Source organism: Carcharhinus amblyrhynchos, chromosome 6 (assembly GCF_965287045.1).
Source record: "Carcharhinus amblyrhynchos chromosome 6, sCarAmb.v2.hapA, whole genome shotgun sequence".
NCBI classification, from domain to species: domain Eukaryota; kingdom Metazoa; phylum Chordata; class Chondrichthyes; order Carcharhiniformes; family Carcharhinidae; genus Carcharhinus; species Carcharhinus amblyrhynchos.
In genome coordinates, this window is record NC_137329.1 from 28,040,931 (window position 1) to 28,097,600 (window position 56,670).

The 56,670-nt window shown below is 43.5% G+C and overlaps 2 protein-coding genes across 3 annotated transcripts; one reads left to right on the plus strand and one right to left on the minus strand.

Moving 5' to 3' along the window:
* Positions 1-3,332: 3,332 nt before the first annotated feature.
* Positions 3,333-22,927, minus strand: sirt3 (sirtuin 3). 2 transcript variants are annotated; one of them, XM_080190119.1, is made up of 9 exons: positions 22,817-22,927; positions 17,764-17,926; positions 16,762-16,947; positions 12,819-13,051; positions 12,142-12,242; positions 10,459-10,620; positions 6,546-6,758; positions 5,859-5,970; positions 3,333-3,585 (listed from the first exon to the last, which is right to left on the minus strand). In XM_080190119.1, exons 2-8 carry the CDS (start codon positions 17,916-17,918, stop codon positions 5,938-5,940), a joined length of 1,083 nt encoding a protein of 360 aa, XP_080046245.1. In that variant the 5' UTR covers positions 17,919-17,926; positions 22,817-22,927; the 3' UTR covers positions 3,333-3,585; positions 5,859-5,937. The 2 variants fall into 2 exon arrangements, with proteins under 2 accessions (XP_080046245.1, XP_080046244.1); XM_080190118.1 differs by lacking the exon at positions 22,817-22,927 and adding an exon at positions 21,573-21,645.
* Positions 22,928-23,025: 98 nt separating this feature from the next.
* Positions 23,026-49,356, plus strand: LOC145343784 (26S proteasome non-ATPase regulatory subunit 13-like). Its single transcript, XM_080190117.1, has 13 exons — positions 23,026-23,209; positions 25,034-25,112; positions 25,201-25,235; positions 31,413-31,468; positions 36,936-36,979; positions 37,067-37,153; positions 44,178-44,349; positions 45,671-45,750; positions 45,855-45,980; positions 46,281-46,343; positions 47,313-47,393; positions 47,721-47,837; positions 48,097-49,356. The coding sequence occupies exons 1-13, from the start codon at positions 23,112-23,114 to the stop codon at positions 48,190-48,192; spliced, it is 1,134 nt and encodes a 377-aa protein (XP_080046243.1). The 5' UTR covers positions 23,026-23,111; the 3' UTR covers positions 48,193-49,356.
* The last annotated feature ends 7,314 nt before the right edge of the window (positions 49,357-56,670 follow it).

Genomic DNA, 56,670 nt, shown 5'->3' on the forward strand with positions numbered 1-56,670 from the left:
ATCCCATGTCTGCATGGGTTTCCTTTGGGTGCTCTGGTTTCCTCCCACAGTCCAAAAATGTGCAGGTTAGGTTGACTGTCCATGCTAAAGTGTTCCATAGTGTCCCAGGATGTGTAAGTTAGATGGATTAACGAGGTAAATATGTGGGGTTATGGGGATAGGGCTTGGATGGGATTGTTGTTGGTGCATATTCGACGGGCCAGATGGCCTCCTTCTGCACTATAGGGATTGTATGTATGATTGTACCTTCCTGAAGTCGGGAGAGATATCCCGTCACCTTCGTGAGATTGGGGAAGAGAGGGACCCTCTTGCCTTTGTGAGGTTGGGGAAGAGAGGGACCCCCTCATTTCATGAGGTTGAGGAAAAGAGGGACCTCCTTAGTGAGGTTAGGGAAGAGAGGGAGTCCTTCGCTTCATAGGTTGTGGAAGAGAGAGACCCCCCCTCACTCGTGAGGTTGGGGAAGAGAGAGACCCCCTCACATGCCTGAAGCTGGGGGCAGAATTCTGCTTACCTTCCGGGAATCCAGGGGGAGAGAGAGAGAGAGAGACTCCCTCGCCTTTCAGGAGTCAGGAGAGAGACCCTTTCACTTTTCGGGAGTGGGATGAGAGAGAGACTGCTCACCTCTTGGAGTCGAAGCTATCACGTCAAGATGATAAAGAAAATATATGTAAGTCTATATCCTCCTTATTACTTTATAACTTAAAAAATGGACGAAGACTTCAAACTGATGCTATGATTGGCCATGACTCCCACAAAAGGACTTTCTAGCCTTCAAAAATCAGAGCATTTCTTTTCCCTTCTTTCTCTCTCTCTTCCAAATATAAGTTTATTAAATTATTGCTGTAGTGTCAGCTACTTTCTGTACTGCTATTCATAATGATTGCTGTTGAAGCTTAATAAACAGGAATTTTTAAAAAAACTTTGGAGCCTCTGGTAAACTTGCTATTGCATGAAACATTACCCATCTCAAGAATCCAGATCAGGAAAATACATCCTTTGTCCAAACAAAGGGAGTGAAGTGGGAGTTATGTCACACAACCCCTCCCATGTCCCCATTGTGAAGCTAAGGGGGGACAGTCTGTTAACAAAACAGAACCAGAGCTGTATGCTGGTTTAAATGACCTGGCCCTCATCTACACTGTTCCTCACTCTAGAACTCACCTGAACCGATATCTTGTCTGTTGTCCTTACAGTATATAACCTTTTTCTCTATCCCTCCTGTGAGGATGGATGTTATTGTTAAAATTTGAAATTAACCACTATGCCACCCATCCTGATCTTCAGTGCCTCACTACAGCACTCATCACAATCTTTACTGACAAAGCTACACCACCTCCTTTTCCTTTCTGTCTCTCCTGAAACACTGAGCACTCTTGGATATTCAAATCCCAGACCTGATCTCCTTGTAACCATGTCTCAGTAATTGCCACAAATCATATCCTGTTGTCTCTATTTGCACTGTTAACTGATTAATTTTATTCAGGATGCTTACATGCATTCAGACACACAGTTTTTAGGTTTGTCTTATTATTAATTTTCCCTACCCTTGTACGATTCCCTGATGTAACATGACATTCACGTGCTCTGTTCCTTCCTTTCATTATCTGGTATAAATTAACCTTATCTTTAACCTTTACTTTTACCTGCTCCTTACGCTTCAATTTTCTAAAATTTCCATGCAACTGAGTCCATCCAATCCACCTATCTCCCACTATTTAGTTTAATGCTCTATCTACAGCCCTCGTTATTTGGTTTACCAGGACTCTGGGCCTAGCTTGAATTAAGTGAAGCTTGTCCCAATGGAACAGTTCTCTTTTTCCCTAGTACTGATACCAATGTCCCATGAACTCAAATCCTTTTCTCCCACACCAATCTTTGTGCCACATATTTACGTCTTTAATCCTACTGACCCTATGCCAATCAGCTCCTCACACAGATTATTACCTTTGTGGTTCTGCTTTCTAATGTAGCACCTAGCTGCTCATATTCCCTCTGCAGAACCTCTTTCTTAGTTCTACCTATAACGTTATTAATTAAACAGGTTATTTGGATCGGTTTTCACTATAATGGATATAAGTAATATCCCAGAGATTGCTATAAATCAGGAAATGGAAGGAAGGGAGAAACTCAGGAAAATGGTACGAAATAAATGTTGGAGCTGCAGGCTGACAACTTCATTGTGGGATGTTAATTAAGTGGCTAGTGAGATGTGCTGGTTTTAATTTGCAAAATTTCCTAGATTCAGAGAAATTTCCATTAGATTGGAAAATAGTGAAATGTAACTCCTTTATTCAAAAAGGGAGGGAAACAGAAAGCAGGAAATTACAGGCTATCTGTTTTAGGGAAAATGTTACAAGCTATTATTAAAGACATTATAACAGAACAGGGCCCTGTGTGTTAATAATATGGAGTTCCTGTACATGTTGATGCTGCACACAGCAAGCCCAACTGACAATCTTACATTGGTTGTTAGCGTAATTCTTAGCACAATGTGGATTATTCCACACATGTTGTTCCACTGCAAAACCACATGTAATGTTGGATGCCGTGTTTTGAGTTTTACAATCACTGGCTGGTTGGATATGGTCTGTACCTTGCCCATTGCCCACATTGGAAGGGAAATGCTGTTTGGTATGATCCACCAGTCTTTGGGACAAATGGCCAACATACCTAACATCACACCCAAGTTCAATTCTGGCCTTGGGTGATTGTGCGGAGTTTGCAAACTCTCCCTATGTCTGCGTGGATTTCCTTCACATATTCTGGTTTCCTCCTAAGTCCAAAGATGTGCAGGTTAGAGTGGATTGACCATGCTAAATTGCCCCTTAGTGTCCAAGATATCTTATTAGATGGATTAGCCATGGGAAATATGTAGGGTTACAGGGATAAGGTCAGGGAGAGGGTCTGGGTAAGATACTAAGTCAGAGAGTCAGTGCAGACTTGATGGGCCAAATGGCCTCTCCTTTTACAATCAATGTTTATATTGGGGCCCTTTGTAAACAGAGTAAACTCCAGAGAACCCCTGTAAACACTGTACAACAGAGATACATGCCCTGGATGCTCCCTGTTAATACTGACATTCCCACAGATCCCCTGTACATCTAAGGGAAGATATGCTAATAAACTAAGTTAGCATTGAGGTGCTTTATAGATAATGTTTTATTATGAGAATACAGGAACAATTTGTGGAAAAGTGTCTGTGGACAGAATCTAGGGATCTACTGGACTCCTCTCAAGGATGGGACATCAAGTTTAAAACCTATTGATTAAAGAGCTTGTCATCCTGCTGTTAACTCTACATCCGAAAATCAGACTAAAATCATTCACAGTCATTGTGACTTGATCAGATGGAATTTAATGGTTTGCTTTACACATTTTGTTTCCCTTTTCAGTTTGATTTGAGGTTAAAATATGAGAAAAAGATTTCAGTCCCAGGGAGCCACTTCCTGCCTCACTGGTCTTGGCCTGAAACTTTCAAACTGTTCAGCCAAGGCTGGAGGGTTTCAGTCAGATCTCTGTTGTGTTTATGGAAAATATCCACTTGTAGACAATTTCCAGATCTTTTTCTGTGAAGAGAAGCTGAATCTAGAAAAAAAATTAGGAAAATGATTAAAATTGACCATTATTATTAAAAAATATTTGTATTTCACATGCTTGTCTCTCTCAAATATCACTCTGCTTTGGAGGCAAGTCTATCATTAACCTGGAGTCTGAAATTTATTTGTCATTACAATTACTTCCTGATTGGCCTTGGCAATCTAACAGCAACTATCCGTGTCTGGATCTGTCCACTTATTGGACCTCTCCACACATGTGCAACCCGTGCTCCCCTATTACACATACACACAACCCAGGCATGAGTCTTCCACACAGATAAGTATCGTGAACTATGAGGGACATAGTGATAGATTCAAGAGGAAATAGAAGACTAATGAAATGAGCAGATAGGTGGCAGGTGAATTTAATGCAGAGAAGTGTGAAGGGACACATATTGAGATAAAGCTTGAGTAGAGGTAATACAAAATAAAGGGCAAAACTCTAAAGTGAAGGCAGAAGTGGAGAGAACTGGGATTAAACTGTAGACAAATTGTTGACAATGGCAGATAGATTGAGAAAGTAATTAATAAGACATACAGGATCCTAGGCTTTGTAAATAGATGGATGGAGTAAAGAACAAGAAAGTTATAGTGAACCTTTACAAAACACTACTTGGCCTTGACTGGAGTGTTGTGTCCCGGTATCACTGTATTTGCCCCATTATCCATACTAGTGCCATTAAAAATCCTTGTGACATTATCTGTCTTTATCCCAATATTTGTAGTTGCCCCATTAAATGCACTTAACCCATCATTGGTATTTGCCCCAGTATCTCTACTTGCCTCATTAAGTGTTCTTACCCCATTATTGCTATTTACCCCAATATCTCTACTTGCCTCTCATCAATACTTGCAACATTAGCTATTGCCTTTGGCCAATAATTCAGGAGAAAATCTATTGGTACCCAACTTCCTGACATAGGAACAGGAGGCCATTTAGCCCCTCAGGTCTGCTGCACCATTTAAACAGATCATAGTTAATCCAGGGTGAAGTAGCCAATTGGACACAACATTGGTTTGATGACTGAAGGGTTGTTTTTCAAACTGGAGGCCTATGACCAGCTGTCTGCCTCAGGGATCAGTGCTGTGTTCCACCGTTATTTGTTATTTACATTAATAATGAGAATTTAGAAGGCATGATTAGTAAGTTTGCAGATGACACCAAGATTGGTGGAAAAGTGAACAGTGGAGAAGATTATCTAGGATTGCAATAGGATCTTGATCAATTGGGCCAGTGGGCTGATGAATGGCAGATGGAATTTAATTTAGATAAATATGAGGTGATGCATTTTGGTAGATCGAATCGCGGCAGGACCTACTCAGTTAATGGTGGGGCATTGGAGAGAGTTATAGAACAAAGAGATGGAGAGGTACATGTTCATAGCTCCTTGAAAGTGGAGTCACAGGTGGACAGAGTGGTGAAGAAGGCATTCAGAATGCTTGGTTTAATTGGTCAGAACATTGAATACAGGAGTTGTTGAAGTTGTAAAAGACATTAGTAAGGCCACACTTGGAATACCGTACAGTTCAGGTCACCCTATTATAGAAAGGATATTATTAAACTAGAAAAGTGCAGAAAAGATTTACTAGGATGCTACCGGTTCTTGATGGTTTGAGTTATAAGGAGAGGCTGGATAGACTGGGACTTTTTTCCCTGAAGCGTAGGAGGCTTAGGGGTGATCTTATAGAGATCTATAAAATAATGAAGGTCATAGATAAGGTAGAGAGTGAACATCTTTTCCCAAAAGTAGGGGAGTCTAAAACTAGCGGGCATAGGTTTAAGGTGAGAGGGGGGAGATATAAAAGAGTCTAGCAGGGCATTTCTTTCTCTCAGAGGGTGGTGAGTGTCTGGAACAAATTACCAGATGTAGTAGTAGAGGCTGATATAATTTTTGTCTTTTAAAAAGTATTTAGATAGTTACATGGGTAAGATGGGTATAGAGGGATATGGTCCAAATGCAGTAAATTGGGACTATCTTTGGGGTTTAAAAAATAGAGTGGCATGGACAACTTGGGCCAAAAGGCCTGTTTCCATGCTGTAAACCTCTTTTTGACTCTATAGCACAACTCCATTTACTATCCCTTACCTCCAAACCTCCTTTGCCCCAGTGGGAGAAGGGAATCACCAACAGAGTTCATGACTCCTTATCCACGTGTGAGATAGCTGATATAATCTACAGAACTCAAACTGTAAACGTTTTCCAAAAAGTGGTGCAAAATCTAAAACTGTCTTTTGTTTTTTTCCAAATTATGATTACTCACTTATAATAAAAGCTTCAAAATTCCAGGAATATTTTATTTCAAACATGTTGCGTGAGAAGCTAGGTCGCAGGACATCAACTCATTTTGAACGTTCAATGTTAGCCCTTTCCAACTGTGGAGAGAAAGCAAGACCTTAAACACAATCAATCAGTGCCTGCATTCTGTGTTTCTGTGTGCCCCATGGCTGTTTGCACGTGATGTCTGTCTGCACCCAATATCCACCCTGTGTCCATCTGCACCCTCTGTCCGTCTGCACCTGATGTCTGTGTCCCTTATCCGTCTGTGCCCTGTATTCGCCCTCATCTAATATCCCTCTATGCCTTGAGACCGTCTGTGTCTTGTATGTGTCTGTACCCCACACCAGCCTGTCTGGCTGCACTCTGCATCTGTCTGTATCCAGGTGTCAGTGACCCCATGTCTGTCTGAAGGTGCATGCTGGGGTGGTGGGGGGACAAATGAGTCAGATCCTTTTTTGTGGTCACCCTGCTGGCCTCCTGTTCCTCCCAGCAGATGTGTCTTGCTCTTTGTGATTGGACAATGGATCTGTGCCATTGCTTATTATTGGGCAATGGATAAGTACTACTGTTTATGATTGGATAATAGATAAGTGACAATGGATATGTACTGACGTTTGTGATTGGATAAAGTGTCTGTACCACTGTTTGGGATTGGACAATGGGTCGGTACCTTCTCATGCTCTCTGGTTAGCAGGTCATTAATTTCTTCGTTCCATCCCAACATCTTGGAAAATTTCTTCACTCCCTCGACAATATCCCCCAGCTCCACAACATCATTGACTCTCAAAGGATTCCGAGTGACTGATCCCACCAGATCCTGGTTGAAGAGGACTCGAGGTACAGATTTCTTCACCATCTCTGACAAACTTGCAAATGGCTCCACCTGAAAGATTCTTACTGGTGTAAATGATCCACAAATTCAACTGGCTTCAATTATTCATTATCACTTCCAGCTCCTTGCTTAATCCTCAACCAAACTACTCAGCCCACAACCCGCACCCCTGACCTCCCCCACTTCCTCATCCCTGACCGCACACTGCTGACTCTTCCACAGTAAGAAGTCTCACAACACCAGGTTAAAGCCCAACAGGTTTATTTGATAGTAAACACCACAAGCTTTCGGAACGCTGTTCCTTTGTCAAGTGAGTGGAGAGTTCTGGAGAGTGGAGAGTGCACAGAACTCTCCACTTACCTGATTAAGGAACAGCATTCCAAAAGCTTGGTTAATAGGATAGGTCGGGCAGGGGGGGAGGAGCTAGGGAGAGAAGTTGGGTGAGGGTGGATAGATGGGAGGGTGAGAGAGGATAGATTGGGGCGTAAAGAGATTGGGGATGTGGAGATGAAGGCTGAGGACTGAGGAGTTGGATGTTAGATCAAGGTCAGGCGTTTAAGGTGTTAACACTGCAATGAAGTTACTGTGAAAATCCCCCAGTCGCCACACTGCAACGCCTGTTTAGGTACGATGAGGAAGAATTTAGCATATAAACCTGTTGAACTTTAACCTGGTGTTGTGAGACTTCTTACTGTGTTTACCCCAGTCCAATGCCGGCATCTCCACATCATGACTCTTCCACACCCATGGCACAGAGGTTAGTCTGCTGCCTCACAGCGCCAGGAACCCGGGTTCAATTCTTGGCTTGGGTCACTGTCTGTGTGGAGTTTGTATGTTCTCCCCGTGTCTGCATGGGTTTCCTCCAGATGCTCCAGTTTCTTCCCACAGTCTGAAAGACACGCTGTTTAGCACTGGCCATGCTAAATTCTTCCTCATCGTACCTAAACAGGCATTGCAGTGCGGCGACTGGGGGATTTTCACAGTAACTTCATTGCAGTGTCAACACCTTAAACGCCTGACCTTGATCTAACATCCAACTCCTCAGTCCTCATCCTTCATCTCCACACCCCCAATCTCTTTACGCCCCAATCCATCCTCTCTCACCCTCCCACCTCCCCACCCTCACCCAACTTCTCTCACTAGCTCCTCCCCCTCTGCCTGACCTATCCTATTAACCAGGCTGTGAGTTCATTGTTGTTCAAGATTTCACCTTTACCTATAATTTACTGCATTTCCCAAACTACAGCTTCATGACAGAAGGACAGGTTTTTACCCCTGCATTCACTATCCCAGTCTGGGAACCCCTGCGAATGTCCCCTCTCCCACCCCAACCGCAGGGCCCCTGATCTCCCAACATTGAGGCCACCCTTCCCACTCCACCACCCCAGGACATGGGGACTGATGGTGTCACTCAGGATCAGTGCCCATCGCCTGACCGAAACTGAGATCAATCGGTCTATCGACTCTAATCCCCACAACAAATGACCCCCATATCAATCAAGAATTTCAATCAAGCCTTCCTCTCTCCCGGACACCTACCTTGTCATTCGACCTCCTCCCAAACCCAAGTGCAGACCATAGAATCATGGAACAGAATCATGGAATTCTTACAGTGAGAAGAAGGACCTGAACTGACAACAATCCCACCCAGGCCCTATCCCAGTAACCCCACGTGTTTACCCCACTAATCCCCCAGCACAAAGGGGCAATTTAGCATGGCCAATCCACCTAAACTACACATTTTTGGACTGTGGGAGGAAACTGGAGCACCCGGAAGAAATACTCATGGACATAGGGAGAACATGCAACTTCCACACGGACACCTGAGGCCAGAATTGAACCTGGGTCCCTGGCGCTGTGAGGCAGCAGTGCTAACGACTGTACCACCCTGCTGCCCGAGCCCAACTTTTTGATCATTCTGGGTTCCAGTGGGGAGCCTCTCACACTGTGGGGTTAAAATACCTGGTGGATTCAGGTCAGTTCAGATCTGGGCCTGCTCATTGCTGTGAGAAAAAGATGAACAGGCTGACAATGCAGAGACAGCCAAACAGACTCACCCCCAGAGATTGGGGAGAATCACAGGGCAGCCAAGTGTAGTTTGAATTTGGAAGGTGGGTAAATGCCCATTCTGACAGGGTGGGCTGAATGGCCTCTTTCCCTGTTATAACTCCAACATGTTTCTATAAATTGGCTGCTGTGACCAGAGGATAAGGAAGGTTAGGGGAAGGGGATTTAGGGACAGTGGGTATGGAATAGGATCTGCAGAATAGGAGGAAGCGGGCCTGAAGTAGGGTCAGGGAATACAGGGTCAGGGAGCAAGACATAGGCTCAGGGAGGAGGGGAATAGAATCTGGCACATAGGATTACAGGCCATATCTGCACATGCTCACTTTCCTGCAGGGTCATTGGGCAGAAACCTGGGCTTCTGCTCCTCCCCCATCTCCTGGGATCTCAGTTGAGTCCAGCTCACTCACTAAAAACTCCATCTTCTGAGAAATGTTGAAGATCCAAAGATATTCCCCCATCACCTTTGTCCTCGGTGACATTGCTCCCCAATGGATTCCACTTCAATTTCTCATCCTCATTAACAAAATCCTCCAAATCCCATTCGGAATCTTGATCTGGATTTTGTGCTGCAGTCTCTGGAGTGGGATTTGAACTCATGACTCAGGGAGTGCTGTCCACTAAACCACAGCTGGTCAGTGAGATTAGGACAATAAGATTTAACACACAAACAAGTGAAGTCACTTCCCCAGAAAAGATGGGAAAAATTCCCAACTATCTCCCAGCTCCAATCACAGCTACTGTCAGGTCAGTGAATAGTCAGTGTCTGTTCAGTACCAAGTCGGTGTCCAGTCAGTGTCTTGCCCATTTCAGTCAGTGTCTGGTCCATTCTGGTTAGTGTCTGGTCAGTATTAAGTCGGTGTCTGGTCAGTGTCAGATCAGTGTCCAGTCAATGTCTGGCCACTATCAGGTCAGCATCCAGTTAGGGTCTGGTCAGTATCAGTTCAGCGTCCAGTGTCCAGTCGGTATCTGGTCAGTATCCAGTCAGAATCAGGTCAGTATCAGGTCTGCATCCAGTCAGTGTCCAGTTAGTGTCCGGTTAGTGTCTGGTCAGTATCAGGTTTGCATCCAGTCAGTGTCCAGTTAGTGTCTGGTCAGTATTAAGTCAGTGTCTGGTCAGTGTCAGTCCATTTCAGTGGCTGGTCCATGCCGATTAGTGTCTGCAGGTCAATGCCTCTTCAGATTCTGGCCAGCTCAGTGTACGCTGAGCTTGTAATGAATATCCAGTCAATGTGAGAGTGTCCACTAATTCTTGGGTCAATGTCCAGTCAGTGTATGATCAATGAATGGTCACTGTGACTGTGTCTGATCTGTGTCTGGTCCATGTCTGGCCAATTTCTGGTCACTGTCCACTTGGTATTGGGTCAATGTCCTGTCAGTTTTTGGTCTATATCTACTTGGTATGTTAGGTCAATGTTGGGTCAGTGCCAGGTTAGTGTCCTGTAACTGTCTGGTTCATGCTGGTCAGTGTTAGTGTAAAATCTGGTCAGCAAATGGTCAATGTCAGCTCAGTGCATGGTGAGCCTGCGGTTAGTGTTTAGTCAGTGCGACAGTGTCTAGTCAGTCTTAGGTCTCCGTCCAGTCAGTGTGACTGTGACTAGTTAGTATCTGGCGCATGTCTGGTCAGTGTCTGGTCGTTGTGATTACATCTGGTGAATATCCCAGCCATGTCTGCTCAGTATCTCACCTCGAGTGATGTCCCCAGGATGATCAGCAGGTCTGCGGAAGGCAAGTCGATTAGGTACTGGTAGAAGTTTGCTGGCAACCGTTCCCCAAAGAAGACAATGTTGGGTTTGATTACCCCAGAACAGGAGGGACAGTGAGGTACCTTCTTCTCCATCACATCTGCCTGCAATCAAACTCAGGGTAGAGAGAGGATTAAGGACACATGAACATGCAGAACATAACACAATGCAGCCTCCTCAGTGGGCAGGTCAAACCTCCCCTTCTCACCCTCCCATCTCATCCCTCCCCACCCGTCTCCATCATTCTCTTTACTCTATCATCCCTCCCCCTTATCCTTCACCCCATCACCTATTCTCTCCTTACTCCACCATCCCTGCCCCTCATGCCATTACTCCTCATCCTATAACCACGCACCCCCTAAACCACTATACTCAATCATCATTTTCTCAGGGTTAATGTGCAGGTTCAGTCAACAATTAGGAAGGCAAATGCAATATTGGCATTCTTGTTGAGAGGGCTAGAATACAAGAGCAGGGATGTACTTCTGAGGCTGTATAAGGCTCTGCTCAGATCCCGTTTGGACTATTGTGAGCAGTTTTGGGCCCTGTATCTAAGGAAGGATGTGCTGGCCTTGGAAAGGGTCCAGAGGAGGTTCACAAGAATGATCCCTGGAATGAAGAGGTTGTCGTATGAGGAACGGTTGAGGACTCTGGGTCTGTGCTTGTTGGAGTTTAGATGGATGAGGGGAGATCTTATTGAAACTTACAGGATACTGCAAGGCCTGGATAGAGTGCATGTGGAGAGGATGTTTGCACCAGTAGGAAAAACTAGAACCAGAGGGCACAGCCTCAGGCTAAAAGCACGATCCTTTAAAACAGAGATGAGGAGGAATTTCTTCAGATAGAAATTAGTAAATCTGTGGAACTCATTGCTGCAGAAGGCTGTGGAGGCCAGGTCATTGACTGTCTTTAAGATAGGATAGATAGGTTCTTGATTAATAAGAGAATCAGAGGTTATGGGGAAAATGCAGGAGAATGGGGATGAGAAAAATATTAGCCATGATTGAATGGCGGAGCAGATTCGATGGGCCGAGTGGCCTAATTATCCTCTTGTGTCTTACAGTCTTATGGTCTTATCCCACACCCCTGCCCCATAACATCCTTTACTCTCCTCCTCTCACTTTGTTCCCCATTCCCTGAATCCCATCATACCTCAGCTGTTATCACTTTCAACTCCGCATTTCTGCCTGCTTTCCCTCACAACCTTTTCCACCCCATCCAAAACCCACTTAGCCTCAGCCCCTTTCCCTAACCCCTCTCCCCTTCTCTTCATTCTCTCCCCAGAGCTCCTCTCTACCACTCAACTTGCCCCATCCCCACTAATACTCTCCCCCTCCACTTTTGCATATTCTTCCCTCTCTGACAAAGGGTCATCCAGACTCAAAACGTTGGCTTTATTTTCTCTTCCCAGATGCTGTCAGAACCTGCTGAGATTTTCTAGCATTTTCTGTCAGTGTCCGGGGCCGGTCAGACTTAGTGTCCGCGGTGGTCTGGGCTCAGTGTCCGCGGTGGTCTGGGCTCAGTGTCCGCGGTGGTCTGGATTCACATTCCATGGTGGATCTGACTTTGTGCCTGAGGCTTTGTGCTATGTCAGGCTCAGTAATGTTCAGCTAATGTTGACTTACCCTCAGCTGTTCCCAGGAGAATTTCTTCAGGCAGACAGTGCAGGTTGCAGTGGCAAATGTTCCATGAGCTTCCACTAATTTGTCCAGTGGGATTCCAGCCTCTGAAAGACAGTTAGGGATTGTGGCATTAATTAATTGATTCCAACATGGGCACCTCCACACTACTTAGTGCGAATAACCTCCTCCTGGCACTAAGTTGATCTTTCTCTACACCCTAGCTATGACTGTAACACTACATTCTGCACTCTCTCCTTTCCTTCTCTATGAATGGTATGTTTTTGTCTGTATAGCATGTAGGAAACAATAATTTTAACTGTATACTAATATATGTGACAATAATAAATCAAATCAAATCAAAATCAAATTCAACCTCTTGAACTATTTAAATCAGAACAAGAGGAGGCCATTCAGCCCTTTAAGCCTGTTACAAAATAACAGGAGAAAGCCACTCAGTCCTTGGGGTTCCTCTGCCATTCTATAAGATTTGCACCTATATTTACCCACTGTTACTCCCTGATACCCTTGCTATCATTCTCTTGAAAGCTCCAATTGTATACAGCATCCGCCACCATTCGCATGTTCTACGTTTCCCCAATCCTTTGGAAAACATCCTTCCTGATTTCACTCCGAACTTCGAGTTCTATTTCCTTATTTCACCAACACTTAAAGTTGCTTACTGCGCTCCAGGCCATCAATGTTCTGAGTGTACATTCGTAGCAGTAACTCCTTCTGGTGTAAAACTCTGACAAAGTAATGGGTGAAGTTGGGTTTGCAGGTTTCAGGATAGAGCTGCTTGGCCAGAGCAAAGAAAGGTTTTGGATTGTGGAAGAAGTAATTAATTTCAAAGATAGCTTCAGGGTACGGGATGTCATATTTCTGTAGATTATCATACAGCCCGCTCCCTGGTGACCTGAATAGGAAAGAATGGAAATTAACATTAAAGCAGCTAAAGAGTGAACTGGGATCACTTACACACAACTTGTTACTTTATCGACCTAGATAGGATGGTAGAACAACAAATCTGAACACAACAATCTTAAACAAACATTTCCAAAAGTGAGGCAAAAGTCAGTCATCTGCTGCTGTTCATTCTAACCTGGAGACTATGTTGGAGAACAACAATAACTGGTTCACATTAAATTCGGTCACCTTTTTCAGACCAGTCCCTTCCAGAGGTACCTGAGCAGTTAGTCTTGTGCTCAGGACCTTGATATCACTTGGAGATACAAAGAGGCGGCAAGGTGGCACAGTGATTAGCACTGCTGCTTCACAGCGCCAGGGATCTGGGTTCGATTTCTGGCTTGGGTCACTGTCAATGTGGAGTCTGCATGTTCTCCCCGTGTCTGCATGGGTTTCCTCCAGGGGCTCCGTGTTCCTCCCACAGTCCAAAGATGTGTAAGTTAGGTGAATTGGCCATGCTAAATTCTCCATCAGTGTACCCGTACAGGAGACTAAGGGTTTTTCACAGTAACTTCATTTAGTGTGACTAATAAATAGACTTTAACTTTAAATACTTCAGCCTTCCTGGGTAAATACTTTCTCTCTTCACAATGGTTAATCTGTCAGGAGAACCTCAGAGCACCAATAGAGGGCAGCATTGAACCAACATTGGGCCAAAATCCATTGAATTTATAGAGGGGGAGAGAGTTACAAGGAAAGTGTTGCAGGGAGGGACCAGAGTTACCATGGCCAGAAACATTCACTGAAAATCACAATCTAAAAATGATGGCAAAGATCTAAACCCTAAACCACAAATCTGAGATAAATAAAGTGTCTTTTCAGTTACTTTTATGTTTAGGAGCAAGGAGATAAGTTTTACATAGAAACAGAGAAACTAGAAGCAGGAGTGGGCCATTCAGCCCTTCAAACCTGCTCAGCCGTTCATTCTGATCATGACTGATCATCAAAATCAATATCCTGATCCCATCTTTCCCCCATATCCCTTGATCTCCTTAGCCCCAAAAGCTCCCATCCATTGATTCTGTCGACACTTTCTGCTGCCTCGGCAAAGCAGCCAGCATAATTAAGGACCCCACGCACTTGGACATTCTCTCCTCCACCTTCTTCCATCAGGAAAAAGATACAATTCTGAGGACGTACCAACTGACTCAAGAACAGCTTCTACCTTGCTGCCATCAGACTTTTGAATGGACCTACCTCGCACTAAGTTGATCTTTGTCTACAACCTAGCTATGACTGTAATATTTCATTCTGCACTCTCTCCTTTCCTTCTCTGTGAATCGTATGCTTTGTCTGTACAGCGTGAAAGAAACAATACTTTTCACTGTATGTTAATACATATGACAATAATAAATCATATCTAATCAAAAATCAAAAGCTATATCTAATGTCTTCTTGAAATCACAATGTTTTGGCCTCAACTACATTCTGTGGCAGTGAATTTCACAGATTTACCACTCCCTGGGTGAAGAAATTTCTCCTCACCTGAATCCTAAAAGGTTTACCTCTTCCTCTCAAACTATGACTCCCCTACCATTGGGAACATTCTTTCTGAATCTACCCTGTCTAACCCTGTTAGAATTTTATAAGTTTTGATGAAAATTTTCTGTTAGTTTGTTCAGATTAAAAACAACCAAAGGAACATGAGAAACACTCACAATGGACGTGACAAAACAGCAGATTCAGGAGAAGATCTCAGTTTGAGAAGGCGAAAAAGACAGGAAGTTGTGTCAGAGAAGGTGTGGATGAGATAGGAGAGAGGAAAGGCAAAGGGTTGAGAAAGCTAGGGAACGGGTAGAAACATTGCTGAGGTCTTGCTGCGGCTGTATAGGGCATTGGTGAGGCCGCAGCTGGAGTACTGTGTGCAGTTTTGGGCGCCGTACTTACGCAAGGATATTTTGGCCTTGGAGGGAGTGCAGAGGAGGTTTACTAGGCTGATGCCGGAGTTGAGGGGGTTGAGCTATGAGGAGAGACTGAATAAATTAGGCTTGTACTCGTTAGAGTTTAGAAGAATGAGGGGAGATCTCATTGAGACGTATAAGATGATGAATGGGATGGATAGGATAAAGGTGGAGAGACTCTTCCCGCTCAGAAAGGATAGTAGGACTAGGGGGCACAGCCTCAAGATAAAGGGGGGGGGCGGTTTAGAACGGAGTTGAGGAGGAACTTCTTCACTCAAAGGGTGGTGAATCTCTGGAATTCTCTGCCCGTTGAAGTGGTGGAGGCTGCCTCGCTAAATATTTTTAAGACGCGGGTTGATGGGTTTTTGATAAGAGAGGGGATTAAGGGTTATGGGGAGAGGGCGGGAATGTGGAACTGAGCCAAGACAGATCAGCCATGATCTTATTGAATGGCGGGGCAGGCTCGAAGGGCTAGTTGGCCTACTCCTGCTCCTATTTCTTATGTTCTTATAATAAAGCAAGCAGCAAAGCTGATCAACTTGTTCAAGTTACAAACTTGAATAAGCGGGAATAATTTCAACATTTTCAGATGACACAAAACTCATAAATATGATAAAACAAGGAGGATAGTAGCACATTTCAGGTGGACATAGATATGCTGGTGAAAGGGGCAGATACAGAGCAAAATGTAATTCAACACAGAGAAGTATGAGGTGATACCATATGGTAGTAAAACTGAGAAGAGACAAAAAACATGGTCGGGGGCAGGATGTACTTATTGCAATAGAACCAGGGATGAAAAACTTCAGCTGTGTGGAGAGACTGGAGAAACTGGGATTGTTCTCATTAGACTAGATAGTTAAAGGGAAATTTAATAGAAGTATTTAAAATTAAAATGATGTTCATAGAGTAAATGAGGAGAAGTCATTTCCAGTGGCAGGAGGGTCAGTATGCAGAGCGCACAGATTTAAAATGATAGGCAGAGGGGAGATGAGAATTGTTTTGCACAGAGAGTTGTGGTTGTCTGGAACACACTCTCTGAAAGGGCGGGAGAAACGGGTTCACTAATAACTTTCAAAAAGAAATTGAATAAAACTTGAAGCAGAAAAATTGTATCTTTATGTTGTGCCAAATGTTATGTCTCCAAATTTGGTCATCAGAGCCTTTGGTCATCAGAAAAATTTTGAAATGCGGCCCTCAACAGGAAAAGGTTAGACAAGCCAACTCCAAACACTAAACTACTGGAAGGAAACCAGAGATTTATGTCCCTGCTTTCGGAACTGAAGAGGCCATTCAACTCCTTGAGCTCGTTCTGCCATTCAATTAGATCATGATAAATGGCCCCTTACTGTCTAAAGATGTGTAGGCTAGGCATAAATGTGATAAATATGCAGGTACAGGGGATAGGGTGGTGCGGTTCAGGGGCACCTGGGTAGAGTGCTTTTTTGGAGAGCCAGTCCAGACTCAATAAGCCAAATGGCCTCCTTCTGCACTGTAGGGATTCTATGGTTCTGTGTAAGTTAACTTCAACTATTGCCTTGGTCCTACAATCCTCAATATATTACTATAACAAAAATCTATCAGTCTTGGTCTTGAAATTTTGAATTGCTCTACACTGTCCAATCAGAGGGGAAGGCAAGAAATTTCTCTGGTTGATATGTAAATACGGTCCTTAGCTCATTATTGGTTGCTTGTTAGTGCTCCTATAGTTGCATGTTGCTGCGACATTCCCAGTGATCTCTGGGTGCGGCAAGGTTACCTAAAATCGGGGATTCCACTGGGTGTACTGATCCCAGCACCAGACATCACCACGATCCTGCGGCACTCCTTGTTCTGAATGCGCCTCGCAATGTCTTCAAGTGACTTCACTTCTTCACCACTTCCTTTCCCACTAATGATGTACCGTACAGAAGATGAGGTTGATGGAAGGTTCACACATCGGTTTCTGTAACAATAGATACAGCATCCATAAAATCATAGGATCCCTACACTGAAGAAAAAAGCTATTTGGCCCATCAAGTCTGCACCAACTCTCTGAAAGACCATCCCACCCAAGCCCACCCCACCATTTCTGTAACCCCACACATTTACCATAGCTGATCCACCTAACCTACACATCTTTGGACATTAAAGGACAATTTAGCATAGCCAATCCACCCAGCCTGGACACCTTTGGTCTGTGGGAGGACCTTGATGAAATATTAGAGAGAACCCATGCAGACACAGGGAGAATGTGCGGAGTCCGCACAGTCATGCCAGGCCAGAATTGAACCTGGATCCCTGGTGCTGTGAGGCAGCAGTGCTAACCACTTTGCCAGCATTCCACCCTGGGTTAGACTGGACTAGCTTCTCCCTTGAGCAGCTCCAAATCTTGTATTGCGACTTTCCGTGAACTTTTGTAAGGCAACTTGTTGTCAGCCAGAAGGTCAAACAGCATACCACCCTCAAGTAACAATCAGAATGCAGAATCAATAGTGAGCAGTGCAGTTTGAATCAGTGTAAAATAGTCAATTCAATGTCAACACTACTTTGCCCCCTATATCACACCTGTCCATAATAATTGAACGCTGAAGCTCTCAGTGAGGAGCAGGTGGTGTGAACCTTCTCAACGAGCAGGGCCGTTAAGATAACAGCTTCCTGATTCCTGCATTTGACTGCGATGGTGTGAATGATGATACTAGCACTGCCATTATTACGGTCACAATATCCAGCTCTTCAATATCAGACAGTGCAAATACAACTGATGTTTATATGCCCATACCTTGAAGTTTTACTGTACGCCTGCCTCTGGATACTAAGCCTTGCCAGAATCCTGGTTTGGAAATTCCTTATGCAGGTGTGATTATACTGTAGACATCGGGAAGCAAAGAGACCAGGCAATGTCCAGGTGAAACTGTGGTACAACGCAAAATTCATGCTGCTGACTGAAATAAAGGTAGAATATGATTCAATTCTCATATATCTGCCGTGACTCTGTAGGTAGCACTCTCACCTCCGAGTCAAAGGTCATGAGTTCAAATATTACAATGTGGATACACCGGCACACTTTTTACTTCAAATATTACTCCAGAGACTTGAGCATAAAATCCAGAATGACACTACCAATGCAGCATTGAGGGACCGCTTCACTATTAGAAACTCAGTACTGAAGGTACATTGTATTGTCAAAGAATCAATACTGAGGGACAGCTGCATTGTCAGAGAGTCAATACTGAGGGAGCGCTGTACTGTCAGAGGGTCAGTACTGAGGGAGTGCTGTACTGTCAGAGGGTCAGTACTGAGGGAGTGCTGCATTGTCAGAGAGTCAATACTGAGGGAGCGCTGTACTGTCAGAGGGTCAGTACTGAGGGAGCGCTGCACTGTCAGGGGGTCAGTACTGAGGGAGCGCTGCACTGTCAGGGGGTCAGTACTGAGGGAGCACTGCACTGTCAGGGGGTCAGTACTGAGGGAGCACTGCACTGTCAGAGTGGCAGTACTGAGGGAGTGCTGCTCTGTCAGACAGTCAGTGCTGCGGGCAAAAGAAAATGCTGAAAAAAGTGCTAAATGTCTGGCAGCATCTGTAAGGAGAGAAAAGAACTTACGTTTTGAGTCCAGATAATTCTTTGTCAAAGCTTTGATTAATTAAACATCATGATATCATGCTGGCCGTTCACTTATTGGCAACCAGCGTGATCCACATCCTCATTGGGTCAGCAGGGTCGGTGGGGGTGGGCATGCACCCTTGGGTGCTGCGTCTAATGGGAAAATATTTTACCTGCATCAACCGTATCTATCCCTTTAAGTATGTCATAGGTTCAATGAAATTGCCTCTCATTCTCTGAAACATTAGACAATACAGGCCCACATTCCTCAATTTCTTTTCACAGGACAATCTTATCATTCCAACATGGTGGCACAGTGGTTAGCACTGCTGCCTCACAGTGCCAAGGACACAGGTTCAATTCCCAGCTTGGGTCACTGTCTATGCGAAATCTGCACGTTCTCCCTGTGTCTATGTGAGTTTCCTCCTGGTGCTCCAGTTTCCTTCCACAGTCTGAAAAATGTCCTGGTTAGGTGCACTGGGCATGCTAAATTCTCCTCGGTATACCCGAATAGGCGCCGGCCGGAGTGTGGTGACTAGGGGATTTTCACAGTAACTTCATTGCAGTGTTAACGTAAGCCTACTTGTGTCTAATAAATTTTAAAACTCTCTGTTTTATGCCTGTGAACTGGGATGTACACAGAGTCATCGAGTTTTACAGCACAAAAAGAGGTCTTTCAGCCCATCATGACTGCACCCGAGTCAGGCACCTATTTAATCTAATTCCATTTTCCAGCAATTGTATGCCATGGCATTTCACTAAATACTTATTAAATATTGTGAAGGTTCCTGCTTCTATCTTCCTTTCAAGTAGTGAGTTCTGGATTCCCACCATCCTATGGTTAAAATAGTTATTCCTCAAATCCCCTTTAAATCTCCTGCCCCTTATCTCAAATCTATGCCCCTCCCTCCCATTCATTGACTCTACTAAGGAGAAAAGTTTCTTCCTACATACTCTATGTCTCTCATAATTTTGTACGCCTCAATCAGGTCCCCCCTTGGCCTTCTCTGCTCTAAGGAAAGCAACTCTAGCCTAACCATCTTCTCTTCATACCTGAAACACTCCAGCCCAGGCAACATCCTGGTGAATCTCCTCTGCACCTTTCCTAGTGCAATCACATTCTTCCAGTCATGCGACAACCAGACTGCACACAGTAATCTAGTTGCGGCCTAAGAAGTGTTTTATGCACCTCCATCATAACCTCTCTGCCATTATATTCTATGCCTCAGCTAATGAAGGCAAGGATCCAATATGCCTTCTTAACCACCTTATCTACTTGTCTTGCTGCCTTTGGGATCTTTGGACATGCACACCAAGGTCCCTCTGGTCCTCTGTACTTCCTTGCATCCTGTCATTCATTGTGTATTCCCTTGCCTTGTTAGTCCTCTCAAAATGCATCACCTCACACTTTTCAGGGTTTAATTCCATTTGTACTTTCAGTCTATCTGACCTGCATGTCTATATCATCCTATAATGTAAGGCTTTCCTCCTCACTATTTCCCACACCAATTTTCATATAATCTGCAAACTTGTTGATCATATCTCCCACATTCATGACCAGATCATTAATATACACACAAACAGCAAAGGACCCAGCACTGACCCCTGTGGTGCACCACTGGACACAGGCTTCCAGATAAAAAAACAACTTTCGATCATTAACCTTTGCCTTCTGGCACTGAGCCAAATTTGGATTCAATTTGCAAAATTGCCCTATATCCCATGAGCTCTTAGCTTCTTGATCGGTTTCCCATGTGGGACCTTGTCAAAAGCCTTACTGAAGTCCATGTAGATCACATCAATTGCAATGCTGTCATCTACACAGCTCGAGAAATTCAATCAAATTTAGAATCATAGAATTCCTATAGTACAGAAGAAGGCCATCGAATCTGCACTGACAACAATCCCACCTATCCCTGTAATCCTCATATTTACCCCTTTAATCCCTCTAACCTATGCATCCTGGGACACCAAGGGGCAATTTAGCATGGCCAATCAACCTAACCCGCACATCTTCGGACTGTGGGAGGAAACCAGAGCGCCCGGAGAAAACCCACACAGACACAGGAAGAATGTGCAAACTCCACACAGACAGTGGCCCAAGCCAGAATCGAACCCAGGTCCCTGGAGCCGTGAGACACCAGTGCTAACCACTGTGCCACCATGCCACCAGTAATTTGTTCAGTATGAGCAGCTCCTCACAAAGCTATGCTGACAATCCTTGATTAATTCTTGCCTTTCCGAGCGGAGATTAATTCCTACCACTGATGTTAGACTCACTGGCCTTTAATTACTCAGTTTTTCCCTTCTTGGCTTCTTGAATAATAGCACCACACAAGTATCTTAGGCCTTCAGTCCCTAAAGTGTAGAAGAAAGAGAGGTGATCTCACTGAATACACTGCATATAAAATCTTTAAAGGGTGTGATGGAATAAGATGCTGAGAGGCAGTTTCCACTGGCTGGGGAATCTGGTAAGCTACCGACTCCAAGTGGAGGAGAATCTAGAACGCAGAGTGGGAGACAAAGAGTCTCAGGATAAGGGAGTTGATTATTTAAGATCAAGACAAGGAGAAGTTCACTCATCCTGACGTTGACTCTATTTTCTCTCCGCAGATGCTGTCAAACCTGCTGAGACTTTCCAGCATTTTTTCTGTTTTTGTTTCAGATTCCAGCATCCGCAGTATTTTTGCCTTTATATATTAAGGAGGAGAAAGGCATTTTGCTTTATATTAACCCCCACCCACTGAGGAGAGTTGTGTATCTTTGGGTTTCTCTACCCTGCAGCACTTTGACTGCTTCGTCATCGAGTACATACAAGGCAGAGGTCGGTTGATTTTTGGATACCAGGCGATCGGAGTGGAGGAGTGGCGGGGGGGGAATGAGATGGAAAGCGGGCTCCTCCTGAATGGCACAGCAGGCTCCAGGGGCCTCGGGGCCTGCTCCTACTCCTGCACCTTGTGGGTGTTGGGGGCTGTTCCCCGGGATTTACCTGTTGCTAAGCGCTGTCTCTGGCTGATGGCTGGGTTCTAATCAGCCTCCCCTCCCCCTGGGGGACAGGGGTGAAAGGGCTCCAGCTACCATAACTTTCCAAACAGCAGCACCACCAGAATCTAACCCAGCCGCACTATTATTGTTATTTTTATCACAAGCAGGCTTACATTAACACCTCAATGAAGTTACTGTGAAAATCCCCTAGTCACCACACTCCGGTGCCTGTTCGGCTACACTGAGGGAGAATTTAGCATGGCCAATGCACATAACCAGCACGTCTTTTGGAAGGAAACCGCAGCACCCGGAGGGAACCCACGCAGACATGGGGAGAACATGCAGAGTCTGCACAGACAGTACCTCAAGGCCGGGATTGATCCCTGGCGTTGTGAATGCTAACCTCTGCGCCACCAGTGTTGCACTTATGGATGGCTCCATGTCATCAGGTGTGTCAGGATTGTCCTGGAGGGAGGTGGTTGAAGATTGATTTCCAGTAAGAAGTCTCACAGCATGAGGTTAAAGTCCAACAGGTTTATTTGGAATTGTGAGCTTTCAGAGCGTTGCTCCTTCATCATCATCATCATTCACCTGATGAAAGAGCAGCACCCCGTAAGCTCATGATTCCAAATAAACCTGTTGAACTTTAACCTGGTGTAATGAGCCTTCTGACTGTGCACACCCCAATCCAACGTCGGTATCTCCACATCTTGATTTCCAGGACACTGTAAAATTCAGAAAAAAAAAGGCATCGTGGCATTGGCATCAATGATGTAGATCATAGAATCATAGAATCCTACAGTGCAGAAGGAGGCAGTTCGGCCCATCAAGTCTGCACTGACCACAATCCCAACCAGGCCCTATCCTCATAACCTTATGCATTTATCCTAGCTGGTCTCTCTGAGACCAGGGGCAACTTAGCATGGCCAATCCAACTAACCTGCCTATCTTTGGACTGTGGGAGGAAACTGGAACACCCGGAGGAAACCCACACAGACAGTGACCCAAGCTGGGAATTGAACCTCGATCCCTGGCTCTGTGAGACAGCATTGATAACCACTGTGCTGTTTTCTTTGGGCATCTTTTGTGATGACGTGGAGATGCTGGCGTTGGACTGGGGTAAACACAGTAAGAAGTCTCACAACACCAGGCTGAAGTCCAACAGGTTTATTTCGTAGCAAACGCCACTAGCTTTCGGGGCTCTGCCCCTTCCTCAGATGAGTGGGGAGTTCTGATCAGACTTCTTACCATCTATTGTGAACCATCAGCCATCTGAAATGGATGGGGCAGCTTGTTGATGTCAGTGCCTCTGCTGAAGGATGTTAAACTGAAGCTGTAGTCAGTAGGATGTTGAAGTTCAGGACTGGATTGAAACAGGAGATGAGCCGGGGGTTTATATTCGGACATTTACGGTACCGGAAGTTGCCGTCCTGCCGGGTGGGACTTCCGGGAGAGGATTGAGGCCGAGGCGCCGGTGAGCCGGAGCAGACAGGCCGCGGACATCACCTCCCTCAGGACGGACACCCACACACACACCGGCACCATGCGGGACGTGAGCGGCTTTCTGCAGCAACAGCAGCAGAGCGGGGCCGGGGAGCTGGGCCCCGACTGGCAGCAGATGGAGGATCTTTACAACAAGAAGTGAGCGCCCGGAGCCCGAGCGGGACACAGCCTCCCTAACCACCACCCCCTCCCCCCCCCCCCCCCCGATCCCCCTCAGCCCCTCTCCCGCTGAGTCACTGCCCGGGCCATCTGCCTCTACCCCGGCCCTGGTGTGCCTCTCCCTGAGTCTCCCCGCCCATACTGGCCCCGGGACGTTGAGATCCTGAGTCAGGGTTAAGGCCTGGTGGTGGGGGGAGAGAGAGAGAGAAATCTGGGTAATGGGATCTGGGGGGAAGTCAGGAACAGGGGTCTGGGTAATTGGGGGCGGGAGGGATGGTGGGGGGGGGGATGAGAGAGAGATCTGGATAATGAGACGGGGGGGGGGGGAGAGAGAGGGGGGGTGGAATCAGGAACGGGGGGTCTGGGTGGTTGGAGGGGGGAGGAGTGATGGGGGAATGATCTTGGCCATTCTGTGGGGAGGGCAGGGAAGAGGTCAGGGGAATGAGGATTGATTCGATTTGATTTATTATTGTCACGTGTATTAACATACAAGGAAAAGTATTGTTTCTTGCACGCTATACAGTCAAAACATACTGTTCGTAGAGAAGGAAACGAGAGAGTGCAGAATGTAGTGTTGCAGTCATAGCTAGGGTGTAGAGAAAGATCAACTTAGTGCAAAATAGGTCCATTCAAAAATCTGACTGCAGCAGGGAAGAAGCAGTTCTTGTGTTAATGGTGTGTGACCTCAGACTCCTGTATCTTTCTCCTGACAGATGAAGGTGAAAGAGAGAATGGCTGGGGTGCATGGTGTCCTTGATTATGCTGGCTGCTTTGCCAAGGCAGTGGGAAGTGTAGATAGTCAATGGATGGGAGGATTAAGACCTACATTAAGACCTTTTGTAGTTTCTTGCGGTCTTGCAGGAGCCATACCAAGTTGTGATGCAGCTGGAAAGAATGCGTTCTATGGTGCATCTTTAAAAGTTGGTGGGAGTCGTAGCTGATATGCCAAATTTCCGTAGTCTTCTGAGAAAGTGGAGGCATTGGTGGGTTTTCTTAACTATAGTTTGGGTGGGGTGACCAGGACAGGTTGTTGGTGATAGGGACACCTAAAAACTTGAAGCTTTTGACCATTTCTACTTTGTCTCTGTTGATGTAAACAGGGGCACGTTCTCCACTATGCTTCCTGAAGTCGATGACGATATCCTTTGTTTTGTTGATATTGAGGGAGAGATTATTGTTGTCACATCAGTCCACCAGATTCTCTCTCATTCCTGTACTCTATCGTCATTACTGGGTCGGATCTCAAACAAACTTGAAAATTGAGTTGGAGGGAAATTTGGCCACACAATCATAGCAGTATAAAGAGTATAGTAAGGGGCTGAAAATACAGCCTTGTAGGATTGAGGAGGTGGTCCAGGTGATAGGGAGATGACGTTGGTCATGGGGTGGGGGGTTAGATGTCAGGGTGATGAGGTGGGGATCTGAGTGTTGAGATCTGGAGAGTGGTTTGGGAGTCCAGATTGATGAGGTTGGGGGCAAGAGAATTTGTTTAATAGGATGGGAGGAACTAGGGAGTCTGGATGGTGGTGATTGAGATGGGGATGGTTGTTCTGGGAGGATTTGGGTCATGAAGTGGAGGGTCCTTGGGGTTGGAAGAGATGTAATAGGAAATGGGTTATCTGGCGAGAGGGATTTGGGTGGTGGGCTGAAGGACTTGCAGGATTCTATGAGGATTTGCATGATAGGTGACTTGGGATACAGCTGCAGCAGTGAGGGTTAGTTTAGCTATTGCTGGTTCCCTTCGGAAGGTGTTGACTGCTCTGGCTGTGTCTACTTTGTAACCCTGTTTTGTTTTAACAACAGATTGTGGCACCAACTCACAGTCCGACTGCAGAACTTTGTGCAAAACCCCTGTTTTGCAACAGGTGATGGTTTGATCAAGGTAGGCAATTTGCTCGCAATGTACCTTTTAATGCAAACAATTTAGTTTGCTCTTTTTACGTTACATAATAAAACATTTTCTTTTGCAGCTTTATGAGAATTTTATTAGTGAATTTGAGCACAGGTAAGAAGTAAATTTTAATTATGCCTATAACTTATCAATTGTACACTTGTTTGGAATTTAACAGCATGGAAGGAGGCAATTCAGCCCATCCTTGTCTGCATTAGCTTGTCTGCTAAGGTAATCTCAAATTAACCTCAATCTCTGCCAGTGTCTTTGTATTTTTCCTGCCTTAATTACTTGCTCAGTTTTTCCATTGAACAGCTTCGCTTGTCTCTTTCTCATCTTCAGTGTTTCAAATCATTTTGTACCCCAATCTTCTGTGCACTAATTTCTTGAAGTCTTTTCACTGTCAAAACATGTTGCAATTTAAAATCTGTTAAATTTCCTCTGACCATCCTTGCTTCAGGGGAAGCAGTCCCAGTGATTCCAGTCTGCCCTAACCCAAGCTTCTATCCGTGGCATCATCCTAGCGAATCTATACTGTATGTCCTGTGTGCGCTTTTGGTTTTTGAAAATCATAGAGACGCTATGCACAGAAAGAGACTATTCGAAAGACACGTGCCACAGTTTTAGTCCCCTGCTCTATTGGCAAATCCTACAAGTTTATTTTCTCCCTTTTTTGGAATCGCCTTTTCCATTTCCACTACCCTTGTAGCCACTGAGATCTTTCCTCCCCCATCCCATCCTCCCAGGGACTCACTTCAGCAAACTGAACTAGATGAAATATTCTTCTTGCAACTTAGCCAGAGTTTTATAAAGGCTTAGCATAACAACATAACAGCATAATCAGCTTCTTTACTCATACCTCTAAGGAACCCAAGATCTCTTATGCTGTGCTAATTACTTTTGCACTATATCCTGCCAACTTCAAAGGTCAATGCACATGAGTCCCAGGACCTCCTGAATTTGAGCATTGTCTAGAATAAGTTGCTATTGCCTTCCCCACTCTCTTCTGCCAAATGCATGACCTCACACTTCACTATTAAATTCCATCCGCCACTTACCTGCTTATTCAGCTAGCCGATCCATCTTCTGTTGCAGTCAGTTAGGATCATCCTCGCTATTATCAAAAAAAGTAGTAGCCTAACCCTTGGTAAACACCGCACGTTATCCTCCAGTTTGAATAACAACCATTAACCACAACTCGCTGTTTTCTGTCCCTAAACTTTTTTTATCCCTTCTCCTTAGCAGTCGAGGTTATGGGTTTGGAATGTACTGTCAGAGGACTTAGAGTTGCTGCAGTGCATCTTTTATATGGTTCACACTGTTGCCACTGTATGCTGATGTTGGAGGGAGTGGATATTTAAGATGTTAGATCAGTGCCCACCAAGTGAGCAGCTTTGTCCTGAATGGTGTGGAACCCATCCAGTTAACTGGGGTGCATTACATCACACCCCTTCTTTAGACCAGTGGTCTCCAAACTCCGATCTGGATGTGGGCTGGATGTGGTCCGCAGATCGTAGTTTGGAGACCCCTGCTTTAGACAATCAACAGGCTTTGAGACTTTCTCACTGCAGTATTTCTAACCTCTGGCCTGGAATGAGAGGGATGGTGAACTTCTAGAATTCTCTGCCCCAAAGGGTGTTGGGGGTTGGATCATTAGAAGTATTTAAAGTGGAGGTAGATAAATATTTCATAGATCAAGGAATAGAGGTCTATGGGGAAATGGCACAGACATGGAGTTGAGACTGGCCTAATCAGCCATGATCACATTGAATGGCAGGGCAGACTGAAGAACCTGGTGGCCTATGCCTGCTTCTATTTCTTACATTCTTGTGCTTTTGCAGCCACAGCACTGGTAGTTACATGGCCGGTCAAGTTCACGTTCTGGTCAATAGTAACACTCATGATGATGTTGGCAACTCGGTGATAGTAATACCATTGAATGTCACGGGGAGGTGATTAGATTATTTTGTGTTGGACACTTGTGTCTGACATTTGTGTGGCATCCCAAACCTGAATGCTGTCTTGCTGCATGTGGGCACAGACTATTTCAGTATCCGATGAGGTGTGAATATTGTGCAATCATAGGCAAACATCCATCATCTGACCTTGTGATGGAGGGAAGATCATTAATGAAGTAGCTGAAGAAAGTTGGACCTAGGTCAGTACCTGGGAAATTTCCAGTGATGACTTGAGATCAGGTATTTGGCCTCCAACAGTCACAATTACCTTTCCCCGTGTAAGATGTGACTCTAGGTAGTGGCAGAATTTTCTCCTGAATCTCATTGATTTCAGTTTTGCTGGAACTGAATGCTGCCTTGATGATGAGGGCAGCAATCTCATCTTACCACTTGAGTTCAGTTCATTTTTCAAAATTTGTTTCAAGGCTGTGTATAGATGGGACTTTGTCTCCACGTAGAATGTGCGATGGTCACTTTTACCAATACAGTCGTAGAGAGATGCATCTGCAACTGATAGATTGGTGACAGCTAGGTCAAACAAGTCTTTCCTCTTCCTTCCCTCATAACCTGCTTCAAGCTCAGTCTGGCAGATGTCTTCCGGGATTCAGCTGGCTCAGTCACTACTTGTGCTACCAAGTCACGTTTGCTGATGGGCATTGAAGCCTCCCACCAAGAGTACACTGTGCCTGTGCTGCCCTCAGAATTTTCCTGGTGGTGTCCAACATGAAATACTGATTCATTGACAGAGTGCTGATGGTAATCCACAGTTGGTTTCCTTGTGCATATTTGACCTGATGCCATGAGAGTTAATGGGGTTCAGAGTCAATGTTGCAGACCTTCAGGCGAATATGCTCCTGACCAAACTCCTGTTCCACCCTCTGGTGGGTCTGTTCCGACAGTTGGGCAGGAATAGTGGTGGAGGATTGTGGAACCAATAGCTAGTTTTGTAATTATGACTATTTCAAGTTGTTGCTTGACTCAACTGTGGTACAGCTTTCAAAACTTTGTCTCAAGTTTAAAGTTTATTTATTAGTGTCACAAGGTAGGCTTACATTAACACTGCAATGAAGTTACTGTGAGAATCCCTGGTTGCCGTACTCCGGCATTTGTTCGGGTACACTGAGGGAGAATTTAACATGGGCAGTGCCCCTAACTAGCACGCTTTTCGGACTGTGGGAGAAAACTGGAGCACTTGGAGGAAATCCACGCAGACAGAGCGAGAATGTGTAGACCCCGTGTAGACAGTGACCCAAGCTGGGAATTGAACCCAGACCCCTGATGCCGTGAGGCAACAAAAATTGTGCCATCGTGCTGAACCTGGTGTTGGTACAGTGAAATTTACAGGGATGGCTGGATAGGTTGTGCTGTTGTTTCTAGTCCCTAGATTGATGCTAATTGGTCATCTATTTTTATCCCCTTTTAACTTTTCTCTGGTACCACTGGGTAGTTTTCGTAGCAATTTTGGAGGGCGGTTAAGAGTCAACCATATTGCTTTAGGTCTGGAGTTACATTGAGGCCAGACCAGGTGGGGGGGACAGATTTCTTTTCCAAAAGAATAGTGAACCTAGTGAGTTTTTATAACAATTCAGTCGTTCCTTGGTTGATTTTTCAAAAATAACTTTTTCTAGCTGTATTAATTAATCACATTTAAATTCCACCTGTAGGATTTAAACTTGTGTTGCATAGAACCGTAGAAAAGATACAGCATGGGAAAAGACCATTCAACTCAGTGTCTGCACCAGCTGATTTTAAAAAAACTAACCATCATAGTCCCATATTTCAGCATGCAGTACGTAGTCTTAACACATTAAAGTACATATTCAGGTGCATTTTAAACTAGTTCAGTATTTCTGCTTCAACCACCAATCCAGGCAACAAATTCCAGACACCTGCCGTCCTCTGGATGAAAACGTTTTTCCTGATAACCATACAATCTTCTGACAATCGCCTTAAATCTGTGCCCCCTGGTGATTGATCTCTCCACTGGGGAAATCAGTCTTCCTTATCTAGCTAAGCCTGTTGGAGTTTTGTATACTTCAATCAAGCCACCCTCTGTCTCCTCTGTTCTAAAGAAAACAACCCTAGCCTTCCTAATCTTTCCCAGCTCTGGCAATGTTCTAGTAAATCTCTTCTGGACTCTCTCCAGATCCATATGGCCTTCCGGTAATGTGGTGACCAGAGCAATGTGCTAAACTCCAGCTGTGGCATAACCAGCATTTTATGCAGTTGCATGTTACATCCCTGGTTTTGTATTCTATTCCTCATGCAATAAAGGAAAACATTCCATATTCCTTCTTTACAACCTCATCTAGCCATCCTACTACCTTCAGGGACCTGTGGACGTGCACTTTCTGTCCCCATCTCAGCATCTTCCCGACACAGACTTGGTGGACTGAAGGGCCTGTTCGTGTGCTGAACTGTTCTTTGTCCTTTATTGTGTATTTGTCCTCCCAAAATAAACCATTTCATTGAATTCCATTTCCCAATTTTCCACCCACTTAACCAAACCAGTGATATAATTTTTGAGACCACAGCTATCCTCTTCACTATCAATTACATGGCTATCGTTACCTTGAGTTAGTAAGACACAACAAATAGACTATGCTGACTATCCCTGATTAATCTATGCTGTCTAAATGACAATTCGTCCTTGCTCTCAGAATTGATTCCAATAATTGGTCCACCACTGCTGGTTAGATGATGTGCTGGTTGGATGCATTGTCTACGCTAAATTCTGCGTCCCCGAACAGGTGCCAGTGTGTGCCAACTAGGGGATTATCACGGTAACTTCATTGCAGTGTTAATGTAAACCCTCTTATAATGCTAATGAATGAACTGAATGCTTAAATCACTTTGACCAACCCATAATTATTTGGCCTATTTCTCGCATTGTTTTTAAACGATTATACAATATTTGCAGGCTTCCAATCCTCTGGTACTTTGCCTGTATCTAGTGAGCATTGAAAGATGATCCTCAGAGCATCTGTTATTTCTTCCCTATCTTCCTTTAATAGCCTGGAAACAATCCATCCAGCCCTGGTGATTTATCCATCAAGGATGTCAGTCCCTCTAGTGCTTCCTCTCTCTCTCGTATTTAATGTTTCACACCACTTCTCATTAACTACAGCATTCGTCATCAGTTGCTGTAGATGACTCATTCAGCATGATGCCACTGACTCTTCTATTTCATGACACTTGATTTTGTTAGCCAGCCTTTTTATATGATACTCCATCTAATGCTTTAAAATCTGTAAAGACAGCATCATTGCTTTCCCTTCATCAGTCTCCTCTGTTACTTCACCAAAAAATAAATTGGATTGGTCAAGCACCATCTAACTCTTCAATGAACTCAAACTTTTCCAGTGTCTTTAAAGTTTATTTATTTGTCACAAGTAGGTTTACATTAATACTGCAATGAAGTTACTGTGAAATTCCCCTAATTCGCCACACTGCGGCGCCTGTTAGGATCCACTGAGGGTGAATTCAGCATGGCCAATGCACCTAACCAGCATGCCTTTTGGATTGTGGGAGGAAACCAGAACACCTAGAGGAAACCCAGGCAGACATGGGGAGAACGTGCAGACTCTCTCAGTCACCGAAGCCATGAATTGAACCCAGGCCCCTGGTGCCATGAGGCAGCAGTGCTAACCTCTGCCACTATGCCGTGATGTTTTCTGATTTGATTGCTGCATTGGGGCACCACGATAGCACAGTGGTTAGCACTGCTGCTTCACAGCTCCAGGGACCTGGGTTCGATTCCTGGCTTGGGTCACTGTTTGTGTGGAGGTTGCACATTCCCCTCATGCCTGTGTGGGTTTCCTCCACTATCCAAAGATGTGCAGGTTAGGTTGATTGGCCATGCTAAAATTGCCCCTTAGTGTCCTGAGGTGCGTAGGTTAGAGGGATTAGTGGGTAAAATATGCAGGGATATGGGGATAGGGCCTGGGTGGGATTGTGGTCAGTGCAGACTCAATGGGCCGAATGGCCTCTTTCTGTACTGTCAGGTTTCTATGATTCTTTGATTTCCTGCAGTACGATAATGGCCATCATTCACAAAAACTACTTAATTGATTGTAAAGATCTTTGTGACACTTGTGAGCTTAGAATCCTTGAAAGTATTTTGCAGGAAATGGTGTTTCTAGAGTCAAAAAAAAAACCTGACCAAACACACATCATGGCCTTGTGATTCCCAACTTGATTTGGAGAGTGACATTGTTGTTGATAGAAGTTTGGCATGGGAGTGTAGCTGGACTGGGAAAGGAGAAACCGATTGTGGTATTACTTTAAATCAAAACTCTTCAGACTAAATCCTTTTTACAATGTATTGTTACAGGATTAACCCTCTGTCTCTTGTGGAAATTGTTCTACATGTTGTGCGACAAATGACAGGTGAGTCTGTTCCTCCTCAGCATAGGAACGGCGTGAGGCCACTAACCTCCACAAACTTATTCTTTAATACAACTAAATCTTGGCCAGACTGGCCATCAATTCCATTTTTCCTGTCCTGGCTCCATATCCCTCAAAGCGTTTGCCCAACATATATCTTTCATCTAAGTCTGAGTCGTGGAGGTTTACAGCATGGAAACAGGTCCTTCGGCCCAACTTGTCCATGCCCCCTTTTTTTAAACCCCTAAACTAATTCCAATTGCCTGCATTTGGCTCATATCCTTATAAATCCATCTTATCCATGTAACAGTCTAAATGCTTTTTAAAAGTCAAAATTGTACCTGCGTCTACTATTACCTCTGGCAGGTTGTTCCAGACACTTACCACCCTCTGTGAAAACATTGCCCCTCCGGACACTTGTATCACTCCCCTCTCTCCTTAAATCTCTGCCCTCTAGTTTTGAAAGCTTCAAACCCACCATGGTTGTGGTCTAGTGATTGGAAACCTAAGCTAGTAAATGGGCAGCGTGAGTGGGCTGCAAGACAGAAATCAGACGACTTCAGTAACCATGACCCTGTTTATAATTTTAAATACGTTTGATACACAATATTTCATGATGTGTTATAGAAAATGTTTATTCATTCATATACTAATAGAACTATCAATTTCAAATGGTAAAAACAAAATAAATATTTACTCTTTGAGCACCCATTTCTCACAGGTAATGTTATGTGTGATCAGCGTGGACTTTGCTTTATGCATGTATCATTTCAGTCATACTGTTAGGCAAAAAAACTACATGGAAATCAGTGCGTGGGCAATGGTTAACAAAATGCCTCATGGATCGAACTCAGAGCCAGATGGACCACAGGTTACCCACCACTGTTCTGAGCTGTCCCTAACATTGGAAATTATTACTCTTCAACTACTGTAGAAGCTCCTTTAATCATCTTCAACAAACCAAACTTGATTTTCTATATTAAATGGAAGGAAAGCTGAGCTAGTGTAACCTGACTATTCTTCAATCCTGGTATCATTCTGTACTGCTCCCCCTCTAAGGACCATATATTCTCCCTGAGACCAAATGCTCCAGGCATGAGGTAGGTTGGACGTCTGATTCTTTTGTGTCCTGGTTTCACAACTGTAGCAAACTGTGTTTGCATTTAATGTAATAGGATCTCCCTCGGTGCTTCTCAGGAACATTGTAAAGAAAAAAATTTATTACAAACCACATAAGATATGACGACAGATGGCCAGTAGTTTTGCCAAAGTGGCTATTTTAAGGAACCTCTGAAAGGAAAGAGAGGGTGAGCTTGGAGCATGGTTAGTGGATTAAAATCAGGGATGCTCAGGAGACAAGAATTGGAGGTACAGAGATTGTGGGGTTGGGGGTGTTTATCAAAATAGGGGTGAGGCCATGGAAGGGTTTGAACACACGAATGAAAATGTAGCTTGGGGAGCAAAAGGATGATAGGTGAATACGACTTGGTGCAAGTGAGGACACGGCACCAGAGTGTTGGGTGATCTCAAGTTGTAAAGGATAGAATGTGAGAGACCAGCCAGGAGTGCACGGGACTAGTCACACTTGGAGGGTGAGTATGAGTGAGGTTTTCATCAGCAGATGAGCTGAAGCTGGAGTGGAAGTCATAGTGGTGGCATGAGTATGTGATCAAAACTCATCTTGGGGTCAAATGTATAATCAAGGTTCCAAACAGTCTGATTTAGTCTCTCTAACAGTTGCCAGAGAAGGAAACATGTTGGTAGGTAGGGGCCTCAACTGTATATTAATGTATTGGATGAAGCAACCAGATGTATGTTAGCTAAATTCACTGTTAACACAAAGATAAGTAGGGAATTAAGTTATCAAGAGGAGTTAGTCTACAATAGATACATGAAGGTGAAGTAAATGGGCAAAAAATTGACAGATGGATTAGAATGTGGGAAAATGTGAACTTGTCCACTTTAGCAGGAAAAATAGAAAAGTTGTATACTATTTAAATGCAGAATTTGGTGCAGATGGATCAGGGTGTCCTGGTACCTGAATCTCAAAAATAATTTGAAGGTACAGCAAGGTAAATGGAACGACCAAAGAGAATAAAGAAATGGCGGCACAGTGGTTAGAACTGCTGCCTCAAAGCGCCAGGGACCAAGGTGACTGTGTGAAGTTTGCATGTTCTCCCCGTGACTGCGTCAGTTCCTTCCAGGTACTCCAGTTTCCTCCCACAGTCCAAAGATGTGCAGGTTCGATGGATTGGCCATGCTAAATTGTCCCTCAGCTACTCAAGATGTGAGGTTACAGAGATAGGGTCTGGGTGGGATGCTCTGTTGGAGACTCGATGGGCCAAATGGTGGCCTCCGTCATTATAGAGATTTCATGATTTTTATGAAAAGTACAGCACAGGAGCAGCCCCTTTGGCCCTCCAAGCCCATGCTGATCATGATGCCTTAACTAAATTAAAAAATTAAACTTAAAAGCTTGCTGGGTTTAACGAAAGGGAAAGGAATATAAAAGCAGGAACTTTTACTGCAGCTGTCCAGGGTGTTGGTGAGAACACGTTCGGAGTAACTTGGTCACCTTACTTGAAAATAAGCAGTTCAGAGAACGTTCATTCTGATTCCGTGGATGAAGGACTTGTCTTGCGAAGAAAGCTTGAACCTTTGGAAGAATAAGAAGTGATCTCATTGAAACATAAGGTTCTGAGAGGACTTGACAGGATGGATGTTGAGAAGATGTCTCCCTTTAAGAACATAAGAAATAGGAGCAGGAGTAGCCCTTCGAGCCTGCCCCGCCATTCAATAAGATCATTGGCTGATCTGTCGTGTCTCAGTTCCACATTTCCGCCCTCTCCCCATAACCCTTAATCCCCTTGCCTATCAAAAACCTATCAACCCGCGTCTTAAATATATTTAGCGAGGCAGCCTCCACCACTTCAACGGGCAGAGAATTCCAGAGATTCACCACCCTTTGAGTGAAGAAGTTCCTCCTCAACTCTGTTCTAAACCCCCCCTTTATCTTGAGGCTGTGCCCTCTAGTCCTACTGTCTTTTCTGAGTGGGAAGAGCCTCTCCACCTCTATCCTATCCATCCCATTCATCATCTTATATGTCTCAATGAGATCTCCCCTCATTCTTCTAAACTCTAACGAGTGCAAGCCTAGTTTATTCAGCCTCTCCTCATAGTTCAACCCCCCTCAACTCCGGTGTCAGCCTAGTAAACCTCCTCTGCACTCCCTCCAAGGCCAAAATATCCTTGCGTAAGTGCAGCGACCAAAACTGCACACAGTACTCCAGCTGCGGCCTCACCAGTGCCCTGTACAGTTGCAGCAAGACCCCCCTACTTTTATATTCAATCCCCCTCGCTATGAAGGCCAGCATCCCATTCGCCTTCCTGACCACCTGTTGCACCTGCAGGCTGGGTTTTTGCGACTCATGCACAAGGACCCCCAAGTCCCTCTGCACCATCGCATGCTGCAGTTTTTCGCCATGTAAGTAATAGTCCTTCCTACCATTATTCCTACCAAAGTGGACAACTTCACACTTGCCAACATTAAATTCCATTTGCCATTTCCTGGCCCATTCGCCCAGCCTATCTAGATCCTTCTGCAGACTTTCCACACCCTCCGCACAATTTGCCGTTCCAATCTTGGTGTCATCAGCAAATTTCGACACCATACACTCGGTTCCCTCCTCCAGATCATCTATATAAATGGTAAATAGCTGAGGCCCCAGCGCCGACCCCTGGGGCACTCCACTAGTCACCAACCGCCAATCCGAATAGCACCCATTGACCCCCACACTCTGCCTCCTATTTGACAGCCAATCCCCTATCCACGCTAACACCCTACCCCCAACTCCATGCCCCCCGACCTTCTGTAATAACCTCTTGTGCGGCACCTTATCAAATGCCTTCTGAAAATCAAGAAAGACCACATCCACCGGCTCTCCTCTATCCACTGCCCTAGACACATCCTCATAGAACTCCAATAAATTCGTCAGACACGACTTCCCCTTAACGAAACCGTGCTGCGTCTGCTCTATCAAACAATTCTCCTCAAGATGCCTCGCTATTTTCTCCTTGATCACGGATTCTAACATTTTACCTACAACAGACGTTAAACTAACCGGCCTATAATTCTGTCTTTTGCCTGCCACCCTTCTTAAACAACGGCGTAACATTAGCTGTTTTCCAGTCTTCCGGCACTCCCCTGGAATCCAACGAGGTTTGGAAAATAATCACCAAGGCATCCACTATCACCTCCGCCATTTCTTTCAGAACCCTTGGATGCATTCCATCCGGTCCTGGGGACTTGTCCACAATCAGTCCCTCCAATCTTTTGAGCACTGCCTCTCTAGTAACAATAATGTCATTCAGGCCCTCCACTCCTACCATCTTTCCGTCGCTAACACCCGGCAAATTATTCACGACGTCCTCCATGAAGACTGATACAAAAAAGTTATTCAAGGCCTCAGCCATTTCCCCATCCCCTACCACTAAGTCCCCCCTCTCATCCTCTAAGGGTCCAACGTTCACCCTAGTCAGCCTCTTCCTTTTTATGGGAAAGATCAGAACTAAGGGACACAGCTCATGAATAAAAGGTCTACCTTTTCAGATGGAGATGAAAAATATTTCGGAGATGATTATGCAAAATGCTCTTCATCAGAAAAGCAGATTTTTGATAGACAAAGGAATTGAAGGTTACCGTGGGCAGACAGGAAAGTGAAGTTAAGACCTCAATGAGATCAGCAGTGTTCTTACTGAATGGCCATTTCTGCTTCTAAGTCCCATGTTTGTACGGAATAGAGTTTGTAGGGGTCCTTCCAATTATTTACAGGTCTTGCCGATGTTTATTTAGGTCAAATTTCTGCTCAACCAGTACTAAATATTTAAGGATTCCCTGTTTCAAATGGTGAAACTAGCCAATCATAGATGTGTATAGTTTGAAATCTTGCTACAAATATCAGCTTAGACTGGGGCATTAAACAAATAAAGTAGGATTGAGGGCTGTTGGGATTAAAACCTTCAAACCAAATGCAGCTTGTGCAGTCCTGACTAATCACCTCTGAGACAATTGGCACTCTGTTTCTGTTTTCTGCTCCCCAGTTTTTGAATTTTCTGGTGTTGGAGGTTGGCCATGTCCTAAATTGATTTCCAACACGGCTGGGAGGTTCATGTGGTTTTCAGCAGCCAGTGCTCAGACCTAGCAATCACTACCTCATGACTAGAAACAATGGACCCAAATATATTACGGCATGTCAGGAGCATGCACTCACTTTTTAGACAAGGAAATAACCTGTTTAACTAGATTACTGCCACCAGGGAGGGAGTAAGTTAATCGTCTGCACCTATTTTTTAAAAAAGGTCTTAAGGCTAGTCAATAAGAAGTGTATATTGGTCTCTGTAAACTGTAATTAAATCATTGATCAGTCTTCATGTTTCTTTGGTGATTGATGTGCCTTGTGTTCAATTGTAGATCCTAATGTCGCCCTAACATTTTTAGAAAAAACAAAAGAAAAGGTGAGTGTTTTATGTTGTGTAGCGCTTGTTTAATTCATTTTAATTTTTTGATTCTATTCACTTTTCGCATGCTTTCATTTAATTTAGGTCAAATCCAGTGATGAGGCAGTAATTCTCTGTAAAACGGCTATTGGTGCTCTGAAGTTAAATGTTGGAGATCTGCCAGTGACAAAGGTAAAGCATGACATTTGAGTCCTTGTTTTTATCTTTTTTTGTATGGAGAACAGTTCCAAATGCAGCAAGGATAAATCACTATATTTCTGTGCTAAGAACGCTACTAATATTGCTGCAACTTCTTAGTGTGTATATTTGTTTGGAATAATATGAGGAGCAATATACAACCCAACGAGGAACCAATGCAATAGTAAATAATAGTTATTAAAGCAGAAAAAACACATGACGAGAGAATAAATTACACGCAAGTATATTAATAACTAAACATACAGCATTATCTGAAATTAACTTCCTGTTCCCAAAATATACCCAGATTCCGTGAACTTGCTAAGATTCCCTTTTCCCAAACAACATGCATTTTAGTAACTCTAAGTAAAATCCAATGTGGTTATCGGACAGTACAGCTTAGAAGCCAAGTCTGGGAAAACACCCTTTGCTGGTTCAGAGAAGGCACAAAACTGTCTTTCAGAGGTGAGTATTTGATTCATTATTGCCACATATACTGGGATTCAGTGAAAAGTATTGTTTCTTGCGCTCTACAGACAAAAACATACTGTTCATAGAGTACATTGGGGAGAAGGAACGAGTGGGTGCAGAATAGTGTTGCAGTTACAGATAGCGTGAAGAGGAAGATCGGCTTAAGATATAATAGGTCCATTCAAAAGTCAGACAGCAGAAGGTGTTCTTGAGTCAGTTGATATGTGACCTCAGACTTTTGTATCCTTTTCCTGACTGAAAAAGATGGAATAGAATATGTTCGAGTTGCGTGGGCTCATTGATTATGCCGGCTGCTTTTCCAAGGCACTGGGATGTGTAGACAGCCAATAGTTGAGAGGTTGGTTTGCGTGATGGACTGGGCTACGTTCACAACTCCTTGTAGGTTATTGCAGTCTTGGTCAGAATAGGAGCAATACCAAGCTGTGATACATCAGGAAAGGATGGTTTCTATGTGCATCTGTAAAAATTGGTGTGAGTCATAGTGGACATCCCTAGCCTCCTGACAAAATAGAGGCTTTGGGCTTTCTTAACATAGTGCCAGTGTGGAGAGACCAGGACAGATTGGTGATTTGAGCACCTAGAAACCTGAAGCTCTCGACCATTCCTACTTCATCATGGTTGATGTAGATAGGGGCATATCCTCCACTACATTTCCTGAAGTTGAACATAAGAAATAGGAGCAGGAGTAGGCCATCTAGCCCTTCGAGCCTGTCCCGCCATTCAATAAGATCATGGCTGATCTGTCGTGGCTCAGTTCCACTTTCCCGCCCTCTCCCCATAACCCTTAATCCCCTCTCTTATCAAAAACCCATCAACCCGCGTCTTAAAAATATTTAGCGAGGCAGCCTCCACCACTTCAACGGGGAGAGAATTCCAGAGATTCACCACCCTTTGAGTGAAGAAGTTCCTCCTCAACTCCGTTCTAAACCGCCCCCCCTTGATGACTATCTCCTTTGTTTTACTGACATTGTGGGAGAGATGATTATCATTGCACCTTTTCACCAGATTATCTCTTTCCTGTAGTTTGCCCTGTCATTCTTTGAGATGCTCTCCTTTAGCTACTTTAATGAAACCTTACCCGAATCTAGGGAATTTCAGAAAATTAAAACCCTTGCATCAACTGTCTCACCAGCCACTTCCTTCTAGCCCCTAGGACAAAATCCATCAGAAGCCAGACATTGTCAGTCAGTCACTCTGCGACAATTTGCACAAGACCACTTCCTTGGTGATGGTAATTTTCCTGAGTTCCTCTCTCCCTTTTGTTGATTTACAGTTATTTCTGGGATGTTATTTGCATCCTCTGTAGCGATGACTTATGCAAAATACTTGTTCAATTCACTTAAAATCTCCTTATTCTCCATTATTAATTCCGTAGACGCACTTTCTATAAGAACAATGTTCACTTTGTTAACTCTTTTTAAAATATTTATGGAAAGTCTTGCTATCTTTTTATATTTACATCTCTTGTACACAGATTTTCCTTCATTAACCTTTGTCATTCTGTGCTGTTTTTTAAATATTCTATTCAACTTTCTGACCTACCACCCATTCTTGCACAACCTTTTTTTTTGAGTTTAATACAATCTTTAACTTAGTTAACCAGAATTGGTGGAACCTCTCCATGGAAATCTATTGTGTGTATTAGAAATCTAGAAACTAGAAGCAGGAGTAGGCCATTTGGCCTTTAGAGCTGCTCCGCCATTCATTTTGATCATGGCTGATCATCAAATTTATCCCCCTCCAATGTGCCTTTTAGACACATTGTTTGTGCACTTGTTCCATTACTCTCCCTTTGGCCTTGCACCACCAACTCCTTATTGTTTATTTATTGCACAATACCAAGTCTTGTGTAATTGTCTCCAAGTCATGCTGTTATAAGAAAATATCTTAAAAACATTTTGAGCTCTGCATTTAGGCTACCTTTGCCCATCTGATTTTTCCAGCCTATACGTAGATTAAAATCCCCCAAACTTTTGACAAGTCCCATTATTTATTTCTTAAAACTCCCGTCCTACCATGCAGTTACTGCTAAGGGTTTTGTACACTACACCCACTGTGACTTGTTGTCGTTGTTATTTCTAATCTCTAACCAAACCACTTCTACGTGTTGGTTTCCTGTACTGAGTTCATCCCCCTCTATTGTGTGAATGCTATCATTCTTTCCACCTGTTTCTAGCTTACTGTCCTCCTGAATTGACTTGTGTCCATCAGTATTCAGGTCCCAACCTTTGTAATGCTGTAGCCATGTCTCTATAATAGCTTTCAGATTGTACATATTTCAGTTTGGGCAATCAAGTGATGAGGGACTGAGTAAATCAAGCCTATACTTTCTGGAATTTAGAAGAATGTGAAGTGATCTCATTCCAGCATGAAAAATTCTGAACGGATTTGATAGGATAGATACTGAGGATGTTTCCTCTGACTGGAGAATCTAAAACATGGGGGCCCAGTTTCAGGATAAGGGCCTGATCATTTGAGACAAGGGTGAGGAGAACTGACTTCACTCAGAGCGGTATATGTTTGTAGAATTCTCTACACAGAGTTGTGGATGTTCCATTATTGAATATTGTTAAAGCTGAGAGGGATTCCAGAGATATGAGATGCAGACAGATGTGGAGTTGAGGCTGATGATCAAATGGCCTACTGCTACACCTATGTCTTATGTTCTTAAATGATAAGGAGTTGGTGGTGCAAGGCCAAAGGGAGAGGTAATGGAACAAGTAAACAAACAATGTGTCTAAAAGGCACATTGGCTGTGATAAACTGCAAAAACAAGATCAAAACCAAAACACACATTGCAAAAGGAAACAGAATTGAGGCAGCGAGAGATTACATTCTAAAATTGTTTAACTTGGTGCTGAGGCCGGAAGGCTGTAAAGAGCCCAGTCAAAAGGTGGGGTGCTGTTTTTTTGAGCTTGCATTGAAACGAGCACTACAGGAGTCTGAGGACAGAGGTCAATACGAGAACAGGGTGGAGAACTAAAATCACAAGTAATCAGAAACTTGAGTTCCTATTTGCAAACGGAATGGCGATGTTCGCAAAGCAGTCTCTCCAGTGTAAAGCAGACTGCGCTGTGAACAGTGCATAGAGCATATTAAATTGAAGGTAGTGAGTGCACTTAGATTTCTTTTCCACCTGGGAGGATTGTTTGGGACCTCGTATGCTGAGGAGAGAGGAGGTAAAAGGTCAGATGTTTCATCTCCTGGCATCAGCATGGGAAGGTGCTGTGAGAAGGGGAGGGGTCATTGGGGTGATTGCATAAACAGTCAGAGGAAATGGTCTCCTTGGCTTTTGTATAAGTCAGTTTCTGAAGTTTGCCTGTTCAAGTTCTGCAACAATATCATAGAGCCAACAGGGGGCAGGCTATATTAAATTTAGTAATGTGTAATGAACCAAACTTAATGACAACCGAATTGTGTGAACACTTACTTAATCGTGATTGTAATGTGATTGAACATACCATAATGTTTGAAAGTGCGACATATGTCACACTAATAAGGTTCTGGATTCAGATAGGACTTACTTCACAGAGATAAGACAGACTGGGTAAGGTGACACAAAATCAATGGGAGATGTTCAGAAAGCAATGCAACGTGCTATAAGCGCAGTCTATATCTCTAAGGGATAAGGAGCTCCTGTGGCCAAAAAAGCATCCATGGTGAACTAAAGGTGAGAGACAATATAAGACAAAAAAAATACAGAAATGTAAAAAGAAAGCACAGATCCTTGTGTAAAATACACAGAACAGCAATGAGTGATAACACTGGTGATAAGAGCCACAATAAACATGTTAAGTTTTATTATTTCATGAGATGTGAATATTGCTATCAAAGCCAGCACTTTTTTGCCCTAATTGTCCTTGAGAGGGTGGTAGTGAGCTGCTGCCTTGCCTGCGCCATCTATGTGGTGTCAGGTATGTGGAAATACTGTAGGTGGTAAGATTGTAAATTCCTCAACTGTAACCTTCCTGAAACAAATAGAATGCTGGGAAATCTTAACAGATCTGACCACATCTGTGGGAAGAGAACAGAGCTCTGACGAAGGATCATCTAGACTCAACATTGGCCCTATTCTCTCCCCACAAATGCTGTCAGACCTGCTTGGACTTGCCAGCATTTTCTGTTTTTGTTTCAGATTCCAGCATCTGCAGTGCTTTGCGTGTAACCTTCTTAAGTTCTCTTGGTTTGAAGACTATTCCTTTAGGTTGAAAAAATTGTGCATGTCACTCAACTAATTAAGGGCGATAGTGGAGAAACCATGTAATTATAGTTGAGAAATTGCATCAAGGTATAATTATGGTCAGGGTGACTGAATATAGAGAGCCAGCATTGATTTATAGAGAATTGGTCTTGGCTGATAAATCAGATTGAATTTTTTGACTGAAGTGTTGAAGCGGGGAGTATCTATAGATATTTGTAAGAATTCCCAATAAGTATTTGATAAAGTCCCTCATAAGAGATTAATTGCAGTTGAAGGCAAAATATTGTCCTGATTAGGAAATTGGCTGAGCAGCAAAGAACAGAGTCGGGACAATGGCAGGGACTGATACAACTAGAATAGGAGTAGTGTGCACACTATCCAGCACCTCTGCAGGTCGTACGATTAATTTAAAAGTTCAGTTTTGCTCACCAAATGCTTATTTACCTTTTCTCTGGCCTCGTCAGTAAGAATCTTTAACCAGGCTTCTTTCAATAAACTCAGAACAAGGGTTTATTTAAAAAACAAACTCTTAACAAGTTGCAAGTATTGATTAACACACGGATGGTTACACCTTCTGATTGCAACCATCTCTTCCGAAAAAAAATTCCCCCAGCGCACATGCGCTCACAGAATTCCTCTGCAGACGTGATCGTTGGAGGATGTTCGTTATCCTTCATTTTATAAAGTCTCAGTGGACATTGTGGGGGGTGGTTTCCACCAACTGGTCTGTGCTTTGCAGCTCCAAATGCAGACCAGTTATGCTCAGATGAGGGTTCTCTGGCTGCAAGTTGATAGCCACACACAACTTTAGGCATGGTATAAGACTGCCTTTAAAATCAGGTTCATGGTTTTTTTCTCTCCCAGTGTGATTTCCAGCCAGAGTCCTTTTTCAGTTTTCAGATTTCAGAGGCTTGCTTCTTGTCATCTCCAAGGTAAACGTCTAAAAAAAATCTAAACATACGAATCATGCTGTGTCCTTCCATTTTGTGAAGGGAAAACTCAGTCTTAATATTCTAACAATAACAAAATGAGACTGATGTCCTGAGTATCTATGTTGGGGCCTCAAAATGTGACTTGGATGTTAGGGCAGAGAACTACATAACTAAGCTTGATGATTACAGATGAGCAGTGTAAATGGAAGCGTAAAATTACAAAGAGATATTGATAAATGATGTGAACTGGCAAAACTGACATTGCAGTTTTGCCAAGTGTGAAGTCATCTCTTTGTGGAGGAGTGTGGGGAAAGGATAGAACTTGATACTTCCTAATTGAGCGAAAAGGCAGGAACAATGGGAGCTCAAAGAGACTTGGGTTTCCGTTTACTAGTGTGTTAAAATGTCACGAACAAGTACAGGAAATAATTGAAAAGATTAATGGAGTGCTGCAATTTATATCCAAGGGAATATAATTCAAGGAGGGAAAGATCCTGCTCCAGCATGCCTGGAGGACTGAGAGCTGTTCTGGATACCACACCTTAGGGGGATATGTGGATCTTGAATGAGAGCCAGTGTAGATTTCAGAGTGGCACCAGGACTTTAAGCATTAAAGTACAAGCAGAGATTACATTAGTTTGGGTTCGGTTCTTTGGAATTTAGAAGGTTAAGGGCTGATTGAAGAAATTAAAAAGAACAACAAAAATTGATAGAAAAATCTTTTCACTAGTTAGGCTATATAGGATTAGGAGGTAGAGTCTAAACATAAGAGTATCTGAATTCTGTAAATTATAGAATAGAGAAGAGAGCCATAGATCAATCATTGGAAAGAGTAAATGGAAATTTTACATAGCAGTCATCAAAGGTAATGTACACCTGATTTATCCCTAATGTATGTGGGGCACGTGTTAATAGCTTTGTTTTGTATCCCAGATATGATGGAAAAGGTATTTAACTTCGAATTTATCACTAAGCTTGAGAGAGAAATGATTCAGGAATTTCAGCAAAATGTAGACTGAGACGGAACCAGAGGGAAAGTTGGGCACGACCCTACAAGTCTATTCTTGGATTGTTATATTCTAGGAATGGTATTGTAGTTAGTAAAGTACAGAGCTGGCATTCTTGCATGTTTCAGGGCTCGAACCCTGTTCCAATCATTCCTGGGAGGGGATGTACTGAGCTGAAGCTCTGAATTTGAGCAGGTGAATGAGGATGAAATATGTGTGTTTTATCCAGTCCTATATCCTCCTATTGTCTTAAGTTAAATCATAAACTTGACCAGCTTTGTTCATTTAGGTCTTTATCTTATTCCTAATCCTGTTTGGTTTCAATTCCAGGAAGGATGTAGTCTTTTTGAGAATAAAAATTTGAACTCTTATCGATTTTCTTCCAGAAAACAATTGAGGAAGTGGATGAGATGCTGATGAACCTTCCTGGTGTGACATCCGTTCACGGACGCTTTTATGATCTGTCCAGCAAGTATTACCAGATAGTTGGGAATCATGCTTCTTACTACAAGGATGCTCTGCGTTTCCTGGGCTGCATTGATATCAAAGATTTGCCAGGTGACTGACAGCATTAAAAATGTTTTTCATGCTCGACCCTTTCCAGTATTTCTTACGTAGATGTTTGTGCAACAAACAGCTTCAGCCAAGTTTCTTCATCTCATTACTCGATATAGTGACATCCACCCAATTCTTGCCTGCTATCACCTTTTACTGTAACCTGGAATCCCATCTCTGCCTATGTGGTAGAACACTGCAAACTGGTTACATTTATTCATGTTACCATTTAACATTGAGAAGAATATATTTAAGTACCTTATCTTTCTTTGGGGGTGGGGGGTGGTGGTCGTGTCAATGAGTAGCAATCCTGTCTCCGACCAGAAAACTCAAGTCTCAGTTCAGAATCAAGAGTGCATAGTGGAGGTGGACACTTCAGGGCAATGCTGAGGGTGTGCTGTGCTGCCAGAGGGGCAGCATTGAGGATGTGTTTTGGGCAGGACGTTGAACCAAGGTTCCAACAATGATTGACCCTTACTTTAAATATCTAGAACGGGGGGGTGTCATTTGCTCATTGTGCCTGTTCCGGGAAGGGATTGGTCATTTGTACCACCTCTCACACACAGTTCCAACTGTCCTTTGAAAGTTGTTGTTGGGTCTTTTTTCACCGACCTTACAGGCCATGCATTCAAGATCACAACTCACTGTATTAAAGATATCCTCAGATCATCTCTTGTTCTTTCACTATCTTTAATTTGTGTCCTCTGGTTAGTGATTCTGCTGCTACAACTGTTCTGCCTTTTGTTTCCTCCATTAACATTCTCCATGATTTTGCACACCTTGATTGAATTCTTTTTAAACTTCCCTCTTCTAAGTAGAACAAACCCACTCCTCTGTATTCAAAGCATAGATTGTAAATTGCTTCAGATTTTAAAGCATTCACAGTACTTATCTGTGTTTCATTATAAGGTACACTGGAGAAGCATTGGTCTTTTTCCCCAGCTGGTCATCATGAACTTTTATTCCTGAGTTTTATCCTTGTTTTGGTCTTGAGGGAAACTCCAGTGCAATATTTCACTTCAATTTTACACCTTTGTTTTCATTAGTTTATTTCTGAATTGTTTTATTTCTCACGTTGGCCTGTTACAAAGATCTGGGCTTTAGTCTGAGAAATAGTTGAAGATTTTTGCTTCATCTGTTCCTCTGGTTTTATTCTGCGAAGTTGTTCTTTGTATCAAACATTTGCTTGCAGTGGTTTTGGAAAGATTTGTTTCAGCACCAAATACTTCACCGCAGGGAGGCCACAATTCCAGCTTATTGATTTGCCGCACAATGTCATGGTGACTGACTACAATTTGATTTTTATTTTGTTTTCCTGATTCAGTTGCTGAGCATCAGGAGAGAGCTTTCACACTCGGTTTGGCTGGGCTTTTAGGCGAAGGTGTTTACAACTTTGGAGAACTTGTGAGTGTATTTGTAGCGTATTTACTTGATTACTTTGTGAAATTTACCCTACACACTACTTTGTGAAATTGTACCTCATGCTGGGATCTTGCTGTCCTTTTTAGTTAATGCATCCTGTGCTGGAATCTCTCCGGACCACAGATAAACAGTGGCTGATCGACACTTTGCATGCCTTCAACAGTGGCAACGTGGAGAAGTTTCAAGCTCTCAAAGCATCTTGGGGCCAGCAGGTAAATAATCTTCTGGGAGGAAGGGAGAGCCAGGTATGCACAGTGGGATTGGGGAGAGGGTGCAGGGGATGGGTTGAAGAGTGTGTGGGACAGAATGTATGGATGGGTTTGGGGTAGTGGGCAGAGACAGAAAGCAAGGGACAGGACTGAGTGAGTGTTGGAGAAGAGGGGGAGAACAAGGTTGGAGAGAGAGAAAGTGGAACAAGGTTGGGGGAAATGAGAATGTGGGGTGGTTGTGGGTAACTTGGTTGGAGTTGTCAGAGATGGAGATATCTAATTTGATTTTCGCTATAATTACAGCCTGACCTACGAGCCAATGAACTGCGGCTTATGCAGAAAATCCAACTCCTTTGTCTGATGGAGGTTTGTTGAATGTCTTTTCTTGTTCTGAGCCATTCCTCTTCATCTCTCTCTCACTCCTGGGATTTACAGTGTGGCTCTACTGTTGTGCTAACTTGCTGCCTCAGTGACCTTTTTCACCAGACTGTTAATTAAATGTGAACAGTTTTGTCTGCCTCAAGGTTTCTGCTGAAATGGGCTTCGGAGGGCCTTAAGTTACATACTTTTCCAGATGCTTAGATTAATGCTTGCAGTCAGTGAAGTGAATCTCAGCATTAACTTTGTGAACGAGTTTCCCCTGCTGTCTTGCATTACTGTTGTACATAAATTGCCTTCAAGTCCAACTCTGTTCCTTCCCTTCTAATCATTTCTTACTCCAGTTTGCTGTCTTTTCCTTATTGCCATATCCTTTTTTTTTAATTCATTTGTGGGACATGGGCATCACTGGCTAGCCAGCATTTATTGCCCATCCCTAGTTGCCTGAGGGCAGTTCACAGTCAACCACATTGCTGTGACTCTGGAGACCAGGTAAGGATGGCAGATTTCCTTCCCTAAAGGATATTAGTGAACCAGATTGGATTTTCCAACAATGGTTTCATGGTCATAGGTAAATCCTTAATTCCAAATATTTATTTTTTATTGTATTTACATTCCGCCATCTGCCGTGGCAGGATTCAAAACCGAGTGCCCAGAACCTTAGCTGAGTTTCTGGATTAATAGTCTAGCGATAATACCACAGGCCATCGTCTCCCTTTAATCAGCTGTATGATGCGCCATGTGGTGCCTTGTCAAAATTTTCCTGAAGTCTGTGTACACTACATCACTGCACTTCTCCATGGAACATGTCTGTTACTCCCTCAAAGAATTGTGTTTTTGGATTGTGGGTTGGCTGTTTCTAAACAATATCTCACTTGCCAGGATGGATGATTTAGAATTTCCAAGGTGAATAGGAAGTGATCCTCGGTTGTGTTTTTTTTCTCTCTTCCTTTTTAGATGACTTTCACCCGTCCAGCCAACCACCGGCAGCTGACATTTAAAGAGATTTCTCAGATTGCAAAGGTTCCTGTTGGTGAGGTGAGTTCCTTTCATGTAACTACATTTGTACTAATTGGAACATTTAGAATATAGATTCTAAAAGAAAAGAATCTTCAATCACTACCAAATTACAGGAAATTCTGTTGCAGATGCTTAGTGCAGTGGCACAACTGATATATTCCCCTCCCGAGACCAGCCCCATCGAGGCCCATGTGTCTCCCTTGCCCCAGCCTATGTCCCACCCTGCCCTCATACTGCCCATTTTTGTGTGACTGTCCGAGCTTGTGCAAGTAGCTCTTTGACCAGAGTAGCCTGAGATTGGATGTGTTGTGTGAGCTGTTACAGTTGATGTTGGTGATCTTACAGGTGGAGCTTCTCGTGATGAAGGCACTCTCTGTTGGCCTAGTGAAGGGCAGCATTGATGAGGTGGATGAGCGCGTGCACATGACATGGGTTCAACCCCGAGTGTTGGATCTACAGCAGGTAAACTGCCTTAAGATGGGGAATTTCTGTGGTTGTTGCAGAAAATTTCAATGATTAGTATATATGTGATTGAGTGATGGCAGTTTTCACTCTGATTCTTTGAAACAAGTAATTTGGTTTAAAATTCACTTTCTGGCAGATGGAAGATCCTTTAATCTAAACTGTCTGCTGATTTGTTTGTCTTTGCACTGTCAGTTTATGCCATGATTCGCTGTTGATACAACCCCTGTGTATTAATAACTACCTCTTAATGTTGCAGATTAAAGGGATGAAGGAGAGATTGGACTACTGGTGTGAGGACGTGAAGAATGTGGCATTACTTGTGGAACATCAGGCACAGGATATCCTAACCTAACCGCTGCTCTCTGTCTGGAGTAACTCGCCTGGCTCTTTTTAAAATTATTGATAGAAATTTCAGTGGCTCATTTTCAGAAATGAACTGTATTTTAATGTCTTGGGACGGGAGGGTTTACTTTCTGTACTTCCATATCACAAACAGTACTAGCTTTGCATTCTCTTAATATTGCTATCAAAGGAACAAAGTTCCATATTGTAAAACAACATGGCCCTGGACTTTGTCCTTTTGATTATTTGGCACTTTGTGTCCCTTTTATGTCAGGAAGTTCTCATTTATTGTAGCCCATTGATATCCTTTCAGCTTTCTGTCTGTTCCAGGCTGTCTGCCCACTGGCTGCAAGCAGATCAGGAGTTACAATTCCACTGAATTCTGTTTGCAAATTGCAACGTGCAGAGTGAAAGCACTGAATTTGCAGAGGGTACATTTAAAATTGATTTGAACTGATTCTTGTAGTTAACAAGTATCTGAAAAGATTTGATTGCAATCACTTCCATCTTCTCAGTTGTCCTCTGTGGTTGCGATTATCCCGATTTATCAGATATCCCTGTCACTCTGCACTGTAGCTGTCTGTATACATAATGTAGTGCAACAGTTATGTTACTGAACCATGACCCTATCAGGGAATGGGAATTTGGTTTGAAAAACCTGGGCTCAGTAAAAGTGAGCATGAAGCTGTTCCATTGTCCTAAAATCTCAACTGCCTCATTAATTTCCTTATAGGGAAGGAAGACTGCGTTCTTAAATCCGAGTCTAATATGCGACTCCAGTCCCTATTCAACTCCTGTCTGTACAAGGGCCCTCTGAAGAGTTTTTAGCGAGACATTTGAGCCCTGTCAAACCCACTGCACCAGTTCAAAAGACGCACCAGCACTTCAAAGCAAATAAAGATGCTCAATAAATGCTGGCCTTGCCATGTCCTGAGAATGAATGAAAATAAGTACCAGTACTGTTCTGTGATCTGCAGGAAACAGTATGTTTATCTGGAATTTGTATACTGCCCAATCAAGTAGAGGCATCAGTTCCATGTAACAGCTGCACTCCTGCCTGTCCCTTTTTTTTAAACATTTTTTAGTTAGGTTCAATGAAGTTATTACTGAAATCATGAAACGTGATCCATTTTACAAGAATATTTAAGATGAAATAAAAGTGTTTAAGAATGTGCTTTTGTGTTTATTATTGGAAACAGCTACTGTTAATGTGTGGAATTCTCAATTTAAGCCACCTCTATGTGGACAGATTTAATTGGGGAAAGAGTAACTGGAATTAATTTTGCTTGATTTGGAACGCTTGATGATTTGAAACTCCAGAACAAGCCACAATCTGTCCCCAGTCCTCTGAGCTGGGTGATACTTTCTAATGTTTTATATTTGTTCTCCTGAGAATTTCAATAATTTGCTCCATTCCTCTAAGTTTCAGTCAAATCTTTCCACTCATTCAAATCATAAACATGTAGTGGAAATTCCAAAGATCACTGATTACTCAACAGATTAATGACACACAGTGCACTCATTCTGTCTGTGAAAGTCAAGATCAGATGTTTATAGATGTGAAACATAAAATAACACCAATAGTTACTCATCTAACTGATAATGGGAATTCCTCGCAATGTTTTCAAACAAGACACTCCCTGTTTTTTTTTAAAAATGTATTATGTCCCTTGAATTTTAATATAGTTTGGAACAAGATAAATGGTGCAAAGGTGAGTGGCAGGCCAGAAGATTGAATGTAATACAAAAAACAGCCAGAGAATGACTAAATGAATGAGGGAAAAATGACAGTATGAGAGAAAGTTAGCTAGAAATATAAAAACTGATAGTAACAGTTTCTATAGGTACTTTTAAAAATGAGTGAGCATTGGTCCTTTAGAATGGAAAATAAGGTAATAGCAGATGAACAAGCATTTTGTCGGTTTTTCCTATAGAGGATACATGTAACATTCCAGAAATAGCTGTAAATTGGGAAATGGAAAGTAGGAAGAAATGCAAGAAAATGCAATCACCTGGGAAATGATACTTCGCAAATTGTTGGAACTGTGGGTCCTGATTGATTTCCAGGGTCTTGAAGTGGCTAGTGTAATAGTTGGTGTGAATTTTAATCTTCTAGAATTCACCAGATTTGGGGGAGGTTCCATTAGATTGGAAAATTGTGAATGTAACTGCTTTATTCAAAAAAGGAGTTTTAAAAAAAAATCAGGAAACTACAGGGCAATTAGCTTCATATCTCACAATGAAGATGTTGGAAAATATTAGATGTAAAGGCTTAAATTCAGTGTAGTCATATTTTTGTGAAAGGAAAATCCAGTTTAGCCAATTGAAGTTATTTGAAGCAGTAAACTGTGGATAAAGGGAAACCAGTGGATGTATTTAGATTTCCAGAAGGCAGTTGATAAGGTGCCACATCAAAGATTATTGAAAAAAATAAAAGTTCATGGTTTGTGATACATTGACATGAATAGACAATTGGCTAGCTAAAAGGAAACAGAATAGGCATAAATCGGCCATTTTATGGTTGACCAATAGCTCAAATGAACTACAGTTCTTAATATGTATGTATGTTAAGATGGCGGCACGGGCTTGTTGGGCCGAAGGGCCTGTTTCTCAGGCTGTATGTAAATCATATTTGCCATTGCACAAGTGTCCAGGTTATCATTTTGTTGGGAATAACTTGTTCCTGACAGCTTTAAGGACCAGGTGAATTGTAGAATTGCCAGTTAGAAAGTAACTGGTAATGAGTGGTGTGCCACTTGTTGGGGCTGTGAGTCTTTTCAATTAAATAAATTATTTGGATGAAGGAACCAAAAGTATGGTTGCTAAATTTGCTGATGATAAAATAGATAAAGTGAAGGGGGCATAAGGAGTTTATGAAGGGATATAGGTAGACAAACTGAGTCTGGCAAATGGAGTATAATGTGAAATTGTCCATTTTAACAAGAAGAGTAAAAATCTAAATGGTTTGGGATTACAGAGCACTGAGATGCAGAGGAATCTGGGTGTCCTAGTGCATGAATAATGTGGCTAAATGGGCCACCCAAAATGGCAATTTGTAAAGCACTCTGGGACAATTGGGCAAGAACTAAAACAAAAGGCTGTAGCTTAAAGACAGAGACAAACAGGCTGCAGCCCTGATGAGTGAATAAACAGGATATGGGTCATCTCCAGGATGAAAGAGACTTTCTGGTCACACTGGGTTGTGTACCAGACATAAGGGTACCATGACCCCTTATTTAGGTCACGCACCTCCCTCCTATGTGCCTTCAGACATGGCTGTTGCAGACACAGATCGGTGCAGTAGCACCCAAATTGGACTCGTATTGATCAGGGGGGTCAAGTCCTGATCAATTGATTGGCAAGGGCCAAAGGGGCATGAAACCAAATGGGGTGTAAAGGGTGCTGCGCAACCAGCAATCTCTCTCTGACCCCATGAACGATGTACAACAATGGTGACTATTGCCAGTGACGACCAGCGCGAGGAGAGCCACCACACCCGAGAAGGAAGGGAGGAAGACCAGAGCCAGGGTGCCAAACCAGACCAAAGGTCCAGATTACATAGATGACTACCAAGACTAGCGCACAGATAAAGGCTAATATCTATCTGGGTACTTGCCAGTCAAAAGTCTGACAACACCAGGTTTAATAAATCAGTTGGACTTAAACCTGGTGTTGTCAGACTTTTCACTTTGTTTACCCCAGTCCAATGCCGGCATATCCACATCATACTTGTCAGTCACGCAAAGTTAAGGTCTCATATTGGAGTTGAACTTTAGTGTTTTCCTGTAAGATAACTTATTGTTGGTTGGATGGGTGATTATTGATTGTGTGGGTTTAAATAAATATTGCTTGTACTAACAAGATGTCTACTTGTAGTTATTTGTCCACCTTATAAAGGTTAAAACAGACTCTGCGGCAGGCAACAAAAGTAAAAGGCTAGTATGAAGGGACAGCAAGTAATTAAAGTTAAGGAATGTTATCGTTTATTGCAAAGGGGAATTGCATACAAGAATCAGGGGGATATGTTTCAGTTTTGTAGGGCATTGGTGAGACCACATTTGGAGTACTGTCTATCACAGAATCCCTAAAGTGCAGCAGCAGCCAGTTGGCCCATTGTGTCTGTGCCAACTGTCAGAGTAACTTACATAGGCCTTCGCCACAACCCTATCCCATAACTCCTCTCATTTCCATGGCTAATTCATCTAACTTACACATCTTGGGACAGTAAGGCGCAATTTAGTATCGCCAATCCATTTAACCGGAACATCTTTGGACCACAGGAGGAAACCCACACAAACACAGGAAGAATGTGCAAGGCCAAATTGAACCCAGGTTGGAGCTGTGAGGCTACAGTGCTAACCATTGTGCCACCGTGCTGCGGTCTAATCTGATTTAAGGAAGTGTATAAACACATCAGAGACAGAACAGAGACTAACCTGGAATGGGTGGGCTTTCTTATGAGGAAAGACTAGGACTGCATCTCTTGGAGTTTGGAAGAGTAAGAGGCAACTTGATTGAAATGTAGAATAGCCTCAGAAATCTTGACAGGGTGGCTGTGGAGAGGTTGTTTCCTCTTGTGGGGCTAGTTAGAATTATAACATAAGAACATAAGAACATAAGAAATAGGAGCAGGAGTAGGCCATCCAGCCCTTCGAGCCTGCCCCACCATTCAATAAGATCATGGCTGATCTGTCGCTGCTCAGTTCCACTTTCCCGCCCTCTCCCCATAACCCTTAATCCCCTCTCCTATCAAAAACCCATCAACCCACGTCTTAAAAATATTTAGCGAGGCAGCCTCCACCACTTCAACGGGCAGAGAATTCCAGAGATTATGAGTCACTGTTTAAAAGTATGGAATTGCCCATTTGAGATGTGATAAGGAAAAAAGATTTCTGAGGTTGTGTGTCTTTGGAACTCCAATTCTCAAAAAGCAGTGAAGGCAGTCTTTGAATATTTTTAAGGTAGAGCTCGATTCTTGTAACAGGGTAAAAGGTTATCGGGGGGTAGCCAGGAATATGAAGTTGAAGTTAAAATCAAACCAGCAATGATTTTATTGAATAGCGGTGGAGGCGCAATGGGCTGAATGGACTATACCTGCTCTTTTTTGATTTGATTTATTATTGTTACATGTATTTGTATAGAGTAAAAAGTATTGTTTCTTGTATGCTATACAGACAAAGTGCACTGTTCATAGAGAAGGAAAGGAGAGCGTGCAGAATATAGCGTTACAGTTGTAGCTAGGATGTAGAAAAAGATCAACTTAATGCAAGGTAGGTCCATGCAAAAATCTGATGGCAGCAGGGTAGAAGCTGTTCTTGAGTCAGTTGGTATGTAACCTCAGACTTTTGTATCTTTTTCCCGAAGGAAGACAGTGGAAGAGAGAATGTCCAGGGTGCTTGGGGTCCATAATTGTGCCGGCTGCTTTGCCCAGTTGCCATCACATTTCTGACTTGTGATTTCACAACCTCTTTGTTAGAGATTGCTTGTTCCTGACAGCTACAAGGATCAGCTGGTTTGCAGAATTACCAGTTAGTAACTAGTTTTGTGTTTCTCCCCCATCACTACCTCCCCAGCTGTTTGTCTTTTTCATTCAGTGGTTTTTATCTAATTCCTCATGTTTCACTAGATATAGAACAGAATGCCTACAGTGCAGAAAGAGATCCTTCAGCCCATTAGAGCTGCACCAAAAACAATTCCACCCAAGCCCTAGCCCCATAAGCCCACGTATTTACCCTACTAATTTCCCCTGACACTAAGGGGCTATTTAGTATAGCCAATCCACCTAACCCACACATCCATGGAAAGAAACCAGAGCACCCAGTGGAAACACATGCAGACTGAGGGAGAACGTGCAAACTCTACACAGACAGTCACCCAAAGTGGGAATTGAACCCAAGTCACTGTCACTGTGAGGCAGTAGTGCTAACCACTGTGCCACCATTCTGCCCTCTCTAATTTTCAAGATTCCTTTTAACTTTCTCTACACACATTCCTTCTGTGTTTTACACTAGTCAATCTTTCTTCCTTGCACCCGTCACCCCACCATCACCATGCTCCCTCCACCTCACTTGTTCCTGTAATTTGAAATCTCAGTCCCCGCCTCTGTTTACCCCATTTCTCTCTGCCTCTGTATTTGCATATATCTCACTCACTTTCAGCAGTGATCATTCAGTGTTACTCACAAGTAGCCTCTTAGCTGATTTTATTATTTATTCCCTTATCCAGGAGCTGACTCTTAACTGCCTGCGTTATATTCAGGTCCATTCCGATTCTTTTCCTGTATCGAGTGGTGCACTAATGCAGACTTCCATCTGTTTCCATAGACAGTTATTCCCAGAACAGGTCACTAGTCTGTCACAGAGGCTTATAGCTTGAGGGGCACCACTCCACATCAAGTGTGGCCAACCAGAAGTCTCTCCCACTCTTACCACTAGTCATAGGTGAAAGGATTTGTAGGTTGACACTCAACCTGCTTGACCGCATTATGAATGTACTTTTTTGGACCATCAAATCTTGGGGTGGGACTCAAACCTGGAGCTTCTGGCTCAGAGGTGGGGACACTACCCACTGTGCCACAAGACATCCGCTGTGCTCCGGTAACAACCCACAAAGTAACCGGGCAGCATGTTGGCACAGTGGTTAGAACTGCTGCCTCATAGCGCCAGGGTTTGATTCCCGGCTTGGGTCACTGTCTATGTGGACTTTGCACATTCTCTCCGCATCTCCGTGCGTTTCCCCCGAGCGCTCCAATTTCCTCCCACAGTCCAAAGATGTGCAGATTAGATGGATTGGCCATGCTAAATTGCTCCTTAGTGTCAGGGGGCTAGCTAGGCTAAATGCATGGGGTTATAGGGATAGGGCCTGGTGGGAATGTGGTGAGTGCAGATTCAATGGGCTGAATGGCCTCCTTCTGCACTGTAGAATTTTATGATACTGTGATTCTAAGGATTGAACACTGGCTTTTCCAGATCACTGCCTTGGCCAGTTTCTATCCACCTACTTAAAATTCCCAGCACCTGCTGTGGTTAATCATTCAGACAGGAGGTTGGCAAATGGAGCAAATACTTGAGTGTACGCAGTCAGAAGCTGCTGTAGCTTTGACACCACTGCTATTTATTGCTCAATGTTTTATCTGCCCTGACCTCCCTCTGACCTTGTTTGTCTGTTTAGCTATTTTAATATTTGTAGATGACTTTTATGGAAAGCACTGTGACTCGTCCCAAGTAGAACATAGAACATAGGACACTACAGCACAAACAGGCCCTTCGGCCCACAAGTTGCACCGATCACATCAATACCTACCAATCCATAGACCTATCTATAACCCCCAATCCCATTAAATCCCATATACTCATCCAGAAGTCTTTTAAAAGACCCCAGCGAGTTCGCCTCCACCACCACTGACGGCAGCCGATTCCATTCACTCACCGCCCTCTGAGTGAAAAACTTACCCCTAACATCACCTCTGTACTTGCTTCCCTGCACCTTAAATCTGTGTCCCAGAAGTCTCTTCTGGGATCCCAGGATGAAGAAATCAGATTTAACTAAATGTCCACTGCATGTTATATGCAGACACTTTTGGAAAGCACTTAATAAGGTGTGTTATGTGAAGGAGCAGGCTGATTATCAGCCCATCAATTCTTCCAATATGCCTGACTGCAGTGAGAGTGGAAAAGTTTGCTGGTCAGCCATAGAGAAGGTATCAGCAAACTACTGTAATATTTTACAAGCATAATCATGGACGAAGCCAATGGAAGACCATGGTTGCCAATTCCTGGTTAGATATGGTGTCTGAAAGAGGATAGAAAGGAGGCTTGTTGATAAAGCTAAGACTCTCCACATTAAAGGAAGCATGGCAAAATGAATAGGGAGTTGGCTAAATCATAGAATCGTACAGTGCAGAAGGAGGCCATTTGGCCCATTGAGTCTGCACCAACCACAATTCCACCCAAGCCCTATCCCCATAACCCAATGCATTTGCCCTAGCTAGTCCCCCTGGCACTAAGGCACAATTTAACATGGCCAATCCATCCAATCCACACACCTTTGGACTGTGGGAGGAAACTGGGGCATCCAGAGGAAACCCATGCAGACATGGAAATAATGTGCAAACTCCACGCAGGCAGTGATCCAAGCCAGGAACCGAACCCTGGTCCCTGGCTCTGTGAGGCAGCAGTGCCAACCACTATGCCAACATTCCTCCCTATGGCAGAAAACGAGTGGTTAATGGACATTAGTCAGATTGGGGAGATGTGGATAGTAGTGTCCCCCAGGATTCAGTTTTAGAACTATTGCTCTTAATATAGAAATGAACTGGACTTGTGTAAAGGGGACACAGTTTCAGAATGTTCAGGTGGGAACTATGGTTAACTATGAAAAGGATTAAGCTTGGAAAGGACATGTCAGGATCATAGAACGGGCAAAGAGAATTCCTATGAAGTTGCAGATAAATGTCCATGGGCACATCTGGAAGAAAGGATGTGAGGAG

What these genes read in the sequence shown, in the direction of transcription:
- sirt3 (XM_080190119.1), bottom strand. Translation starts at nt 17,918, where the DNA reads ATGAATTTTGCGTTGTACCACAGTTTCACCTGGACATTGCCTGGTCTC. An exon ending in GCGTACAGTAAAACTTCAAG is followed by an intron (nt 16,948 to 17,763) that starts GTATGGGCATAT and finishes CTATTGTTACAG; the next exon opens with AAACCGATGTGTGAACCTTC. An exon ending in TCTCCTGGGAACAGCTGAGG is followed by an intron (nt 10,621 to 12,141) that starts GTAAGTCAACAT and finishes GTTTGATTGCAG; the next exon opens with GCAGATGTGATGGAGAAGAA.
- LOC145343784 (XM_080190117.1), top strand. Translation starts at nt 23,112, where the DNA reads ATGCGGGACGTGAGCGGCTTTCTGCAGCAACAGCAGCAGAGCGGGGCC. An exon ending in TTTACAACTTTGGAGAACTT is followed by an intron (nt 45,751 to 45,854) that starts GTGAGTGTATTT and finishes TGTCCTTTTTAG; the next exon opens with TTAATGCATCCTGTGCTGGA. An exon ending in GAGTGTTGGATCTACAGCAG is followed by an intron (nt 47,838 to 48,096) that starts GTAAACTGCCTT and finishes TTAATGTTGCAG; the next exon opens with ATTAAAGGGATGAAGGAGAG.